Here is a 63556-nt window from a genome sequence, read left to right on the forward strand (position 1 = left end):
AATTGACAAATTCAAAGTAATCAACTGAAAACTATTTATGAATAATACATACCATCACTTTCAATGCAGGAGGCACGTAACAGGTGTCACCATCAGTTGTCCATCTACGCAGTATTCAGCTAAAGGGTGGTAATCATTCAAATCTTCTGGGTCAAGTATTTCCAGATCTTTGTAGCTGCTGTCAAGCCGATATGATCTGTAGTGTTCCATAAACCAAGAGGAGAGCTTTGTAGCAACAAATGACACTTTCCCAGAGTCTACCAAAATGTTCAGTATCTTGTAGAATTCAGGTAGTCCACTCAGTTGTCCTGATGAAATGATCATGCCTTTAACATACTGGGTCCCATACAGATAAACACATTTAGCAAATGACACAGCTTTTACCTGTGGATATTTCAGTTTCAAGCACTTCTGAAGATTTTCATTCAAGAAACAGATGTCAACTGTGTCAATATTATCAACATGCAGACTTGGTTTAAAAAGACTGTGACCATCTAACAAGTATGCCATCATTTGTTGATGCTTTGAAGAAAGTGTTAGTAGTATATTCTTAAAACATTGGACATCATGCACAGTTTTCTTGAAAAAGTTGTGCTTAGATTCAAATCGAATAGTCCACAAATCAACTAAGGGACCAAAACAACGCACAAGATGACTATAATGTTCAATATAGTGGTGTTTTGGCTTCAAATTAAAATCAGGAAAAGTCTCTATCAGTAATCGTCGATGATCCAATATTTTGGTGTCCAAGTATGACAATATTTCTTCTGATAGAGTTGTCGAGACAACAATTTCAACAAGCTCCTTAAGGTCCATCAATACTTCCCATGATGGCTCATGTTCTGGTATACGGGTCCCAATGATAAAAGGCAGCAAACGCAAAAGTGTCCAGTTTTCATGTCCATTGCCACTCACTCTTCCTGTTCCAAAACTGGCTTTTGTAATTTGTTGTGGCTTGTTGAGATTATCAGAGAATTTATATGGAAATGATTTTATACGTTTGTTTAATCCTTCAAATGTAATAAAACCCTTTCTGATTAAATCTTGAAGACACAAACACAATTCCACAGGGACAACACCTTCAAAGAAATCATGTAATATATCTGGAGGAAATCCAGTGACTGGATGAAAATAGGACAACGCACTTAAGGCACAGGAACCTTTGACACCACACACACTTTGTCTTTGACCATCCTCAAGCTCTTCTAGAAAAATGTTATGCTGTTCCACAGTTCTTAATGGAAATTCTGTAGGATCAAGAGCTGCAATCTGATGTTTATCAATACTACAAAATCGACAAAATTTGTCGACATTAAAGGACTCCAAAAAGCCTGCAAGGCTGTGAGCCCCAAGGTTATCTGCACAGACACAAAATACAGTTCCCTTTAAAAAACTATTTAAAGATTCAACATACACCCCTGTGCTTTCAAGACATTTTAAATCCTCAATGAGTGGATAAAGAAAAGCATCATACCCAAACTGTTTAACGTCTACACTTTTACCAAGAAGAGCAAGCTGTATTGAGTGTAATGTAGAACGAAACCTTGCAGATAAGTTGAGTACAACCCAATAGACAGCAGTTATTTTATGAATTTTTCGAGATGTTCCTAAAGGGTTGCATATTTCAAAGTCGTCAATATACAAAGCTAAACTAATGCAAGTATCTTGCAATCCTAAAAGCTTGTTGTTTTTGAAATACTGCCCATCTCTAAATGATCTGTAACCTTCACTAATTTCTTTATCAAATGCTAACTTTTCAAAGAAACTTTTCTCTTTCAATAAGTTCTCCAAGACCTGGTTTACTGAGACATAAACAAATGTATTTCTAGTTCTCGCTTTGTAGATGTACTCTGTAGGCTCAATTACATGAAAATTATTCTTGAAATAAATATTTCTCTTGTAATCAGTAGATAATGCACCTTTTGGTTCTGTTGAGATAATTAATGGGTTGGTTTTGAAAAGTGCATCATTTATATTTTTAATTACATCATCATCTGCCTCAATGTTCTGTTCAGCAAGCACCTGTTTGATTCTTTGAAATGAATGAACCTGAGAAAATTTTAAAATGTCACTAATTTCCTCAATAATTCTCTGCAAAGCACTTTTAGAAACATGTAACAATGTTTGCATGCATAGAAAAAGTCTAGCTATTTTATGTTCAAGACATTGGTAATCTACAAACTCATTGTCCTCTTTATCACTTGATGCTACACCTGAACCACTTGGTAATGTCTCTGGCTCCTGAGAGGTATTTAAGGATTTATCAGGGGAGCTACTTTCACTAGGACATGCATTTGCATGAGAAATCAGTCTAATACAGTTTTTTATATCTTTTGAGTTTTTGTGCTTTCTGCTTGTGTGTGACGTAAAGGTTGTTAAATTGTTGGTAGCATAGTCACATTTTTGGAAAGGACAGGATACAGTCTGATTTTTTTTAAGTGCCTTAAAATATGTGAAATAAATGTATGCTGTGAGCAGTTTTCCTTAAATTCACAAAAATCACAAAAAAATGTTGAGATCTCCTGCCTTTTCTTAGCCCTGTTGTGTGATCTGCTAAGGTGAGACTTCAATGCCCCTCGTGTCCTGAACGAACAGACGCAGTCACTGTAAACACAGGGCAAATGAAATCCTCTTCTATGTCGTAGCTGGTGATGTCTTAAGAGTACTTCTTGGCTTGAACAGACAAAAGAGCAGAACTGGCACTGCATACAAAAGCTATAATGAGAAGAGAGGAGAGGACAGTGTCAACAATTCAAAAGAAACCTGAATTAATCTCAAATTACCAAAGTTACATTACCTGATAATGTGTTTGGGGCGGGGGGCAGGCACTCCTGTTCTGATTCCTCTCCTTACCAACTCCTCATCAGTCCCTCATAAATCAGGACAAGCAGTGGTCTGGAGTTGGCTTTTAATTCTCTAAATAAATAAAAATAGCAATTAGTTTTAAAATAAAATACCAGCTTCCTGACATTACTTAAGAATTTTTTTGGCTCACTAAAGTGAGCTGATTCTGCCTTGTAAAATGCCATGTGAAACACAGTAAAACAAATAATTTACAAAACATACATTACATCAAATGTTTAATTTATTTAATTTATTATTAACAAATTGTATTCTACATGGAATGCACCAACAGTATACTGGGATGTATTATGTAAGCCAAGGATAATTTTGTGTGATTGGTTTTACAACTTAGAATGACAAACATTGGATTGAGAGTATGAGTGGGATAAAACTCCTGAAGCATCTGTTTAAATTATCAGTGCATTTATTAATGGTGCTCCATAAATAAACCAAAACAATGTTGTTTTGTGCATAACAAAAAGCTCACAATTGTGCAGTCAAAATGTAAAATAAAAGATGCTGAGCATAATAACAAAGACAGATTTTGCAGCTGCTCTGTTTCCAAGTTCTACTGCGCAACTGACAGCCTGGAGTTTGAAATCCTCTTTGTAACCGTGTCTCTTACAGGCGCCATTTATGGTCCTTACACACATAATATGGTAATATTACGTTGAAGCAGAGTACGTATCACTCTGCGAGGCTCCTCGGTAGCCGTAATGCTCCAACAATCCATCAAGCAGTGCAGCTTCATAGCTTACCAAAGTCGTACCAAAACATTTTTTGACATATTTTTTTAAGCTGTGTACCACATAAAATTGGTTCGAGGTCAGTAAGCACAACCAGAATTCATACATAAGGCAGACTGTCGATTTTTGAGATGAAAGGATTTTAGGCCGTGCGTCAACGCGTTAGCCCGGTTAGCTCACTAACGCCACCCAGCCCCACGCACGGGGTGATCCGCGGTAACTAGTTAACGGAGATTTGCCCCGTTAATGCAGTTATGGCATTAACTTTACGCTGACAGTACTAAAATAGTAATCTTCAAATGTTTTCTTTTTACCGACCAGCTCCTCTTTGATAGCTGCCGTGTCCATCTTGTCGTTGCCTGCAGGTGAAGCGATGGGGGAGGGGGAGTTGTGTTCAGTGAAGGAGAGAGGCGGAGTAACACAGCGTAGAGACAAAAGTGGACGAAAGAGAGGCAAACTTGCGGCTCCACGAGTATAATGATAATGTAGACTATATCGATATAAACTATATTGTCACATCTCATATTTCATTTAGTGGAGCTCGCTGGCCATGAGGACTCCACCACCCCGTTCACACAGAAACTAAAGCACACATTTTATTGGCTAGATGTGATTCGAACAAATTAAACGACATGGCAGCAGGCGCCCCCGAACTTTATTTTATTTTATTTAAATAGCGGTGGGGGGTTGCTGCCGTTGGTCATGAGTGAGCCAGCCTATTTTGTTTCGTTCGGTGGTATGGCGGCCACAGACTGCACTTCATGAAATACGCATAGGGGGTGTCGCGGAGGCTTGTCAGATATGAGCGCGACTCTTTAGTAGCGAAGTTTGTCGGATTTTCATTGTTTTGTGACATGGCACGTAGTTTGTGACATGGAATCTTAAATGATATAGTAAACACATACCCATAAGCCACAAGGCTTCTTAGCCAAGAAAGTAATGCTATGCTAAGTTTCGGAAAAATACGAAGAACTTCAGTTGTGATATTTCTAACAGACAAATTGAGACTGTTCAAACATATACTGTCTGATATAATAAAAGAAACATTACTTGCCTTTAGAAACTTGAGATGAACAGCTCCTAGCCTCACGTTCTCATTAAGGCAGACGGGCAGGTGGCTTTCAGTCCTTGCAAAAGCGCAAAGTAGACCCCGTAGCATCCAAAAATATGAGATGCGCATGCGTACTCAGGCACAGAAAGGCGCCAACAGCTTCAACTCATGTAAAACTTGAATTCATTCATTTTGCCAGCAATAAATTTCATCTGAGACCAACTTTTGCTCCAAAACGTTAAATGATTAGTTGAAACCCTTAATGTATTTGAGTTTATGGGCCAACTGAACTTTTATTGTTGAATTGTGAAAGAAATGACTGTAAGCTCAACAACTGCAAGTTTGATTTTTTACAGTGTTCCTTTTTTTTTTTTTTTTTTAAATCTCAGAATTACCTTTGTATCCATCTTCCCGTTGTAGTTGTTTTAACTTTGCCTGAAGGTTGACTAATTTTTGAAGCTTTATCTTTTTCAGATGGGAGGTCATTGAAATTATTTGCCTGTCCCGTTTGGCTCTTTTGCCATCAGAATTGTTGTCTAAAGGCAAAGAAAGATGCCCAACGGATTTACTTTACCAAATTGACCATCCCAGCCTTGCCGTAATGGTCCATTTGATTCACCTTTTATTGTTTATTTTATTTTCACTTACTGAATAAGGGACAGACTTGACTGGGGGAAAGAAGGGGAGAAAGAAAGAGGGAAAGAGAAACAGCTGAGAAGAGGGACGGGGGAGAAGGGCAAAAAACAAAAACCAACAGAATGAGCAGGAAAAAAAAAAGAAATAAAAAATGCATATATCAATCACCTGGATCACCTGCTGAGAAAGAAAAAAGAAAACAAGCAGAAGAGAACAAGAGTAATAGAATAAACAGCATCACAATGATATATGGGAATATGACAGTAAATACTAAATATTAAACATTATTGTGCAGCACATAAGATCAACAGAACACAGTGTGCTTTGAGGTAGGAGCCAAAAAGGATGTAGTTTGTGGGTGTGATCACCCATGTGTACACCTGTGAGCATGGACGCGCTTGTTTTTTTAAAAGGTTTTTTAAAAGGTTCCTTCATGTAATGATCTGCTAGAGGGTGTGGGGGGCCTCCTCTGCACCCTGGTGACATACCCCTACTCAAAGGCCCTGCATGTGTGGGTGGTTGTGGTGGAGCGGGAAGAGGGAGGCAGCTGGAAATGGGGAGGGAAGGAAGGGAGGGGCAAGTGACCCCTCCCTGGGGCCAGCTCCCCCGCTGACCCCAGTAGGCACCCCCATACTCCGCGACCCGCCAGGGAAAGGGGGCCCAGGCCCATCCAGACCGGGGCCCAGAAAGGCAGCGCCTCCCGGCCCCACAGAGCCCGGGACAGTCCACCCAACCCCACCACAGAGAAAACTGCACCCACCCCACCATCCACTCATCTTCCAGACTACATAAGACAATAAACACCCAGGCTGAGATCTTCCTCCACCTCTCCTGTGTCTCCCCCTCCTGCAGAGAGAGCCTTTACTGCCTTTACTGCCTTTAAGGTATCCCATAATATGATTTGCGACACTTCCCCGGTATCATTTAATTCAAGAAAATCCTTTATTTCTTCTCTTAACTTTTGTTTTAGTATGGGATCGTTTAATATGGTTGAATTCAGTTTCCACAGCACCTTCCTTGCTTTCTTCTCTAAACTCAAAGACAGTGAAATAGGGCTATGATCTGAAAGATCTATCGTTTTAATTTGACATCCCTTTACTCTAGTACAATCATTACTGAACATAAAGAAATAGTCTATTCTAGAATAAGTCCTATGGGGACAGGAGTAGTGGGTATAGTCCCTGCTTTTAGGATGTAACTCTCTCCAAACATCAATTATCCCCAATTCCTCCATCAATTGATTAAATTTTTTTGTAAGAGCATTTGAGCTAATAGATGCTCCAGACACATCTAATTTAGGATTCAATCTAATATTAAAATCACCTCCACAGATTACCAGACCTTGTGAATTCACCATTAAATCAAATATTTGTTTATATATTGTCCAGTTACTTCCTGGAGGAATATACACATTTATAAACGTCATTTCCTGACCTTCAATTTTACCCGTAATTTTTATAAACCTTCCCTCCCCATCCTGTAGTTCTGATATATGTTCATAATTAATTGTATTTGAAATAAGTATAGCAACTCCTCTCCTATGTCCTCCCTTGTATGAAGACGAAAATACATTTTTAAAACCTTGTCTTCTCAATTTATCATGTTCTGATTGACTCAGGTGGGTCTCCTGGAGGAAAGCCACCTGTGCCTTTTTTCCCTTTTTAATGTAGACAAAATCTTACTTCTTTTGACCGGATTTAGAACTCCATTTACATTGAAGGATATTAATTCAATTGGTTCTCCCTGCATTCATACCTTACAATTTCCCCTTTTCTCCCCCACTTCATATAAGCTGCTGCCTCGTAAACACAGTAAAACAAATATTGCCACCAACAAACTAACAAAAATAAATAAAAATAAATAAATAAAGTTGTGACCACTTAACAGTTCTCCCTCTTCTGACGTCCACCCACACGGTCCTCTTTCTGACCTGTAGCAAGTCCGAGGGAAAGCCTCCAACCCAAAATGAGTTGCAGGGCCCTCTACTGTGGCAACAGTCATGATGGTCCTCTCCCCTTTTGTCCCTTTACTTCGATCAAATTACTTAACACATTTATGTTAAGTGTGGCTCTTTATCTTATCTTAACCGTCGATTATCAGTACTAAAGTCCATTTCTTATAGTTAGGATTAAGTTTAACCTGTATTATCCAGTGATGAACGTCTGAACGCTCGCAGTTTGTCTTTGAAGCTGCGTGGCTTCACCGCCTCCGAAGAACGCCTTGTTCTCACGGGCTGCCATGCTGCTCGCTGAATCCTCTCCCAAAGAGACACTGGTTTTTCAATCACTTTTACCGGCAGTCCCCGGCTCGCCATGTCCGCCGTTGCCTCTTCCACCGTGTCATACGTTATCTTTCCATCTTCATAATGTACTCTCAAACGGGCTGGATACAGGGTTTGGAAACGTATCTTGTTTTCCTTTAATGCACGCCTGGCTTCAGCATATTCCTTCCGCTTTTTCAGAACTGCTGGAGCGTAGTCATGGTCAATGCTAATTAGGTGATTATCCATAGTGAAACCTTTTTTCTGCCATGCCAGATGGATCACCTCTTCCTTCATTTTAAAACTCTGGAATCTAACAAGGATAGATCTGGGCTTCACGTCTGGTGGAGGCTGCGGACCCAGGCCCCAGTGCGCTCTTTCAATGTGCATCTGAGCCAGGGGTTGGGAATTGCATCTGTAACCGGAAGGTCGCCGGTTCGATCCCTGGGCTCTCTGTCCTGGTCGTTGTGTCCTTGGGCAAGACACTTTACCCTACTTGCCTACTGGTGTTGGCCAGAGGGGCCGATGGCGCGATATGGCAGCCTCGCTTCTGTCAGTCTGCCCCAGGGCAGCTGTGGCTACAACTGTAGCTGCCTCCACCAGTGTATGAATGTGAGAGTGAATGAATAGTGGTATTGTAAAGCGCTTTGGGTGCCTTGAAAAGTGCTATATAAATCCAATCCATTATTATCTCCGTTGAGGCAGGGATTCCCAAATTTTCTTTCAGGACTTTCTCGATAAACGCTACCATTGCTTTTGCGTTTCCTTCTGCGCCCTCAGGTATTCCATATATTCTCACATTCTCTCTCCTCGAGCGGCCCTCCTGGTCTGTTAACTTCTCTTGTAGCTGCTCTTGCATTTGCAGCAGGCTTGTTAACACTTCTTCCATATCTTGTAGTTTCCTCTCATTTCCCTCAATCCTGCTCTCAGCTTCATCCAATCTAGCATTTGTCTTTGTGAACTCTCCCTTAATTTCTTGTCGATATTCACGTAGTTCTTTAAGTATTAATTTGTTCGTCACTTCTTCCTCCGTGTTAGCTTCACCAGACATGTCTTCGCCAGAGCTAACAGTAGCGGCATCATGCGCAAGCAAATTTGCCTCTTTTGTCGTTTGCGTAGTAGTCTTCCTGCTTTTTTGTTTTGTGGCCATCGTTCCCCTATCCAGAAATTCACTAAGACTATTTTTGTTGTAGTAAATTGACTTTATGGGGTGATTCCTTGATTTTGATCGAGAGACTACGGTCTAAGCTACCATCGCTTAGTTGCCCCCCGGACCCGGAGGACTGTAGTTTCCGCTTATGTGCTGAACGGCAGTTCAGAGTACCCGGTCTTCTTGGAATCATTTGGTGGGGTGCTCGAGGGTGCTCCATCTGATGACTCTGTTGTCTTACTGAGCTTCAAAACTTACATGTGCATTGACACAGAATGATGATCTGTTCCTGAGTCACTGACAAGAAAATCCTCTCAAATGATTTGTTGCTCTCATGGTCCTACACTTTCCTAACAATTAAAACAAGAAAAAGCTTTATCTCCCAGCAGGGAATTGAACCCTGGTGTCTCACATGCTACTCTAGTAATGTGTGCCCCATCATGAACGTGCTGCAGTACTAAATTTAACCACAACAGTGAACACTTTGAGAGGCTGTTTCATTTATATACACCTTTGTGTTTCAGGTTTGACATCAGGCAGCGCTCCTCTGTGGTCAGGGAGGGTATTACATCTATACTAAAAAGAGCAACCATAGATAATTTAAGGATTAAGAAATATGGGTTTGTTCAAAATCACTACCCTTTCAGCTTGTCCATGGCCAAAAGTGTCCACCAACAGATTAGGTCTGTAATTTTTATTATTTTTATATTGTTGGGTTTTTTTTGCCATTTTTTCTGCATAAAGCTTTTAACTAACTTCAGTTCTTTTCATAAATATAATTTTATATCATTGCAGTGCTACTGGAATTTCTTGTATTATTAATAGTAGAGTCTGTGACATGTAATTGATTCACATCAACATTGATTATAATTCTTTGCTATTTTTGTGCAGGGAGAGCAAAATCATAAAAACTCCCTCTCAGCTTGTTCGTGGCCAAAAATTGCCACCCCTTGTTTATGTTTACAAAATGCTATAAAATTAATATATATTTAAGAAAATTCCACTTTCATTGATTTATTTTTTTTAATTGGCATCAGTGCTATTCATGAAAATCAAAATTTCATTCAAATTCAGAATTTTAACCTTTAAATACCAGTTAGATCAGCGGTTCCCAACCTTTTTTGCGCCACGGACCGGTTTATGCCCGACAATATTTTCACGGACCGGGCTTTAAGGTGTCGCAGATAAATACAACAAAATAAAACTAGTACCAGTAGCGAACAAAAGAAGATTTATTCATAACACATGTGAAAAGACCAAGGAAAACCGAGTTAACGATAAAAACGATAACAAAATAACGCTGAAAACTGATAAAAACCCTGAAAACCATACATTTCACACCTGAGCCTCAACGTTCGTGGCCAACGACTCACGGACCGGTACCGGTCCGAGGCCCGGGGGTTGGGGACCGTTGAGTTAGATCACAGAATCCTAAGAACTCATAAATGGAAAAAAAAATCATAAAATCCCAATTTTTTTCTTTTTCCAAATAATACATGCCATCTGATTTATTTCCTAACCATGATAGAGGTTACATGCATAGCAATAATTAACAGTATCAATGACTTTTATGCATCTTTATTTTTTTGTGCAGTGACAGAAAAACATAAAAACCCTGGTCCTTTAACCGCGTTACACAGGGAACTGCATAAAGGGTGAGCCCTGGTTTTATATCAGTAGGTACTGGATTATAGAGCAGTCTCTCTTCAGTAGTGGGACCCACATGGTTTTCCCTTCATGAGGGATCCATTCAGTCGCCGGCTCCTCGTTCTCAGAAAATGCTCCTACGTTCTTTTCCACCTGCTGCTCGCTTTTTATGAGTACAAGAGTAAAAGTGCTTTTAGCATGTGCTTTGTTGAGAATAGAGTTAAAGAGAATATAGTTTGGGATTGCTTGTAATATTACAATATGGCAGTTAATGGGTATAGAAAGTGTCCTGGATTGGGAACAAAGAACTGGGGTGCAGGGCAGGAGGCCAATCAACCCCCACCCCCAGGGCAGGAAGCAAGAGTTACTGAGAGTGAGGGGCAGACAAAGGGCAAACGGACACTACCTTAAAAAGGAGATGGGGGTCAGGGTGTCAGCACTAGGGATGGGTATCGTTTAGGTTTTATCCGATACCGGTGCCAAATCGGTACTTTTGAAACGGTGCCGGTGCTTAAACGGTGCTCAAACCGGTGCTTAAAGAATGGAGAACACAAACTTTGTCCAAAAACCTCTCATGTTCAGCTGGTTTTTTTTGTAAAAAGATAACAATGTTAGCCTTTTCTGCAGCTATGTGGCATATATGGCATCACTCTTGGCTGGAAGCAGTGCTTAAACAATGGAAAAAACACAAACTTAAACCCTCTCATGTTTAACGGTTTCCCACTTTTTCTTTGGTCATTTTAGCCTTTTTGGCCAGGGTGAAGGGAGTATCTGCCATCAAACAAGAGGACAGCCGCATGTAGCTATGATGATGTTTGCTAGTTCACCTTACATGCATTAATGTAATAACGTGGTTAGCCTACTCAACGTAAATTACACACGAACAACATGAAGCTACTCACGCAGAGAAGAACGGCTGCTGCTGCCATCATCATCCGTCATCATTTCTGCTACACTGGCAGGGCTAGGGGCCAGGACTCTCCTCTTCGGGTTTTTGGGGGATGTTGCTCCGGGTCCGATAACTGGCAACCAGTGTTGGGACTAACGCGTTATTAAGTAACGCGTTACAGCAACTACGTTATTATTGTGGTAACGAGCACGGTAACTAGTTATTATGCCAAAATCAGGAACGCGTTACTCGTTACTGGGATTTAGATAGGGTCGTTACTCGTTACTTCGTGTGGTGGCATCGCGGAGTTTCCACAGATTCAGTAACATTAGCAAGTGGTGGAAGCCAGCAGGTGGATGAAGGAAAGGGGACGCAGAAGGAAAAGAGACCCGAGGCGGCCGTCGGTCCAAGTGTGAACTGAACTTCAGGTAAGAAGTTATGACCTGCAGTCTCTCTGGGTCAGATATGAACCAAGTTTAGGTGGAGTTTATTTTCCTCATTCTGACTTTTTCCGTACTGCGTGCTAGCTAGCATGACGGAGTTTCTATACAGCTGGGTGGTGCTATGAAGTTAATGATGTTGAACCTTATTTTGTTCATAAGTTATTAGAGTTGCCAACCGTCCCGTCTGGTATTCAGAGAAAATATTACGCGTTTCTTATTGAGGTGAAAAGGAACAGTTTGTGCCGTAATTCAGCTACAATGAAAAAGGCACAAAGCTGGAGTTATTCTGTGTCTTTGCTGCACAGCTGCCTCTTCTTCTCTCATTCTCCCCCCTCCCTCTCCCGTTTCTACTTCAATCATGAAAACTGATCAATGATCAGCTGATCGGCTCTCTTGTTTGTTTATCGCTCACTTTGCGCCGAAAGAGGAAACCAGCGGATGTCGCGCTAAACAACAGCAGCACATTTAAGCTTGATCATCTGTTGTTAGAATTTATTTAATATTAATTTCTAGTATCAGCTGATGTTTGCTGGAGCCACAGCTGCAAAAAAAAGCTGCTGGTCATGATATGGTTTGGTTATCTGGTGAGAGGGAAACATGAAGATGAAACCAGGAGATGTCCTTACTGGATCATCAGAGCTGAACAGGTGATGGAGAAACAGGTTTACCTTTTAGGTGACATGAATGAGTTGTAGGGAAGTTATGAACTGTTTCTGAGAGACAAATAACCCCAGGATCCTTTTTTAGGTAGCTGACAGCTGGTAACTGTGCAGGTGCGGATCTAGCAAAGTGTGGCCAGGGGGGCATGTAGGGCATTAACAGGGAATGGGGGGCACAAGGAAATACTTTTCTTTCTTATTCTCATTTAAAATATCTAGCTTTTAAAAAATAATTATCTGAATCTTACAACAAACGATTGATAGATTGATGCATATATACCATCAAAACAGTGTACATCACTGTCACAACAGTGTTTGTTTTCATTCAAAGGCTTTATGATTTTTCCTATAATGGTGGGCCGGTCTCTAGTCAAAATGCCCGGGCCAATTTTCTGTCCCAGTCCAGCTCTGTATGCAGCTCATCTGCAGTCTGGTGTTACCTACATCTTCCTATTCAGAAGGCAGATTTTCCGAGTTCTGAGTACAATCGAAAGCACCACGACTGCAGTTTTTGTGTTGGATGTAAAAGGCGCACATGACTCTGTGACGTAGGCTAGAATCATGGCAGCAGTCAATGACAGTCCAGGCGTGGGATTTCTCTCGTGGAAATATGCACGTTATCATATCCTTTCTATTGGTAGGTGGCACAGTGCACTTGTGGCAAGTAAGCAAGCTAGAAGACTGGCAAAGTAATGGAAGAAACACATTAACAAGAGAATTCTGAGTAAAACCAAAGTTACTTTCCCTAGTAACTAGTTACTTTGAAAGTAACGAGTAACTTGAAGTAACTGAGTTACTTTTGAGAGAAGTAACTAGTAATGTAACTAAGTTACTATTTTAAAGTAACTTACCCAACACTGCTGGCAACCCACCCGACGTGCACGGTGTGAGGTCTCGCAGCAAGCTATCAAATACGGCGCATTTCTCGGCTTTTAAAAAAAACGCTATGCGTCGCCAGCTGTTTAATCGGATTCTTGGTGTTACCTCCTTTGACAGTATCACAGTATCAGCTTAAAGCACTTGTTGCAGGCTGCTGAGTTTGCATATTTTGCTGTGAAGTACAGCCAGACTTTTGACCGCTTCGCCTTGGACATTTTTAATCTGTAGCTCTGCTCTAACAGAACGTACGTACCTGGCCCCGCCTACTATCCTCGGAAACGTAAAATGATTGGCTAGAAGTGTATCACAGCTCAGGAAAAAAAAGCACCGAAATAAAGCACCGAAATGTGCGCTGCTTTTCGGTCTGGTTACTACCGTTTATGTCAGAACCGGTGCCATCATAGCACCGGACACCGGTACCCATCCCTAGTCAGCACCCTTGGCCACTGTACTACAGGGAGTGCAGAATTATCAGGCAAATGAGTATTTTGTCCACATCATCCTCTTCATGCATGGTTCTTACTCCAAGCTGTATAGGCTCGAAAGCCTACTACCAATTAAGCATATTAGGTGATGTGCATCTCTGTAATGAGAAGGGGTGTGGTCTAATGACATCAACACCCTATATCAGGTGTGCATAATTATTAGGCAACTTCCTTTCCTTTGGCAAAATGGGTCAAAAGAAGGACTTGACAGGCTCAGAAAAGTCAAAAATAGTGAGATATCTTGCAGAGGGATGCAGCAGTCTCAAAATTGCAAAGCTTCTGAAGCGTGATCATCAAACAATCAAGCGTTTCATTCAAAATAGTCAACAGGGTCGCAAGAAGCGTGTGGAAAAACCAAGGCGCAAAATAACTGCCCATGAACTGAGAAAAGTCAAGCGTGCAGCTGCCAAGATGCCACTTGCCACCAGTTTGGCCATATTTCAGAGCTGCAACATCACTGGAGTGCCCAAAAGCACAAGGTGTGCAATACTCAGAGACATGGCCAAGGTAAGAAAGGCTGAAAGACGACCACCACTGAACAAGACACACAAGCTGAAACGTCAAGACTGGGCCAAGAAATATCTCAAGACTGCTTTTTCTAAGGTTTTATGGACTGATGAAATGAGAGTGAGTCTTGATGGGCCAGATGGATGGGCCCGTGGCTGGATTGGTAAAGGGCAGAGAGCTCCAGTCCGACTCAGACGCCAGCAAGGTGGAGGTGGAGTACTGGTTTGGGCTGGTATCATCAAAGATGAGCTTGTGGGGCCTTTTCGGGTTGAGGATGGAGTCAAGCTCAACTCCCAGTCCTACTGCCAGTTTCTGGAAGACACCTTCAAGCAGTGGTACAGGAAGAAGTCTGCATCCTTCAAGAAAAACATGATTTTCATGCAGGACAATGCTCCATCACACGCGTCCAAGTACTCCACAGCGTGGCTGGCAAGAAAGGGCATAAAAGAAGAAAAACTAATGACATGGCCACCTTGTTCACCTGATCTGAACCCCATTGAGAACCTGTGGTCCATCATCAAATGTGAGATTTACAAGGAGGGAAAACAGTACACCTCTCTGAACAGTAAATAAATAATTGAAATGGGTATATATTTCTTTTTTGTTAAGTTGCCTAATAATTATGCACAGTAATAGTCACCTGCACACACAGATATCCCCCTAAAATAGCTAAAACTAAAAACAAACTAAAAACTACTTCCAAAAACATTCAGCTTTGATATTAATGAGTTTTTTGGGTTCATTGAGAACATGGTTGTTGTTCAATAATAAAATTATTCCTCAAAAATACAACTTGCCTAATAATTCTGCACTCCCTGGAGGTGTTTACTGTAGGGGGGAGGAGACCAGAGGTTATAACTGTAACTGTTGTGTGAGTTCTTTAGATCAGCCTTTAGCATAGGACTGCATAGGAATGCATTGTGCTGATCTCCAGATGTATCTGTAAGAATAATGGGTAATAAAAGGATTGTGTAAAACATGGAAACATCTCAGCGTGGTCTCTACCAGGACCAAAAGAATCGCAGAGACCGGCGTTGTCTCAACAGCTTCAAAGCTAAGTTTGACTGGGAACCTCAAAGCTCAATAGCCTGCATCAACAGAAATTCACTGCAGCCTATGTAATATTTGATGCGTCATTATTTATTCCAGTCTGTCTTGCAAATACATGTTTGTGCTGCAATGTCATGCACAAACAATTAGATCCTTAAGATCAAACTTATGTCAAAATTGTTTCATTCTTTTGGTCCATTGGAGCGTGGTAAGCCATCAAACATCGCTATTGGAAACTAAGAATATTACATGTAATTGCTTGTTTGGCCAAAAATGGGTAAATGGTGTCATTTGGTAAAAAACATTAAAAACTACAATTTTCATGTGTTGAGTTTAGAATGAAAGCAATTTTACCTAAATTGCATGATTTAGTACTGTAAATAACAAGGAATCAAAAAAGGTGGTTATAATGGGTTTCAATTGGCCAAAAATGGCCACGATAGAGCCAAGAGGAACAATTTGATGTATAGTGTATATTATTGATGTATTTAAGGAGCTGAAGTTAAAAATTGAAAAATCTGAAAAAAAATCGAGACCCTTGGAAAGTTTCATTTCATTTGCTTTAACACAGCGAAAATGGTTGGAAAAAGTGAAGTGGCCACAAATGGCCACCACAGAGCCCAGAGGGTTAAGAGTGTTTAAGAAACTTGAGGGAGTGAGATAAACAAATACACGTAACTACAAAAGAAAAAAATGGGAGAGAATAAGAGGGGTTTAGCTTCGTGAAACTTTTTTCAAATGCAGCTTTATTAAAAAATGTTTGAACATTTTGTGGCTTCACACAATACTTCTAGGTTTTCAGCCATTTTTCATTATTTTCAAATGCTTTCATTCCGTCTGCACAGGAAAAATAATCTGATGATAATTACTTTTGTGAGTCTAATTTTCCAGAATGGAAGCAAAACAGCATTTATGTTTATGCCACAGTTTAACACAGTTAAGCAAACTTTTCAGAACTGCTTTGAAAGTATTCACATGAGCCCTATCCCTCCACAGAGATCTACCCTCCAGCTGTTAGAGGTCCCAGCTGTCTGTGAAAAATTGGATCAACTGCAGCGTCGCCATGGCAGCCACCCTCACATGAGTGATGGCTGCTCAGTCCTGCAGTGAAATCAACTGTTAGAGGTTTAATGTGTGTGAGACATTAAGTCCAACATAAGCACTTCTTTGACCAAACTGCCTTCACCAGCTCAGAATAAAATCTAAACACTATATTTATTTACCACTGCATTTACATTTAGTTCATGTTACTTAAAAGTCCCGCAAGAAGGGCTGAAAATCCCTGTTAATCCCTATTAAGAAAATTGCTACAAGAGATTATTAGGCAACCATTTATTTTCAAACATGTTTCATTACTATGATGCTAATGTTAATAATGTAATAAGCATAAGAAATTAATAATGCTCTCGCACACATTTAATAATATGTTAATAGTATTCTATATTAATATTAAATATATTTGAGAGTTAATATATATTAAGAATCCAAGAAATACTTGTTTTTTAATAATACCGATTTTGTGATATTGTAATTAATATAAAGTACTTTTCTTCCAAATACAAATATTGGTCCAAAAAAAGAAATCTGTGATTATTTTATTTGCAAATAACCGGATGTACAAACCTTTGCGTCACAGCTGTATGTTATAAATAAATCCAGATCGATTTGTATTTCTTCCACTTCCTATGGGCTCAAAGGAAGTGATACATACAAATCTTTTTTACACACACACAAATTCTTTTTACACATACAAATCTCTTTTACGCACACACAAATTCTTTTTACACATACAAATCTTTTTTATGCTCACACAAATTCTTTTTACACACACAAATTCTTTTTACACATACAAATCCTGATTTACAAGTACAAAACTGATATACAAGTACAAAATATTTATGATCACAATTTGAGGCCATACTTATCCTATCGGTATTACGGTAGGATCAGGCCACACCCCTACATATGTTGGGTTCTCTGATTAGATTACTGCTGTCACGTGACCCGACAATAGCGGAAGAAGAAGGCTCGACCGCAGAGCGAAGGTAAGGAAATAAACAAAATAAAGACGGGTCGTTTTAACGGGGAAAACTCCCGGTAGTGTTTTTACTTCCCGCACGTATACAGAGCCTGGGGCTCGCTGCTGACGGACCCGGTGTTCGGGCTCGGTTTGGACGGTAGGTTTACTCAAGTGACGCGGTTTTTTTGGTCGTTCCGGTTCGTGTCGACAGAAAGAAAAAATAAGACACGAACAGATCAAACAGATACCGGATCGATAACCAGCCCAGAGGAGCTCGTGCGGCACGGGGTCAGCAGGTAACCTGAAGTGTGATGGCCCGCAGGTGGAAGCGTTCAGCTGTGTTCGTGTTTAACCGGAAACCGTAAACAGTAAACAGAAACAAAGGTTAAAGACGTCATCGTTTGTCCGGTAACGACCCAAAGTCGGCTGAATAACCTTCATGTTGCGCGCACTTCTACCTTTTTCTTGTTTCAGGCCTCAAACGGGAATTTCCAGGCAGCTGCCGTGACGTCACGACGCAACCGGTGACGCAGCGAAAAAACATTTTTTAAACTTTTATTTTTTTAATATATATTAAGTGGCGGGAGTTTTCCAACCAGGTGCTTTTTATTTATTGATTGATTTATTACTGATATGTACAGCAGTTTAACACTATCACTTTATCAGTTATTGATTAGTTGTTTCTGCTGAATATTGATGTATTGTTTTTGCTCTTTATCGATTAGCTGTTTGTGGACTCTACACCACAGCCAGCTAATGGATGCATCTTAGAAACAACTGATCAATATAACAGCTGAACAGTGTAGATCAGAAATACCTGACCCATACAAACCACAAATAACAATCAATGGATGCCACAAATTCAGATCAGTATACACCAAAATGCCCAATCTGTATCGATGATTTGTTCACTACTGTTTAGTACTGATGACCTGATTGTTGATTTATCAATATAAATCAGACACAGCCAGAGTCTCTAGTGTGTATAAACTGGCTGGTTATGCTGTATATTGATGAATACTGATTGACAGGCCCTTAATTTTTTAAAGTAAGACTAACATGCTTCTAAGAGAAAATAAACTCTAAGAAATGCCTCAGATTTTCAAAGTAAAGGCCCTCAGTTAGGGTTTAAGTTACTAGATTTTCAAAATAGAAATCTGCTTCTTACTGTATCAGTAACAACTGCTGTCTCCTTTTTAGCTAATCTATTTACCTCCAAGTGTTTTAGCAGTAAACTCGACTGATTGGGTTGTGTTGTGTATTAATCGTTGTTTCCCTTGATGTTGATTAGTTTGTGCTGTGTCTGCAGGATCACCCGCAGCCTTCAGGATGCAGAGCACCGCCAACTACCTGTGGCTGATCTCAGACCTGCTCGGTCAGGGAGCGACGGCAAATGTTTACCGTGGACGGCACAAGGTATTTTGCCATGCCAGCCGCGAATTGTTTTTCTCTCTGGAAATACAGAAACACTCCGTGAAGATATCAAGATATTTTTATTCTGGTTTTGATCCCTTCTGTTTATGAAGAAGTGAACTGTTTCAAAGTCTTTCAGCAATATTTGAGTTCAGAACTGATGGTAGACAGCAGATAGATATTGAGTGTTTCCCCTGATTGCAAAGGGGAAACATTCAGGTACGCTTACAGTTTATGGTTTAACATGTCAGAGTGAGAGGCTCATATGTTATTTTCACCTTCTCAAACCTAAAGATGTCACCTGGACACATTCCAGAAAGCAGGTTTAACAAATTCTAAACCTGAACTCTGAGTTTCGGTTCTACAAAAGCCAATCAGAGTTTGTTTTTGTCCTGAGTCACAAAATCCACAATTATCCATTATTATCCACAGTTAACGAATAACAAGTTAACATTAGTTTCTTGTTTGTAAAGCCGTGAAAGCTTTCATATGAGCTTCGATTCCGACTGAAAAAGAGCCAGGCAGCTACTTCTGCATGAGGGGCGGAGTCATTGACTTCATAGTCTGTTACCCTGGTAACATCATCTTGGGGTGAACAAACTCAGTCTTTAGTAAAACCTGCGTTATTGATCTTCACGCTGATGTTGATCTCATTTATTTGTTCCAGGTTGAATTCATTCATAAAAATGTTGTTACTGTGCAGAAAAGTTTCTCCTTTTCAGATCTGAATAATTAAATCTGATGTCGGGTTGAGTTTCGTGTCTGAGCTCAGCTTGTGCTTTAAACCCTTCACGCTGCCTTCAGCCTGCAGACTACGCTGAGGGCAAATTTCTCCCAGAATATTTATGGTCCTTCTGAGTTTCACCTCTTTTAAAAACAGGATTTATTTAAAAAGTGATGATTCTTGAGTGTAATGTACACGTCTGTGTGTAGAAAACCGGCGACCTATACGCTGTCAAGGTGTTCAACAACCTGAGTTTTCTGCGGCCGCTCGATGTCCAGATGAGAGAGTTCGAGGTGCTGAAGAAACTCAACCACAAGAACATCGTGAAGCTGTTCGCTGTGGAGGAGGAGGTCAGTAACTTCATGTTTTATTCTTACTGAGAATATTTAGTCCTAGCAAGTGAAAGATCCCTGATTTGATCCCAGGAGGAAACGGGAATCTTCCAGAAATAACATGTTAGGTTAGCTAGGGCTGTTGCACATCTGGGCCCAGATGTGGCCCAGATGTGCAACTGCTGGCCCACATTCGGGCCTGGCTGTTGTTGTTGATTCAGGTCGAGTCTACATGCTTTAACGCAGCTTCAGGTTCATCTTATATGAGCCAGATGTCAGGTATGTCGCAACTTTTTGGCCACATCTGGCTCACACAATACCTGTGAGTCCCATAACTGAGCTGAAAGGCCCAAAAGTGTCTGAATGATGTGAGGCCGTGATAAAGAGCTCAGCTCCACTCTGCCAGACAGAAACCTCTGAAGGTTTGACCCACGACTCATACTCACTGTGAAAAAGAACCCGTCAGACAAATGAAGCCGAGCACAAGGATGAGGTATTGCCACTGTATCCTTGTGCTCGGCTTCATTTATTTGTTCAGCTGTCTAAGTTTACAGAGTTTATTCAGCTGTAAATGTGAACAATATTCAGCAGAATTTGGGAGTGTTACCTGCTCTTCATAGTTAAGTTATATTTAATTTAAAAAAGCAGAAAATATTATTTTCATTTTTCATGTTGTTGATCTTCAAAACCTTGAAAGCTGCCACTAAAGATTCCCATCATCATAAAATTGGTTTATAGCCCAAAACAAGAAGGAATATTTCCTCTAATGTAAGAGGAGGAAAACAAGATGGAACCTAAAAAACAGAAACAAGAGTGAAGTCCTAAATATTTAAATTGAAGACAAAAGTATAACATTTTTAATGCCATAAATCTGACAACAACATTCAGATTTCGCATTTTTTAGTTTTTAATGTAAAGATTCAAATTTCGTGGTTATTAAAAGAGTTTTGCAGATGTTTGTTTCAGTAACTAAAACAAGTAATTTTTAGCCCTGAATTAGCCTGTCGGGCGCTTCTACCTCCTGACTCTCAGCTCCAGCTTTAGTTTCAGCTTTTAGGCTCAGTTTATGTGGTTCTTCAAAGTGATTTCAAACTAAACTAACATGTAAAAATTGACCAAAGCTGAAATTATATTTTGTAGCTGAGAAATAATGTTGACATCTTTAAGGAGAGTAAAAACATCCTTCTAACGTCCTCCTCCTCCTCTCAGTCCAACACCCGTCACAAGGTCCTGGTGATGGAGTACTGTCCCTGCGGGAGTCTCTACACTGTCTTGGAGGAGTCGTCCAATGCGTATGGACTCCCCGAGGACGAGTTCCTCATTGTTCTCCATGATGTTGGTGAGGGACACATTTAACTGTGACACTCTGCGTTGGTTCCAGCTGATCAGGTTCTTTTAAATGTGAAATCTTGCTCTGTGAAGTTTGAGCAGTTAAAAGGAAATCAAACACGAGTGATCAGTCTTCTCTTTAAATGTGGAAAGAAATGCATATAAATGGTTCAATATGGCGACTGAAACTGATTGGTTGTTGTGTCCCCTTCAGTGGCAGGTATGAACCACCTGAGAGAGTACGGCATCGTTCACCGGGACATCAAACCGGGAAACATCATGAGGGTGATCGGAGAGGACGGACGCTCCGTCTACAAGCTGACCGACTTTGGAGCAGCGAGAGAGCTGGAGGACGACGAGCAGTTTGTGTCTCTGTATGGCACTGAGGAGTACCTGGTCAGCAAAACAAACGCACGCAGTGAACAGGAACTGTAGATAAAGGATGGCAGCATACACAAACATGCCAGTTAGTGATGTCACAGCTGGTGCAGCTGCTGCTGAGTAACTCTTCTTCATATGTCTCTTATGCAGCACCCTGACATGTACGAGCGCGCTGTGCTGAGAAAAGACCACCAGAAGAAGTATGGAGCCACGGTGGACCTGTGGAGCATCGGCGTCACGTTCTACCACGCCGCTACCGGCAGCCTTCCCTTCAGACCGTTCGAAGGGCCGCGCAGGAACAAAGAAGTCATGTGAGATCTAGCTGTGACCTTTGACCATTCTGACACGAATTGAACTGAGCTGAAACTTACCCAGCTGTTTGTCTGCCTCAGGTATAAAATCATCACAGAAAAGCCGTCCGGGACGATCTCTGGCCATCAGAAGTGTGAGAACGGGAAGATCGAGTGGAGCACAGAGATGCCGGTGTCCTGCAGCCTGTCAAAGTATGAGACCCTCACATACCCTGATCATCACGCTCATGAACAAACATGTTGAGGGATATATGTGTGGAAATGTCTCGGCCTGTTGTTTCCTTCATGGTCACACACACAGATCATGTCTCTGGTTTTGTTTCAGGGGTCTTCAGAGCCTCCTGACCCCAGTTCTCGCCAACATCCTGGAGGCCGATCAGGAGAAATGTTGGGGCTTCGATCAGTTCTTCGCTGAGACCAACGACATCCTGCACCGAACCGTCGTTTATGTCTTCAGCCTGCAGCAGGCCACACTGCACCACGTCTACATCCATGAGTACAACACGTAAGCCTTGAGTGCCCGTGCACCTGCTTTCTCAAACAGTCTGCACGGTGTCTGAAAGCTGCTGTTCTTCATGTGCCCACAGGGCAGCGCTGTTCCAGGAACTGTTGTGCCGCAGGACCAGCATCCCTCTGCATAATCAGGAGCTGCTTTACGAGGGCCGCCGCCTCGTCCTCGACGCCAACCGCCAGGCCAAGACTTTCCCCAAGACCTCCAGAGAAAATCCCATCATGCTCGTCAGCCGTGAGTCCGTCGCCACCGTGGGACTCATCTTTGAAGATCGTATGCACTTCCTTTTTTTTCTTCTGTCATGTTTAATAAAACCAGAATTGATGTGATGGGTTTTGTGATGGGATATGTTGGTTAGAAACTGGACTTGATTTTGTTTTCACAGCCAGTCCTCCTAAAGTTCAGCCCCGCTATGACCTCGACCTGGACGCCAGCTACGCAAAGGTACTGAACTCACATCATCTTAGCTGTGAATCTGATTGGCCCTGGAAAAAAATAGTAAAACATTGCTAGTTTATACGGCCTGTTCAATTACAGGAGCTTAGGTGTGTCAGCATAAGAAATCAGGACCACTTCAGGATGAACTCTAACCCATTAATCTTTCTCTAATTCACTCATCTGGTGACTTTTAAGAAAAAAGTTTATTTTGAACTCTTACAAACAGATTTACAGAGTTACAAAGACTGAACTACACAGAATAATTCTGAACTATTTTTAAATAGATAGATAAATAGAGACTAGAAATGATTGCAAAGGGACTCTAAAAATAACTTATAGATCACCCCAAGACAGCTGGGTTAGGCTCCAGCCTCCCCCCCGTGACCCTGAAAAGGATAAGCGGAAGAGGATGGATGGGTACAAACTACCACAAAAAAACTTGAAGCTTTTTGCAGAGGGACCACCGTGAGCCAGTCTTTTTTTCCTTCAGTCCCTCGATGCTCGCTGACCTTCCTCTTCCTGTTGTTCAGACTTTTGCAGGAGATGTCGGCCATTTGTGGAAAACTTCAGAGTCTCTGCTGCTTTATCAGGAGCTGGTGCGGAAAGGAGTTCGAGGTTTAATGTAAGTTCACGTCACAAAAATCTTCTCAGATGTGGAGCTCAGTTGGTTTTCTCATGTGATGTCATTTTTCTTTGTGTATTTATTTGTGCAGTGAGCTGATGAAGGAGGACTACAATGAGATTATGCGCAAGAAGTTGGAGGTTTTCCATCTGTGTAACTTCTGCACACAGATGTTGGAGAAGACCGAACAGCTGTGAGTGAGGCCGTTAACCCGCACACTGCTCCTACAGATGCATCACAAACGAACAAAGCCAGCGCCTGACCCTTAGATTAGCGAGATCGATGGCCTCAGTTCTAACTTATATAGATCCTAATGTCAAAACCGCTGCAGTGAACAACCGGCCCAAAGAGCCGCTTGCAGAGACTAGAAACAACGAGACTTGGAACTATCACCAAGTAGCACAAAGACTCATGTAGTTACTACCAAAACACTTGACATTAATTTAAAAAAAAAAAAAAATATATATATATATATATATATATATATATATATATATATATATATATATATATTAGGGGTGGGTTTTTATAATCGATTCATCGATTAAAATCGATTCTGGCTTGGATAACGTAAAATTGGCCGACATATCCTCAGCATAACCATGTATAATATCCACAAAACTTAAAAAGTGGTTATACACACACAATACGGTAATATTATGTTGAAGCACAGTACGTATCACTCCGCGAGGCTCCGGCCTACAATAGCTGTAAAGCTCCGACAATCCATCAAGCAGTGTGAGTTTGTAGCTTAGCAAAGTTGGACTAAAACATTTGACAGATTTTCGAGCGCCGTGTACATAAAATCGTTTCGAGGTCAGTAAACAAACAACCAGAATTCATACATAAGGCACACGGGATTATAAGGGGCGCTGTCCAAGTGTGCCGTATTTTCCAAAAAACACTGTAATAACGACGGCCCGCTAGCATGCTCTACCAAAAATAGTGCTTTGTTGTGTATCTGAGGGACGAAAGCTAAACCAGTTCCACACCACTGAAGTTGCAGCATTTTTACAAACCAATTCTGTTTCATCCGTTTGATTCAACGATCCGCTTTCGCCCTTCTCATTCTCCGTCGCCATCATACTTTTTCTGCCATGTGCGTACAAAAACAAAGGCACTGCGCATGTGTGTTTTACCCATATTCTAAAGCGATATTTCATTTTCTTATCGTTGCCAAACATTATACCGGTGTTACCATGAACGGTATGATATGGCCCAGCCCTAGTCTCAAGTTGTTTTTCCACCAACCTCGCATTTCTGTTTAACACTGACTTTGTGAATTTGTTCAATGTAAGCAACTCTCTTAGATGGTCACAGTTCTTTAGATCTGTTTTTCATAATTCAGCCTTCATTAACTGTTAAAAGTGAAATGTAATGCAGTGTTTGAATAATAATAATTTCCAGAGTGTAATCCTGAAAGTTTTGTTAATAACGTGATGCTCTCGCCGTGCTTCAGGTTCGAGGTGCTGATGCAGGCCAACATGCTGTCGTCAGAATACGACGAGATCTCAGACATGCACAAGAAAGTTCTCAGAGTGAGTGCTGGCGCTCTTTTCCTGTCTCTGTGCATCACATTTGTTATTCAGACATCTTTCTAACATGCTGCAGTTCTTTGTCTCTCAGACTCTCCAGATTTTTATCAGCTTGGTTCTTAAAACCTCTGAACGAGCTGAAACTCATAAATCCTCTTTTTTAATTTTATTGTAACCTGACAGTAATAATCTGAGAGAACAGCCACACTGAACTCTTGGTGGTGACTCTGATTTTGAGTTTGAGAATTGAAGAAACTTTAAATATTTTGCCCTTCATAAAAATATATCCCGTCAAAATTATGCAAGTTAGAAATATGAACATGCTGCCAAAAACCCCAGAAAAAATAAATGAAAGCATACACAAGGTTCGAGCCGCATGTAGACAGAGCTGGGTATTGCTTCAGGAAAGGAACTAATAAACTGTGCGGGCCATTCAGTGTCGTACTTTCCCTTGAGTGTATCATTACACTGCAGCTCCATCTGAATCTGCACAGGTGCAGTTCAGCAAAGTCCGCTGACTTGGTTCAGCATTACTTGGCAACAGGGAAAGTGAGGCAGGTTGCACTGGTGCATTTGTGACAGTGTCACTTGAAATGCCTTCACAGCATCATACATGCCATGTCCATGAACTGACAGATTTCCTTGCTGAGCTCAAAAACTCTATTGAGAATTTTTATCCCATCTCAGCCAACGGACCTCTGTATGATGAGGAATGTCGGCAAACTCTGAATCTATTTCCCACATAAAAGACTGAAATTGACGGTGATTTAATCTTTTAGCTCAGATAAAATTTATGGTTTGCGTTACGGTGATCATTACATGCTCCATTTTTAGTACTTTACCACACAGCCTTTCCTGGTGTGTGATGCAGTGATATGCTGTTAACTCATCGGTACAGTTCTCCTCCTGCATCTTTACTCTCATCCTGCCGACTAGTCCACTTTTTTCACCGCACAACACCTGCGCTCCATCTGTTGTAAGTCCAACAAGTTTGTCCCAGGGCAGTTTCATGTCGGCTACACTTTGACATACGTTTTAAAAAATGTCTTTCCCTGTCGTTGTCCCGTGCATCGATTTAATGTTCAATATTTCCTCTCCACGGATGAAGATGGCCAGCTGCGCAATGTCCACAGCAAGAGAGTATGCAATAAAGTTTTTGCTTCTTTCACACAACTATGTTCTTAAATCTGTGGCCATCTCACAAACCCGATCAGCAATCGTATTTCTGCTCAGGCTCACATTTGCCAAACTCTGCGTTTTGTCTGGACACAAGATGTCGCACAGGTTCATCATGCAGCTCTTCAGAGTGGTACCGGGCTGATTTGACTGTCTCCTCTGCTACAATACACAGCTTCACTTTGTGATTTTGCTGTGGTGAAAAAAGTCTGCTGAAATGTCAGATTCTTCTTTAGCTCTTCTACTTTCTGTAGTTTCTGCTCTGCATTTAGGTTTTTCAGCTTATCCTGACGTTTTGTCTCGTAGTGCCGTCTTAAATTAATTTCCTTAATTGGGGCGACCGTGGCTCAGGGGGTTGGGAAGTGTATCTGTAACCGGAAGGTCGCCGGTTCGATCCCCAGGCTCTCTGGTCATTGTGTCCTTGGGCAAGACACTTTACCCTACCGCCTACTGGTGTTGGCCAGAGGGGCCGATGCCGCTATGGCAGCCTCGCTTCTGTCAGTCTGCCCCAGGGCAGCTGTGGCTACAACCGTAGCTTGCCTCCACCAGTGTATGAATGTGAGAGTGAATGAATAGTGGAATTGTGAAGCGCTTTGGGTGCCTTGAAAAGCGCTATATAAATCCAATCCATTATTATTATTATTAATTACAGCCACATTAGCTCCACTAATAAGACACACGGGTTTACCAGCAATGTCTGTAAACATATATTCAGTCACCCACTGGCGCTGAAAGGCTCTGTTTTCAGAATCAACTTTTCTCTCCACCATTGTGCGCGGCTAACTTCGCAATAACAGAAGTTTGACTTGATTGACGCGGGAATGTTCCCAGTTAGCCTAGCCTTCAGTGAGGAGGCTGCAGCGCTGCATTATGGGATCTGTAGTTTGTATATTATTAGCGCCTCATATTGCTGGGCCATGCATAACAATAATAGTACATCTATATAAAATGATCTCACGGGCCGGATATAAATGTACGCCGGGCTGGATGTGGCCCGCGGGCCTTGACTTTGACACATGTGGTTTAAAAGGTCAAACTTAACAGCTGAGTAGGACTATAAGAAAAGTGCTTAGTAGTTTTGTGACTCTCAGAAACACTTGAGTTAAGAATTTTTGGTCACGTGCTCACTTTAAAAACCTCCAGTATCACCATACATATGATATCATTAGAGTCTGAGGTTGTCTGTTAATTATGGTGCAGTCGTCTAACTGTGCCTCATTTCTTTCAACTGTTTTTAAAATGTTGGTGATTTTTCTTTGTTTCGTCCTGACGTAATGTTTCTGTGCAGATCTCCGGCTCTCTGGAGCCCATCGAACGTACAACACAAGACGTCAAGAGTAAATTTCTGCCTGGAGGCCTTCTGACCGACACTTGGACGCAGCAAGTTGGGACGCACCCTGAGGACAGGAAGTAAGTTTGAAAGAACAGGAAATAATAATGCAAAAGTGATGTGTGGTGATGCAGTGCGTGACGCTGGGCTTTTTCTCTGCAGTGTGGAGAAGATCAAAGTGCTGCTGGACGCCATCACCGCCATCTACCAGCAGTTCAAGAAGGACAAAGCAGAGAGACGTGAGTTCACAAACACGGCTGCAGATTCAGCTGTTTATCTGTGGAGGAAGAGTCATCGTTAAATCAGGTTTCATTTAGAACCAGCTTCACCTACAGTCTGCATCAGGATCAAAACTTCTGTTGGTCTAAGGAGATTTATTGATGAGGCTCAGAAACAGAAAGCCTGCACACAGTTAGCTTCACGACTGGTCCAACAGCACATGTATTTGTAGGAGTTTCCTTTTCAGAGCACCTAATAATTCTGGAAGATTATTTAAAGAAAACATAAAAACATGATTTACTAAGTTTTACAGCACACACTTTACTGCAGATTGTACCATATCAGCAGCTTTTATTTCATGCCTGATGTTGCTATGTGGCTGTTCATTTCTTCACAATTTGCACAATACCTGTGGTGTACTGCAAGGCTCAATTTTGGGTTCCATTTTATTTTCTATTTATTTGCTTTTGTCTTCCATTGCTATGCAGATGACACTCACATTTACCTTCACAACCTCGCTGCTGTATTAAACTTTTAAAATGTCAGATGTTACGAAATATTCTGCACCTGCATAACAGAAAATCAGAAATCATTTCTATTTCTTTCTTGAACAAAACACACAAACTGAAACAAAAGTGATCCTCCATCAGTCGAAGTTTAAGATGTGGGATATGTGCAGCTCTCCTTTGTTGTCATTGTTGAGCTGTTCTTTTCCATTTACTGACAGCACACTTAGTCTTCTGTTTAATAAAAGCTTTTGTTTGCTGTTGAGGTTTACCAACAGTTATGATGACACGACACTGTCACGCTGTGCTTAAAGCAAATGAACTGAAGGTTTTAGTTAATTTAAGCCAATTTTAAAATCTTTTAAACCGAGAGCATGTCGCTGTCACAGGAGTAAAAGTGAAACTTTAAATGGTTTGGTTTCATTTCTTCTGTTCAGGTCTGCCGTACAACGAGGAGCAGATCCACAAGTTTGACAAGTAAGTTCCGGTACTGTCAGCTATGTGGATGTCCTCCGTCAGGCTCCGCCTTCTTTCTGATGCCATGTTTTTGTTTCTCTCCTACAGACAGAAGTTGGTCCTTCACGCGAGTAAGGCCAGGACTCTGTTCACAGACGAGTGCGCAATGAAGTACCGTCTTTTCATCTCCAAGAGCGAGGAGTGGATGAGGTAATGACAGGCAAGCGGGCAGCTGGGTCGTGACCCGAGCTCCTCTCGGCTTGAGTGTTGACGTTTTGCTTTTTCAGGAAAGTTCATCATGTGAGGAAGCAGCTGCTAAACCTGTCCAGTCAGCTGATCAGCATCGAGAAGGAGGTGACCATGCTGATGGAGAGAGCCATCAAGGTAAACATTAAAGCGATTTCAGGTGCTGGGCGGCTGACGCACACGAAATCTGTCATCATAACTAAGCACATTCGTTTACGGCCAAGTTTCCCAGAATGAAGTCTGGAAGTGACAGAAATACGTGTCTGTTTGTTTGTCTTCCAGCTGCAGGAACAGCTGCCACAGAAAGTTCTTCCTCTGGTGTCCAGTGGCATGAAGCCTCAGGCCTACCTGAGCCAGAACACGCTGGTGGAGATGACTCTGGGGTTTGTTTGTTTCCTCTCTATTGTCGCATCGTGTTGAGTTCCATCTGAAGCAGCCGTGAGTGCTGACTCAGTGCTTCTGTGTTTCAGGATGAAGAAGCTGAAGGAGGAGATGGAGGGAGTGGTCAAAGAGTTGGCAGAAAACAACCATTTCTTAGAGAGGTCAGACTTTTCTGTTTTTAATTTAAGACTACGGTAAATCAGCTGCAGGTTCTGTTTCTATTGTTTGATTTAAAATGTAAAAAGTACGCAGACCGCTCGGAAACAGACGCAGGTTCGATGTTTATGGTTCTGAATTTATTGACTGAATGTTTTCTCTAAACCAGGGATATCAAATTTATTTTACACCGTAGCCCACATACAGCCCAGTCTGAGCCGAACCAGTGATATCTTAATATAAGATAAAGAAGTGCAGTGCAGACTGTCCTACAGTTATAAATCTGTCAGTTCTCAAAACAAAAAGACATTAAATTCCATTTAATGTCTTTTGTATTTGTTTATTTATTTTTATTGTGAACCCAATATAAAATCTGTAACTTTCTGTAATTTGTTTACCTGTTACTTAATTATTTCAATGTAGTATGAATGACCATTGAGGAGTTCCTCACCATCAGCAAAAGCTGTAAAACTAAAATAAAGTTAAAGTCCAAATTTCATGCCCTCCTTTGTATTTCCGAAGTCATGCAGTAGGCTAGTTGGAGTCTTTGGTCGGCCGATTCTGGCCCCAGGGCCTTATGCTTGACATAACTTTGATTTCTGTTTAATCAGCTCATGTAAAATTTAGACCTAAAAGATGCTTATGAGCGTGCCTCTGAATAATATGGACCAGTGCCAACTCCCTAACAAAACAATAAGGACAAAAAATGAGCTGATCAGTGACCCCTAAAATACAGTAAAGTTTATTCTAAAAGAATTTGATTTTTAAAATCAAGTTGTCACACTTAGTACTACCAGTAATACCAGTATTCTAATGGTCGTCAAACCACAAATTTATTGATACATACTGAAGTGTCAACACTCATGATTAGGGTCTTTTATGAGGGAAAAGTGAACATTATACAGATTATACATTATCCTCCTAAAGTTCCATTAAAATTAGATAATTATAATGTTAGTACATTTAATGAAGCAAATAAAAATGTTACCTTCAACTAAAACAGTTTCAAATGTGGCCAACTTATTTTTTTTCTGCATTTTAAAGTTCAGCAGGTTTCTACTTCATATTTTCAGAGCTGAAAAACACAAAAGTTCAGTTTAAAAACAGCAACCAAACCCACAGGAAGTACAGAGGTGGGGGTCATTTTGACCTGGATTTATGAACACTGACACTGAACACGTGAACACTTTCTTAGAAACAGAATAAAAATATTTTTGTTTGCCTGAGCCAGCTTCTGAAAACCTGCCTTCAGCTTCTTGTTTGACTTTCTTTTATTTTAACTTTAGTGTGATTATTTTGGCACAAATGTGACTCTGTCTGGCCTGTATCACCTCTGCAGGTTTGGCACTCTGACACTGGATGGGGGCCTGAGAGGATGAGTGGAGTCGAGTGTCGCTGCAGTTTGTACATATTCTGTGTGTTTACTGTGTAAATAACGTCGGACTGTTGAAGACAAAGCTTTTTGTATGAGTCTCTGGAAACTCTGGCTCAATTGCTTCAGTCGCTTTAAAAGAAAAAGATCGGAGAGGTTTTCAGCTAAGGATCGGCAAAAGAATGCAGAGCAGCTTCATCCAATCACATCGCAAAGAGACCCTGAAACACCTTTGAGTATTTAGGCGGACACAGCCGGGAACAACAGGTTTAGGGAGGGTTTATGTCACGTTTGGAGTCAAATACTTTCGGCTGCAGGTGTTATTGGAAATGATGAATGGATTAAAGATCACCACAGGTGTGTTTACGTTGTTCTGTAGTTTTTCACCTGAAGTGGAATATTTAAGAGAACAGTTTTAATGGATTAAATGTTAATGGTTTAATGGGTAAAAAAATAAATAAAACAAACGTTAACTTCAATGTCTAAAGAGTATTTACTGGACCTTTCAGCAACAGGCTCTGATTAATCTGATTTTACTCTGTAAAAACTTTAAAGCATGAGCAGAGTTTGAGATGCTTTGATATAGAAGTTTTAGGTTCTAATTAATATCAGGTAGAAAACATTTAAATCTCTGACTGATGATTCAGATGAAGCTGTTTCCTGCTCTTTGGGGCAAATTAGGCTAACATTATATAGAGTATATTATGGAGTATTTAATATTTTTCCAGCTGGATTAAGGAACATTTAAGGGTTTGAATCTGTGGAAAAATACAAAATGGCATTAAGTTTGCAATTAAAACAATTTTTAAAGTGTTAACTTCTGAAATGTTCAACTTGATCTGAGTTTTTTAGAGGATTGTGTATTAAATTAGTTTTTTTTTCCTTTGTTAAGTGTCATCAAATGTATTTATTTCCCTCTAAGTTGCATTAAAGTACTGTATTTATGGGGAAAGCTGGTGTCCTTTTAAAGGCACTGAATTTTATCGGACTGTGGATTGAACAGAATATTTCTGATTAATGATTATTTTTTTTCTCATATGTTAGTCTCTCTTTGTCATACCTCTATCCTTCAGCTGGTCGTCCTTTTCGCTATCTTTGTTTTATTTCTTGTCCATGATTAAAACGCCAAGTGACTGTTTAAATGACCTGTAAATACGCCATTCAATCAATCAATAAATAAACTGATCAGGCATGAAGCTGTGTCAGCGTGACCTGTTGAACAGTTTCAGATTAAAAGAGTTGTTTCACACAAACTGCTCCAAAAAAGTGTTCGAGGGCAACCTGATCACAGCTCACCAGACCTCCTTCATGTGGTGGATTCTGTTTATCATTAATGACTTTACAACCTTCAAAGTAAAGATACTAAAAACATGCTGCTCTGATCTCCACCCAACAGCAGGTTTTCAGTTATTAAATACAAGACTGAAGGCAGAGACCCACAAACACGCAGCAGCACGAGGTGGATGCAGTACAGGCCTGAAGAGGAGGAAACACGTGATGCCTATGGTTTCTAGACTTCAGGCAGATCCTGATTGCAGATATTAAAATGTGAGACTGTATAAATGTCTGCAATTCCTAGACAGTTAAAGCAACACTTGTTTTGAAGCCTAAACTAAAAGTGAAAGTTTACACCTCAAACACATCTCCATAGTTTAATTCAAAACCCACTGAGGTGGTGTACCGAAGCAAAGCTGCAAAAGAGCTGTCTTTATCCAGAAACACATAGTCCTCCCTGTAAGAATGAAGCTTAAAATAATAAAGAAATAATGTCAGTCCCTGTTAAACTTTCCAAGCTTTAAAACATTGTTTTAATTACAAAAGGATTATTAGTTATTATTTATTTTAAGCTTGTGCTAATGTTTTTGTTGAGTATTGCAGCATCGACAGCGATCAACTCGAAGGAAAATGACGACGGAGGCAAAAATGTCCTTAATATTTTGTGAACTTTATTCCTCATCAACACGCGGCAAAACTTTTCTCATGGGTGCCATTTTCGTTGTGGTATACTTTTTTTTTTTCTTAGGGGCGTGATGACGCAGCATCCGTGCTCTTACAATGAAACAGTGCCTCCTTGTGGTGGCAACTAAAATACTGTCTCTGTTAAACCACAGTAACCATAATGCAGTTAAACACTGTACAACATAAATACACACAATGAATATCTTAACTCAGTTGTTCTCCTGGCTGAAGTTTGGTCCTTTACAGCATCCTGCCATGCGATTACATTTGTTCCTGACCACCGAGAACACTCACGTTAACTTTTATCGAGTGGAAAAAAGTTAGCTTGTTTATATTATGCTAACATAGCTGTGTCGCTAGCGGTCATGTAGCACATCATTATATACCAGCTAGCCAAACTTCAGTAACCCTACAAACATCACTGCTGTTTAGTTTTCTGTCTTCATTTATGTTGGAAGTGATAACAGAGCTGTACGTTTTAATTTGTTTCCAAAACCCCGCAGTCAGGACATGCTATATTGTATTTAGATAGAAGCTAGCGAGCTAACTTTCTGCTAACTTCTAACTCCATTAAATATCACAAATTCCGTTTTCATGGATGCCTGGATGTTAAACTCAATTGTTACACCTGGTAGAGCAGAACGCTGATCATTTTATTAAAGATGAAAGACTTTAGACAGTTTTTCAAGTCTCAGTAATGCCATAGTGATGTTTGATATATGGACCTGTCAGACTTTACGACCGGATAAAGGGGCATCTCTGCAGTACACTGTATAACGTTCTTTTCACAAACCAAGATGGCCAGAACGAAGCAAACTGCCCGTAAATCCACCAGAGGAAAGGCTCCCAGGAAGCAGCTCGCCACCAAAGCTGCACGTAAGAGCGCGCCGGCCACTGGCGATGTGAAGAAGCCTCACCGCTACAGGCCCGGTACCGTGGCTCTGAGGGAGATCCGCCGTTACCAGAAATCAACCGAGGTGCTCATCCGCAAGCTGCCCTTCCAGCACCTGGTCCGTGAGATCGCGCAGGACTTCAATACAGACTTGCGCTTCCAGATGGCACCTTTAGCATTTGCCTATACTGCCTATGCCACAGTCAGGCTCTGCTGTGTCCTTCGCATCCAGCTTTTCTAGCTATGACCAAAGAGGAATTTCCATCAAAGTTATCTTCAATCTGATTCCTAATTTGTTGGCTCTGTAGCCACCTTTCCCTTTCTATCTGCCTTTATATAATCCAACTATTGTAGTAAGTGCTGTGCATAAGATGGATGAGTTGTACAGGAAGTAGGTAGGAATGATTTCTTGTGGTGTTCAGAGGTGAATTTTGGTAATCTCAGTCTCTCACTAAACTCCTATGACTGGTCAGCACATGATGGAGTTGGTCGGAGGTATTGTGCAGCATTTTACTTATCTTAGACAAAAATCTGTGTTTACATTTTACATTTTTCAGTTGGCGGAAGAAAGCAGAATCCTCTTGAACGGCTGGAGGATTCCAAGCCCAAGAAAGTTGACCCCAGCGTGGGCGAGCTGATTGTGAAAACCGTGGCCGCTTCCAAGGAGCGCAGCGGTGTGTCCGCAGCTGCTCTCAAGAAGGCTCTGGGTGCCGGAGGCTACGATGTGTACAAGAACAAGGCCCGTGTCAAGACTGCCATCGAGAGCCTGGTGGCGAAGGGCACTCTGGTGCAGACCAAGGGCACCAGGGCCTCCAGATCCTTCAAGATGAACAAGAAGGCTACTGAGAGCAAAGCCAAGAAACCCGCAAAGAAAGCCGCTCCCAAAGCCAAGAAGCCTGCCGCGGCCAAAGCCAAGAAACCGGCAGCAGCTGCCAAAAAGCCCAAGAAGGCAGTAGCAGCCAAGAAGCCCACAGACGCTAAGAAGTTGCCCAAGAAGGCCAAGAAGCCCGCAGCAGCGGCCACAGCAGCCACGAAGTAGTGAGCTGCCACCACTCTCACACAACAACGGCTCTTCTCAGAGCCACCACAGCAACACACAAGAGCCCCTTCCTCACACTCACCACCAGCGGCGGACTGGCCATCTGTGGATTCTGGAGAATCACAGAATGGCCGGTACTCCAGGAAGGCCGGCGGGCCAGCCCACCACTCTCCACGCATGCTTTCAACACCTACTGTATTTTCACGACCATAAGATGCACCGTACTAAAAGGCGCAGTCTCAGTTATGTGTGCCATTACTGTATTTAACACACACATGAGGCGCACCTGATTATAGGGCTCATACAAGTATGCGTGTTTAAAAATAAAACGGGAGCAAAACTGAGTTTGGTACTCACATTTTTATTACCGGTAATTGTCATCAATCAAACCCATCGAAGTCCTCATCCTCTGTGTCTGAATTGAACAGCTGTGCTAAATCTCCATTAAACATGCCAGGTTCACTTTCTTCACTGTCAGAGTCACTTTCCGTGCGGCTCCTCGGAAATGATGCCGGCTTTTGCGAAAGCTCGAACAACAGTGCCAGCAGACATGTTAGCCCAAGCATCTACAATCCATTCGCAAATTGTGGCGTAAATCGCCCGGCGCTGCCTTCCACTCTTAGTGAAACTGTGGTCCCCATCGGTCATCCATCGCTCCCACGCCGCTCGCAGCCTTACTTTGAACGGGCGGTTCACACCGATGTCCAGCGGCTGGAGTTCCTTTGTCAGGCCTCCCGGAATGACAGCAAGCTCACAGTTCATTTGTTTCACTTGTTTTTTCACATTATGCGTGCCCATCTCACAGCCAGAGTCACAGATCAACAGCGATGGTGATGCGTGGAAAAAACCACCTGGTCTCCTTACATACACCTCCCTCAGCCACTCTTTCATCATTTCCTCATCCATCCAGCCTTTTTCATTTGCCTTAATGATGATTCCTGCTGGAAACTTCTCTTTAGGCAAAGTCTTTCTCTTAAAAATCACCATAGGCGGCAGTTTCTGTCCATTAGCATGGCAGCCAAGCACAACAGTAAAAGAAGACTTTTCGTGCCCCGTTGTGCTTATCGCTACCGTGCTGGTCCCCTTCTTCTCCACAGTGTGACTCACCGGGATGTCGAAAGTGAACGGCACCTCGTCCATGTTAGTGATGTGGCTGGGCTGGATGTGTTTGTCGGCGATGTGTTTGCTGCAGTAGGAGCGGAAGATGGCCAGCTTTTCATTACCGGTATAATCCGCTGGAAGTTGCTGCGCTACCGTAGTCCTGGTCCGGATGGAAAAATGGCAGCGTTTCATGAAACGAAAGCACCAAGACGGACCTCCTCGGAAATGTTCAATTTTCATTTCTTCTGCTAGCGAAACCGCTTTTAGTCGAATGGTGACCGTCGAAACGCTTCTCCCGCTCGTTCTTTGCTCGATGATCCACCGCTCGAGTCTTTCCTCCAACTCGGGCCACCTCGCCTTATGTCCGCGGAAACTCAGCTGCGTTTTCTTGACCTGCCGGAGCTTGTTTTCCAGCTTCCTCCACTTGCGAACCATCGATTCATTAATCTTAAATTCTCTCGCGGCTGCTCGATTTCCATGTTCCTCCGCGTAGCTGATGGCCTTCAGTTTAAACTGTGCTTCATAAGCGTGTCTCTTTGCCATTTTCAGGGGTGTTAAAACAACGATGTTCCACATAATGCATATGTGCGATTGTCCGGTATATACGATCAACGCCCACACTTCACCCTTTAGCGTTCTCGTGGTGTTCTCTACTACGTCCTCCTTACAACACACAGGGCGCACTGCACTATAGGGCGCCCCGCACTTTTTAAAGAAAATCTAAGGCTTTTATGTGCGCCTTATAGTTGCGAAAATACGGTATTTTTTTCCCCACTGCACCTCTAAGTTGGATGCCAGCTGCATTGGCTGTGGCCGCCAGGCAAGGAGTAGAAGAAGTGGAGTAGGAGGCAAAGACGATGGAAAGAAACGATGCAAAACGCAGCTGCAAGTAAAAAAAAGGAAAGAAACTTGCAGTCTGAGTTAAAGTGTCTCAGTGGCCACGGCTTAAAATGTCTGCACTTGAAGAGTACAAGGTCAGGATGGTAGGGGTTGGCTGTGATGATGACGAAGAAGAGAACACAGATGTACTAAACAAACAGTGCAAATCTTGTAAGGAATGCCCAGTCTGTTGTTATCAGATTCTGAAACGATACAACCTCTTCACAGATGCTTATCATATTCTTGGCTGGGGATACAGGTACCTTCTTACTCTGCCTGTGACACAGGTAGCATGTAAGAGAAGTTTCTCTGTTCTCAAACACATAAAAAGTAGAATAAGAAGCACACAGTCACAAGAACACCTGGAAGCATTCATGCTTATGACTACAGAGAAAGACATCCTCATCTCCCTTGACAATGACTTGATCATAGACAGAGTTGCAGAAAAAACCGACCTCTTGAAGAAAATACGTATCCCCCAACATTGAGTAAGGTGAGTATTCAAGTTAACCTGCATACTAAAACCTCTTTACTTTATTTACCATAACTCATACAGTACTATGTGTCGTGTGTTTCCAATAACCATTTTGTATTGGTTCAGCCAGAGGGACTGCAGTATGTTGAGACCTCCATTACTATGTGAGTATTCAAGTTAATCTAGAATAATATACTTTTAATACAACATCTAGTCAACATCAGCACTGTTGCTATAATTTTGATGTTAACTCAATATTTACAACCATACCTTCATAGTACAAGACATCACACCACTTCTTGTTTTACTATGAGACACTATCATACAAGAAATACACCTTTAAAAGTTATCACCTACATTTTAAAATATTCTATTAAAAAACAACAAATATGACAGAAAATATTACATTTATAGATGCATGTTATTATCTATATATGAGATATGTTTCACTTATATTTTTATTTTTTGTAAGCCTACACTGGCTGTTTTAGTGGAAGTACAATGTATAGTTTATTGATACCTAGCCAATATAATCCACTTGAAATGCTTTACTCAACAACCTTACCTGACTAAATCTAGGCCAGCTGAATTGATATTCGGTGATTTTAAGGACACACATTTTACTCCAAGCTGAACCCAGACAGCTATTTATTTTACCATGTATTTATTTCATTACTAATTTCATAACCAATTTGATTCATGTACATTTGAACAAATTGAGTTCTGTAGGGTTAAGGATGCGAGGAAACCCATTATTTCAAAAATATAGTGTTGAGGTTTACTTCTTCTTGACCTCACCGATCCTTTTGATATCCCAGCTGAAGAAGAGTCCGCGGCTGCCCTGTGTCCCCCTCAGTAGTTTTCCACTAATTCTATTGTTGTGGGGGTTGTCCTCTCCCCAGGCTAGTAACTGTAACTCTCATTTTACAAAAGGCAGACCCCCACTGTCAATAAATTCTTTCCTCCATACAGAGACACGCCAAAGTTTATAGATAAACCTACTGATTTGGCACGTTAGAGGTCAGGGTTCAGCAACTCAATGTCCTTCTTGAGAGCTTTAAGGTCGCATGAAATGCTTCGAGCACACAAATCCACTATTGTCCTTAAAACAGGGGTTGACAAAGTCATTCTAACAAAATCAACACTTACGAATCATTTTCTGTTCCTCTGATCTCCAGCTGCCCCCTATTATCTAAGCAAACCTAAGTACATTGTATTGTAATCATTGTTTTATTGTACTCACAATAGACACAGACTTTGCAAAATGTCCCAAATTCAGCAGAAGTGCTGAACATGTTGCAAACAGCTCCACATTTTCCTCCCTCTGTACCTGGATAGTTCCTGCAGCACCAAAGAACTCCACCTGTCCCGCTCCTCATCATGTTCTGCGTTATGATTTACTATTGCATTTGTGTTTCCATGAGCTTAAAATCTGCTTTTATTATCAAGCGAGTGAACCATGATGCATGTTTACAGTCATAGTTAGGATATCACTAATGATTAGCTTCAAATTGACCTCAAATTATTAAGCTATAGGAGCACACTGAGGTTGAACAAGGCACAGGCCTTAATCACGCAGTGAGAGACACTGCAAATTTCTTTTAGTTTTATTTTGGGATGTAATGTTAAAATTTGAGCTTTAACTTTTTATTCTTGCCTGATGACAATAAAGCAAACTGACAGTTTCAATTAAAAATGTAGTTTTTAAGGTGCACTTGAGTCCCTTACTGTGAAAGATGGCATGAGTTAATATACATTTCAAAATAAATAAAGGTGCATGTCTGCTAAATTTCCAAGTACACAAGTTGTTAATAACGCATCAAGAAGGAAGTTTGCTCAGAGAGAAGTGTGTGGCTCTTAAAAGAGCCTTTGTTTTTTTTGTTGAAACGGAGCGCTTTGCGTTTACTTGGCCTTGGCGGGCTTCTCGGTCTTCTTGGGCAGCAGCACAGCCTGGATGTTGGGCAGCACACCACCTTGAGCGATGGTGACTCCCCCCAGGAGTTTGTTGAGCTCCTCGTCGTTGCGCACAGCCAGCTGCAGGTGACGTGGGATGATGCGAGTCTTCTTGTTGTCGCGGGCCGCGTTGCCAGCCAGCTCCAGGATCTCAGCGGTCAGGTACTCGAGCACAGCTGCCAGGTAAACAGGCGCACCGGCTCCCACACGCTCCGCATAGTTGCCTTTGCGCAGCAGTCTGTGGACACGACCCACGGGGAACTGAAGCCCGGCACGAGATGAACGAGTCTTGGCCTTAGCTCTGGCTTTGCCTCCAGTCTTTCCGCGTCCACTCATTTTGACAGGTTCTTCTTTTCGTAGTATCAACACTCAAAAGAAATGTGGCCTGATCGGCTCAAAGCCTCGCTTATATTCCCGCAGAGCGCGCGCAGCTTCGTCACGCACCAATCGCAGAGAGGCTTGCGGCAGCGCGCAATTTCAATGCACTTTTCTCCAATGAGCAGCACACACCGAGGCGGGGCGGTGCTCCTCTGAACGGTGCTGAGCACCACGTGGAGCCCCTCACCAATCACGAGCCGGAGCGGCACCGCGTCACAGCCAGGCACACACTTTAAGAGCAGCGAGTCTTCTGTTTGCTACAAAATCTGCTCGTATCACAGAAGAAGAAAAGTGAGAAACAATGGCAAGAACCAAGCAGACCGCTCGCAAGTCTACTGGCGGCAAAGCCCCCAGGAAGCAGCTCGCCACCAAGGCTGCCCGTAAGAGCGCCCCGGCCACCGGAGGCGTCAAGAAGCCTCACCGTTACAGGCCCGGTACCGTGGCTCTGCGCGAGATCCGCCGTTACCAGAAATCCACCGAGCTGCTCATCCGCAAGCTGCCCTTCCAGCGCCTGGTCCGCGAGATCGCTCAGGACTTCAAGACCGACCTGCGCTTCCAGAGCTCTGCCGTTATGGCTCTGCAGGAGGCCAGTGAGGCTTACCTGGTCGGTCTCTTCGAGGACACAAACCTGTGCGCCATCCACGCCAAGCGGGTCACCATCATGCCCAAAGACATCCAGCTGGCTCGCCGCATCCGCGGAGAGAGAGCTTAAGCTACTCGCTCACCTACAAACAACGGCTCTTTTCAGAGCCACCTCCCTCCCACCAAGAGCTCGCTTCTTTCTTACTATTACATCAACATTATAGTCACACTTTAATCTTCATGCTCTTTCTATACCAGAAACTACAGTCGGCATGAACGTGGAAATCACTGACTTCAGTTACAAAAATGAAGCTTTTTTTATTTTTGTATGATACCTGATTTATATGAAATATGGCTGAAGTAAACTAAAGTCTAAAATTCTTAGTCATTTGTTTAATAGTAATTTGACATTATATAATTCACATATAAAACTATGAATTGTAATTTTAAATGGTTTAAAAGCATGTAGAACAGCATATGTAGGCAAGTATATTTCTCCTCTTTTTATCAAGAAGCAAAGACAAAAGCAGGGCAGGGTTCGGTGGTTGAATCATCCGTCCCCACCAATGCCAAACCTACACCCACGCCAGGATCGTCCCCGCTACCTGCAGCTGGCCATCCGCAACGACGAAGAGCTGAACAAGCTGCTGGGCTGAGTGACAATTGCTCAGGGTGGTGTGCTGCCCAACATCCAGGCCAAGAAGACTGAGAAAGCTAAATAAAATCCCGCGACTGTCCTCAACCAACTACACTTGCTTAAAGTAATTAAACTAAATCTTTAATCCATAGGTGTCAAACTCATATTCACACTAGAACTGAAGTGGGACAGCCCTGTTACGGTAGTCTCAGTGTGTGCAACACATTTAGCTGTTTTACTACATGAATAAAAATCTGACTGACTTAAATTGTAAAGTTATTAGACTTTTCTTTTTATAAACTTGCTGTAAAAACAGAAATCTGTGTAGTAAGAGCATAAACATTGTCTGTTCCTTAAAGTAGTTGCACTAAAACGTAAAAACAAGACAGCTGAGTAGATTAAAGAGGTTCAGACTTATAATAATAATTATAAATCACTACAAACTCTCATTTAGGTCTGAGATTCATTTAGACCATGCCTATTCAACTACGAAGTTAGTTGGGCCAGATTTTCAAACCGAGGAATTTATCTGGGCCAGATATTTTTTTTGAAGCCAGTAAGCAGCAGATCATGATCAATTTCAAACCCACACAACTGTACTGAAAAACAAGTATTTATTTTATTCCTTTTCCCCTATAAATCTGGTGGTGACCTCTGACAAATGCACACCAAAAAAAGGAGCTATAACTAAACTATTTTTTGCACGATAATTCCCTTTAAAATTAAAGTAAATATTTCGCTGACCATTTTCCTGCCATGGATGGAGCCCCATCGGTCACAAGTATACAGACACGCTTCATATCCAGACCATTTTCCTCAAAAAGAGCTTAAATCTTCTCAAACATCATTTCGCCAGCTGTGTGTCCCTCTAACGGTAGTAAACCGAGCAATTTCCCATCCAAAAAAACGGACATATACGCATAACTGTGCATTATCAGTTCTGTCTGATCTCCTGCTATAGACATTACATCAGTTTTCTTCAGGTCATCGAACAGCATTTCAAACTCGTCTGACGCCAGAACTTCAACTCTACGAATATTTGAACTGTCCTACAGGGGTACGTTTTTAATAGCAGATGTCACACTCACTTTTCACTGCATCCACCACGGCCAGCATGCAGTATTTCACTGTTTCAGAATCTGTGAAAGGCCTTTTCTTCTTCGCCAAGAAGCAAACACGAAGGGAAGATGCTGCAGCTCTCTCTTGGGCTGTACAGGACCCTCACCATGGTAGTACAACTCCGGTTGTAAGATTATTAAACTCGGTAAAACGAATAAGTATTTGTCAGTCCAGGCAGGGTTAAACCGACAGTTTTCATTGTCAATTTTGCGCTTTTGGAGTGAGAAAGACATGCTGTTGTCGCATCATATATTACGATGATTTTTTAATATGTTTACATCACGGTGCATTGTGGGTTAAATATTGCTAGGCTACTAAGAGTGTTGCATTCACAGTCTACACTACGCTGTAGGAATTTTTAATTTTTTTAAAAATTAATTAATTTTTTGCGTTTTCTCTGTGTTTCTGCCAGGACCACAGGCAGGTTGCTTCTGGGCCGCATTTGGCCCGCGGGCCTCCATTTGAATAGGCTTGATTTAGACCGACAGCGAGCCACAGCTGTGTGCTACATGCAAACACACTTTGTGTGTGGTGTATTTTCTGTAATTCTGATCTGCTCCTTCAAAGGAGCTTTTTAAAAATGTTTTTAATTTATTTTTTAACCTGGAAGCACGTCAATTGAACGTAGACAACCTGACAAAACTTCTTGATTGCGATGTGGGTCATTTCGTCACAGATCATTTACAGTTCCCTTTGATACTTTGTTTGCAGTTTAAACAGACATGCTGCATTTCAAGTCCATAAAATCTGGGTACTAAAACATATCTTTGATAGTGTTCCTTGTATGAAGGTTATGTCAGGATTGTAGGCTGAGTAAGCCTGTGGAGAAAGAAAGATCACACATCAGAATTGTTACATTGATATGATTGGTGAAAATGATATTTCAGGCAGACATCAGGAAGAAGTTTCAAAAGCTTCTTAGAGCTCCATCCACTCATGTCCACCATGTACTAGACCAAAGGTGGGTTGGTTATCTTTAAAAAAAGAAAAAAAAAAGAAAAGAAAAAACCCTATTAAATAAGCACTTCTGCTTTAAGCGAATTTCTGGCAAGAAGACATTTACAAATAAACCAAAAAAAAAAAAAAAAATTAGTGAAATCTATCGTTTGGTCTATGAGTGTTCACACTCCTGCTATAGGTGAGTTTAAATAAACAGTGGTATTGAATAGGTCTGTAACCTCTGAAGTTCAGTTTGTGGTTATGTCAGTTATTGTAATTTTGTGAAGAAAAGCACACATTAGAAACACCTTAATCTTATAGCCTATAGAAAGATTAAGTCACTGTAATATGTTGGGAATGTGAGTCGGTAATAGTTTGTGAAGTTACAACATACTATTGCTTCAGAAGTCAGTGGGGGATACTGGCAGGTAGTTACTAATATTTTCAGGACTTCCTTCCAAATTATGACAAAAACAACAAGATTGTAGAACAAAGCTCTTAAAGTGAAGTGTGTGGCTCTTAAAAGAGCCGTTGTGTTGTAGAGTCGAGCTGTGGATTTAACCTCCGAAACCATACAGAGTGCGACCCTGCCTCTTCAGAGCGTACACCACGTCCATGGCGGTCACAGTCTTCCTCTTCGCGTGCTCAGTGTAGGTAACAGCGTCACGGATCACGTTCTCGAGGAACACCTTGAGCACACCACGGGTCTCCTCATAGATTAGACCGGAAATACGCTTCACACCGCCACGGCGGGCCAGACGGCGGATAGCGGGCTTGGTGATACCTTGGATGTTATCACGAAGAACTTTCCGGTGACGCTTAGCGCCTCCTTTTCCGAGTCCTTTGCCTCCTTTGCCGCGTCCACTCATTTTCTCGAAGCCGTGTAGAAACACTACTGGAGAACGAGCAGCCAGCCCCGTAATTTAAAGGCGACTTGCGGACGTGATTGAGAACAGCCAAGTATTGGCCCAACTTCAGCTTCTCACAGGCTAGTCGCATTTCCGGGTTGGGAAAGCAAACATCTGCTCTCGGTGCACTACGTCATTGAGTTACTGGTTGTGAATTGATTTAGACTGAAATTGGAGATAGCTACTCTGTTGTAACACTGGGAGCTGTGCTTAAACAGTTTATAGATGCTAGTGATGGGGTTTCTGGCTCTTTTTAGAGAACCGGCTCTTTCGGCTCGGCTCACTAAAAAGAGCCGGCTCTGAACCGCCTCTTCAGGTTGTTTTGTTGCTCTAATTTATTATTAACAACAATATACAATTATGCACAAAAGGAATTACTAATATAAAATACGTGGTTTTATTTATATGTGTTGATATATAAATATATGCTGTGGACCGAAGAGACAAAACAGTACACACTCCAAAACACATTTCTAGCGTTAACTGAACTTCCAAAACAGAGCTACCGAGATCAATTAAATAACACAATTGAAAGCTCATCACATTCGAGTGCTTTGTGCTCGGCAACATGATAGACCCTGTGCTAAAACACAGCTCGCGATGAGGAGCCGGCTCGCGTCGTTCACGTCAAAGATCTGGCTCTAAGAGCGATTTCGTTCGCGACCGATGCAGCCAGCCAACTTGGTGAATCTGAGGTGATCATTTTGGAACAACAAAAAAAAAAAAAAAAAGTGAAATTATTAAAATGGGAACGCTTTAGTTCCTGGTCTCGTCAGGTCATCCTGCACATTAAGCTATGCCTCTTTTGCACAGTGAAATGGCACACACTCTATACGACAACATTAATAATCAGTGTGTTATAGATTGTAATTCACATTGTAAATGTTAGCGCGGGGGTTGTGATTAGAGGATAACTCTTAAGTTGGTGTGGCTCTTAAAAGAGCCGTTTTATGAAATACTGGAGGTTTACTTCGCCTTCTCAGTTTTCTTAGGAAGAAGCACGGCCTGGATGTTGGGTAGCACACCACCCTGAGCGATAGTCACTCCACCCAACAGCTTATTCAGCTCTTCATCGTTACGGACAGCCAGCTGCAGATGACGGGGAATGATCCTGGTCTTCTTGTTGTCGCGGGCAGCGTTTCCTGCTAGTTCTAGAATCTCAGCGGTCAGATACTCGAGCACAGCCGCTAGATACACTGGTGCTCCAGCACCAACGCGCTCTGCGTAGTTCCCCTTCCTCAACAGCCTGTGAACACGACCGACAGGGAACTGAAGCCCGGCTCGTGAGGAGCGAGACTTTGCCTTAGCTCTCGCTTTGCCGCTTTTGCCACCACGTCCAGACATGTTTAAATCTTTTTCCGTTTGCCCAGGAGAAACAGGCTACTGTGTAGCAGCAGAGTCTCACTTTATATCGACGCCATCGGCCTCTTCCTGATCGCTCATTGGCCAGCTTGCGCTTCAGCGGGATGGTCCAATCAGAAACAAAAACGTAGTCCACTCTGTGACAAACAAGATCTCAGGGAAATGTGAAACACAAAGGACTTCGAAAAATACACTAGGTTGTAAGATTATATTTACATTGTATACTCATACAATGTAAAAAGGATACGAAGACCAAGGTTATTACAATAAACTAGAGCCAAATAAAAACTGTTTGATACAGCACTGACAATAAACATTCGCACAAAAATTAGAAATAAATAAAAATAAGGATGATTTTTTTTTTGTTTTTTTTCTGCCTGTGTATTTACATTAGGAGGTTTCAGTCCACATGTACATCAGCATTTTTTTTCTTTTTTTTTTTTGCTTTTACTTTGAAAAATAATCACATGAAAACACAAAAATGTCTTAAGGTTGATCGATATAAGATAATTGTAACTGAAGGACATTATGTTCAAAAGGTTCTCCTGATCAGTGGTATTGTTAGTTCTGTTTCCTTCAGTGAATGATGACCACTGAGGGTGAAGAAGCTGGATGAGCATCTCCAAGGGTGGAGCACCTCTCCAACAAGCTTAAGGGTGGAGCACACACTCTGGGTCATGGACAAATTGCTTCTCTAAGTGGAGGAGTTTAAGTGTCTTGGCATCTTCGGGTCTAGGGGGAGTTATTCTGGTTTTTTTTGTGGTGAAGCAAGAGCTCAGTATGACTGGCTGATCTCTGTACCTGGGTCCAGCTTTGTGGACAACTTTGTACTTCTTTTTTGAAGTCCACTTGCAATCGTAGGATGGCCTCTGTGGCCCAGACCCATAAGTAAAAGAAAATGTATGGATGAATATTTTTATTTAATATGAACAAACCCCTGTAGGAATAACAATTATGATAAAAGTAAGAAAATGTTGTTACTTTTTTAATATTAACAAAGTCAATAGATACTTTGTGTTATTAAAATAAAAAATGAAAAGTTAGGGTAGCAAACATTCATAAATAATGTCTGTGTTCTTTGCAAGCTCCTTTGATTCATAAATAATCCACTGCAGAGCAGCCACATGTGCACTGTGAAGTTGATATTTCTGATTCAACTTCACATGGAGTGGAACAGAAGAGGAAGAGGAACATAAGAGTAATCCGGTTAAAGTGAACATAACAGAAGTTGAACTTTATCTTCTCTTAAAGAGAAGGCCCTGGTGTCTGACAGTAGAGTTGAGTGGAGTAGAACAGAGTAGAGTGATGGAGCCTTCCCAACATCCTCCTGATTGGCAGTGAGATGTCGGCCATCTTGGATTGTAGCGGGGAAGAAGGATTGATGCGGTGAGCTCCTTTTTTATTGCTTTAAAATCTTTTTTCGGGAGTTTCGGGTCTGAGGGTCCTTTAAATGAACCCGAGTTTGTGTGCTCGCTGCAAAGACCCAGCTGGTGAAGGGCGCAGTCGGGAACAGTACGGCTCTGAACGGCGCGGCCCGGTTTCGGTGCTTTTTGTTGTTGTTTTGGGGAACTAACAGCGGAGGCGCAGCAGGCCCAAACACGGACAAAAGCACACCTGCCCGCAGTTCTCCTCTCAGCCCCATTTTCTGTCCGTACAGCAGCGTCTATCCCGGTGTTACCGAGTCGTTAAACCGTAATTTAACGACCTCCGGGTTTCCAATTAGATGCTTTTCTACGTTCACATAAATGCAACAGCTAGCTTAGCTTCTATGCTAACAGCCCCATGTATTCCTATGACAGAAGCTGCTAGCCTGTGTGCGTTGCTCAGCTAGATAGCTGTAGCGTCTGACACATTTTTAACGCTAAAGAGATAACGCTTGCTGATAACTGCTGTTTCCTGGAGACCTGCAGTCAAATAGCAGCACACGGCGGGACAAGCCGGCTCATTTAGTTCTGTCAGGAAATTCTAATATTGGAGTTAACGCTAATCAGACACACTAGCAGCGCTAGCCTTAGCGCTCTAAGCTAACATTAGCCGTTTTTGCGACACTGCTGCGCCTTCAGCGCCGCTTAGAAACGAGACAGACAAGACAGGCAGACGACTGGGCTTCGGCTGCAGGGATAAAAGGAAAGTTTGTGAGGTTTTTAACTCGTTATAAAACCTCAGAACCGAGCAGGATCTCAGCTAGCCGTTGTTAGCTGGGATTGCACCTGCTTTAGGAGGCGTCGCTTATCTCTGTTAGCATCGCTTTGTGTTTTAGTGGAAGGTTTGACACATTATGGAGATTAGCTGGTGCTTTATGTTATGAGATGTGATGTTTTGATATTACTTTTGGCTAATGTGCAGTTTGTCCTCACAAACACACCAGTCTGGTTGTTGATCAGTGATTTAGTAGTGGAGGCTTTTACTGTAAAAAACAGAAACGTCCAGCAGACTTCTTTCACTCTGAAAGTTAAAAGAACTAAGCGTTCAGAGGCTTAAAGATGTGTAGTCGGTTGATTTTCTGTAGTTGTTAAACAGTGGAAGCTTTCCTCTGTCTTTGTAATTAAAACGTATTCTGGGAAGTATGAGGAGCTGTGGTGGGATACACACCTTTGTCAGTGTTTTAGTTTTGAGCCTTTTTGGTTTGGATGCTTTCAACCTAGGTTCATCTGTTAAAATGGGTCCAGCTTTGCAGATTTGTTTGTGGTGACAGTCTTAATTCAGATCAGAGTCTACAGCTGCAACTGCTTCACTCAAGACTCAACAACTCAATTTTTATTAGTGGTTTAGTCAGTTTCTTCTTTCCCTGCTCTCACTGTGAATAAAATCAGGAACCATCAACGCTTAAACTTGTACTAGTCCTTTTCTGCAGTGCTTTAGCTGCCCTGAAAGTTTCTGATCAAGTAAGATCACACCTCTGATATTTTGTTTATTCAAAACATTTTACATGCCACAGACATTAAAACCTTTGTGTTTTGACCAGGTGTTTCCCCAGATTAGGTGTGTTTTTGTCACATCTCCGTCTTTGTAACCTGATCTCTCTGTGCATGAATTTGAGAGGGGTGTGACCGGATGATATTACACTGTGCACTAGCACCTGTAATGTCACTTTCGGTGCATGCTGCTTAACCAGAACTTAGCATTTAGCCTAAAAGTGAGTTCACATCCTCATACAGAGTGAGACGAGAGAAGGAAATGGTATTAATCCAGTTTCTGATAACAGGTTACCCTGCCATAGATGCAGTAAAAGCCTCCCAAGCATCTGTGTCTTTTGAGCTTTCAGTTAAAGCAAATATTTAAAACCTGAAGAGAAATGCTGCTGATGTAGTAGCAGCTAAATGGCTCCAAACTGCTGATCAGGGATCAACTGATCTGTTTGGATCACACATCGGCCTCAGAAGCCTGGATCGGGTATCTCTCTCAGTTCAGCCTTATTCTCTGTTTACTTTGCTGCGAGGCAGCAGGTGAGCACAGCTATTACACACCTGCTGCACCAACATACTTTCTAAAAAAGGTCTTACTTTAACACTTAAACTGTTATCATGGCTGAAAATGTTCAGAGAAGCTGCTAAAACATGTTTTTAAGTTTGTATTTTTTTGCTCTGACAGTAACACAACATGTTGCTCACAGCATTAATATTGCCTCTCTGCGCCACACTGAGTGAGGAGGTCCACCACAGTGCGACTCAGAGGAGAAACAGTAAACATCAGCTCACAGACACATTTATATCAAGGAAACCTCACAGAGAGGAGTGTAGCTTATTGATTTTTCACTGCTGTCAGCACAACACACAGGGAAGATACTGAAACCTGATCCAGATGTTGGAGTTGGGATCAGGCTGAAAAACATTAAAATGTTCAGTTATTTGTTTGTTTTTGGCAGAAAATGATAAGAAGTATCTTTAAAAACAAGCTTAAAACAATTACATAAAAATCTAAACGTAAGCAGTGCAGCTCAGCCTGTAAACCTGAGATTAAGCAGTGAGACTAAATATTATATGAATTTTCTTTTTCTTTTTAAAAATTGAATTTCAATTTTTTTTGTGTTTTGTGAGTCATGCAAAAGTCGTTCCTGAATGAGACTCTGAGCACGCTCAGAAGCAGGTTTCTGGTTTCAGAGCATGAAATGTTCCATGACAGTGAATGACTTCTGTCCAGGTATGACTGGTCTGACTGTTTCCCGTCGTCTTGTCTCCTAGGTGACACGCGGCATGTTTGGTGCTAACCGGAAGAAGTTTATGGAGGGAGGGATAGAGAGTGACTACCCGGACGACTCCAGTCTCTACTACAGCCAGCAGTCCATGTTCCCTCCTCACCGTGCGGACAAAGACGTGAGTCCTGCACGTTCAGCAATCATTACGGTTTATTAGGTCTGCTCGATTATGGCAAAAATGATAATCATGATTATTTTCACTGAAATTGAGATCTCGATTATTTGACGATATTTATTTAACAATAACAATGTATTGAATAATGACTTTAAAGATTGTCAAAAATATATAAAATAGTGTGCAAATACTGATAACAGTGCAAATGTTTGCAATATAAAAAATAAATGAAAAATGTAAACATCTATGTTTAGTGAACTTTGCAGTGTTGCTCTGTGGTGCAGCTACGACACTGTAGCAAAGTTTACACACTATGTCTACTTGATCCACGTCTGACTCCGCGAACCCATAATGTTTCCAACCACTGAAGCTTTTTTTACCTCTCTTTTCAACCAACGGCAGTCACTCTCCTCTCCAAATAACTTCTGCTTAGCTTTCTGAGCTTCCCTCGGGTCCTCTTAATCAGTGGTCCCCAACCCTCGGGCCTTGGACCGGTACCGGTCCGTGAGTCATTTGGTACCGGGCCACGAGAGTTGAGGCTCAGGTGTGAAATGTATAGTTTTCAGGGTTTTTATCGGTTTTCAGCGTTATTTTGTTATCGTTTACTCGGTTTTCCTTGGTCTTTTCACGTGTGTTATGAATAAATTTTCATTTTTTTCGGTACCGGTACTAGTTTTATTTTGTTGTATTTATCCGCGACACCTTAAAGGCCGGTCTATGAAAATATTGTCGGGCATAAACCGGTCCGTGGCGCAAAAAAGGTTGGGGACCGCTGCTCTTGTGACACGTGTTCGAAATGCAGAGAGGTCCGCTCGATTTGCCACACAGAGCAGCGCGAGAGTAAAGCACGAGGGAGGGGCTAATAATCGGCTCAGTCATTTTTAATGATCGTTGAAAGCCCAGATCGTAATCGAGATTAAAATTTGATTAATTGAGCAGCCCTACGGTTTATAATTATTGTCAAAAACTGCATTTGAGGGTTTGGACATGCTCAGCCAGTCAAGAAACTTCAGAGGCGTTTTATGGGTCTTGCACATGTACATAAGGCATAGTGCCCCATGGCATTACATTTCATTCACATGTGTGAAATTCAGTATCCTCATGTTAAAAAAAAATGCCCTAAATCCAAGTGGAAGTACACAGTATTGAATATAAGATGATATCTTGGGGCCGTTTTTGTCACTTTTTCCAGGTGTTGTACTTCATGCACTAGAAAAAGAAGTATGTCTCAATTTTTCCAAATGATAAAGAAATATGCTGCAATAAATAAAAGAAATCTGTCAGCATAATTCTTATTAGGAAGAAAATGTGTAAAATTACAGAAAAAAAATCTTCTTGTAGCTCATTGGCTAGACTGTCCAGAAAATGTCAGTTTTAAAATGTCATTTAAAAAAATCTGAAATTTCTATACTTAGTATTGAAAAAACAGAAACTTTCCAGTCATTTAGTTGTTTATTTATTAATTAATTACTTTAATTTAGTATGAACGGCTGTTGGGGAGGCTTCTATCAGCAGGAAAAGCGCATTAAAGTACATTTAAAAGTGCAAACATTTAAGCCCTCCTTCACATTTTCCAAACCCATTGAGTGGCCAGGCCAGGTTATGCCAGGCCAATCCTGCTCCCCAGGCCTTATATTTGATACCGCTGTCCAAGGGGGTGAGAGCTCTGTGTGAAGCAACTCGAGCAAAAACAAAGAAAAATGAGTCTCTTGTTGTAAAAACAGCACACAGCTCGTCTCCCTGTCATCTCTGCCCTCTTCTATTCATCCTCACTTTGTCCTCACTGCCCGGGGATGCAGCACAGAGCCCTTCACAGCTTACCTGAGTGGTTGACAGTAACAGAGCATGCTGCTGCATCTGCAGCTGCTGTGTGTGTTTCTGTGTTTTGATCTGTGTGATTGTGTGTTTGTCCTCCTCAGATGCTGGCGTCTTCCTCTGCCTCCTCTACGGGTCAGCTGTCACAGCTCGGAGCCAGCCTGTACGGCCCGCAGAGTAAGACGGACAGGCACTGACCTGTTTCTGCTGAATAATGTCGACTCATTACTGTGATGTTATCTCAGAGAAAACGTGGGAGAGTCAACCTCGTTTTTCACGCTTGTCTGCTTGCTCTCTCTGTAGGTGCATTGGGGTTTCCCATGCGAGGCATGAACAGCAGTGCAGCTCCTCCATTGAGTCGCAGCGGGCTGAACCAGTCTGCCGGTCAGCTCTCCAGTACGCCCAATGCCGGCTCGATGCACACGCCCCCCTCACCCAGCAGGTACCCCTCACACTGTGTGCTCTCATTATAAGAACTCTCTGTCAGTGTCTCTGCTTCTTCTTCAAACCACAAACTTCTTCCTGCAGGGGAATACTGCCCATGAGCAGCCGGAGTGTGCTCAATCACAACCAGCAGGTGGGGGGTCCAACGGGGCAGTCAGGTGGGATGGGAGGCGGAGAGCGTGGAGGTGGAGGAGGGAGGAGCGGCAGTATGGGGAGTCCCAGCCGGTCGTCACCCAGCATCATCGGGATGCCCAAACAGCAGCAAGCACGGCAGCCGTTTACCATCAACAGGTAACTCGCATCACTGCGGTCCAGATGTGACCTTTGACCTGTGTTGTTAGAAAGGAAGGTTTTCAGCAGCACATCTGGACCGTGTGATGGAGACGAGGGTTCAGGAATGTTTATGATTATTTATGATTTGAAATGATAGAGAGGAAGAGCTCATAATGGCAAAAACCTGTATGAAATTTACGCAAAACCTGTGTGTGTGTGTGTGTCAGTATGTCAGGGTTCGGGGTGAACAGGAATCCAGGCTTCATGAACAACTCGCTATCCAACAACATCTTCAATGGCACAGGTAACAGAGTGACATCAGAATTTTAAAAAATCTGTCAGCTGTTACCCAACCTGCTGTAATGTGACCTCTCTGAACTCGTTTCAGACGGCAGTGAGAATGTGACGGGGTTGGACCTGTCAGATTTCCCGGCATTAGCTGACAGGAGTCGGAGGGATGGAGGTTCGAATCCCACCCCACTGCACAACCCGCTGACCGGTCGAGCTCCCTACGGTAATACAGAAGGGACATTTATCTGTTTGTGTCCGTTTGTCTAATATAGAGTTGTCCTTTAATTCTACGCAGTGGTCTAGACTTTACAAAAGTCAAGCAGCCAATAAAATGTAAAGAAAATAAAACCATTTATGGAGCTGTTAGAATATTTGCTTTAACTTCAATTGAAGCATGCTGGGGGACAGTGATGAGAAATACGGAACGCTTATTTTAGTGGATTTTCTTCCTTGTTTTATAGTAAACTGAATATTTTCAACCGTTGGTCAAACACAATAGATATTCAATAAAAACCTTTAAAAGTCTTACATTTGCTGCTGATCAGTGTGTCTTTCTGTTGTGTGTTTTGTTAATGTCCTGCAATTGGTCACTTTCTCCAGTTGGCATGGTAACCAAGCCGTCCAGTGAGCAGTCGCAGGACTTCTCCATCCACAACGAAGATTTCCCAGCTCTCCCAGGGCCAAACTACCAAACAAAAGACCCCACCAGCACCAACGAAGACAGCAAAACGGTGACATTTCTGTCTCTCTCCGTCATCCGCTTTCTGCTTCTTTAACTTCCCAACTCATCCTCATTTGTCCCGTCTGTCTCCATCCAATCAGAATCTGAACTCATCGGGAAAGCCAGCCTCTAACTCAGATGGTCCAAAGTTCCCCGGCGATAAGAGCTCTGCACCGAGCAACAACAACCAGCAGAAGAAAGGGATTCAGGTGCTTCCTGACGGTGAGACAGTTCAATCAGATAATCGCTCAAAACCCAGACATCAGCTGATCTTTGTTTCTGAATGTTAACCCTGAAAATGTTTAGAGTCATCTCTTTGAGAATTTAAAGAGAAAGGAAATGAATGGGACATAAGAGCTTTATTAGTTTATCACAGACTCGAGATAAAATAAGAAAAGCTTAATTTGTCCTTACTGTAGGAAAATACTTTTGTTTCAGCGGCTGAAACTATAATGGAACATGTAAAATCATAAATGTTGTCATCAGATGATGAGTCTGCCAAACAAATGCAGTTTTATGTTGCTATGAAAGGGTTTAATAGGTTTCTGAATACCCAGCTGTGACGTGTTTAACCAAATTAAAAAAGGCCGGAACTGAAAATCGTTAATGTGAATTTAATCTGTGTATTAAAAGAACCTCCGAACACTTTCATCCTCCTTATTTCCCCTCCGTCCTCATCATCCCCAGTCTGTCACAGCAGATAGCTTCCCCACCCTCAGCCTGATGCTGCAGGTGGATTTTGTCTTAAAAGGGAGCTCTTCCTTTCCACTGTTTTTTTTGTTTTGCTTTTGTTCGTCTCATTTAATTAACTCAAAACCATTAGACGGAGATTTTCTTATCTTTGAGTGAGTTTGGGTAAAAAAACAAGCAGGAGAGATTTTAAGCTAATCCGTAATCCTCTGTTGTCTTTGTGTCCCAGGGCGAGTGACCAATATCCCTGGTGGCATGGTAACAGACCAGTTTGGAATGATTGGCCTGCTGACGTTCATCCGGGCGGCGGAGACCGACCCCGGCATGGTCCACCTGGCGCTGGGCTCAGACCTCACCACACTTGGCCTCAACCTCAACTCGCCTGAGTACGAGTCGCACATGCAAACGCGATTTATAGTTGGAGACGAGCGGCGTCTTTAAAGTTTGTTTTTTTTTGAATGGCCGCAGCAGCAGCTGAATGACCTGTCACTGTTCTCACACTCAGACCCTCTCTCTCTCCCTCTCTCTGTCAGGAATCTCTATCCTAAGTTTGCATCTCCGTGGGCATCGGCTCCATGTCGACCGCAGGATATAGGTGAGTTTAACACCAACCTGGAAGTAGTGACTGAGGCTATGTCCACACTAAATGCGTTTTTGTTTTCTCCCCGTTTTGGCCTCCTGTCCACATTGAGACCGCGTTTTTTGCTCGAGGAAAACACAGCGTTTTAAAAATGCTCTCGAAAACGCAGAGATTTGAAAACGGTGTGATGCAGTCAAGTGGCCAATTAAACTAAACGGAGGGCATTATACAGCAGTTGTTTTGTTTGCTCTCAATTTTAAAGATTTTAAAGATTAATTAAAGATTAAAATTAATCAATTAAAGATTAATATCAGTTTGTACATGCTTCAGATAACTTTTCTTCAAATTCTTTAATTCTCAATTGCTTTTGCAACTTTGTACTTTTGTGTTACTCGCAGCAACAACTCCACCTCATTGTTAGTCCATTTAAAAAACTCTGTGATTTTCCTCGACATTTTGCCGCGACATTTCAAAGAGCCGGAAAGTAAATAAGCGGCAGACAGAAATGAGGCAGGTCGAATCTTCTTGCGTTTCACGCATGCGCAGTACTGGAACCTAAGAGTTTTCTGCCGTTTCAATATGGACGCTGTCTATATACACTGAACAAAAATATAAACGCATTTGCCCACACAAGTCTGTTACGGCGACGAGCTGGAGTCAGGTCAAGACCCCGATGAGGACGACGGGCATGCAGTTGAGCGTCCCTGAGACGGTTTCTGACAGTTTGTGCAGAAATTGTTTGGTTGTGCAAACCAATTTTTCCAGCAGCTGTCTGGGTGGCTGGTCTCAGACGATCTTGGAGGTGAACCTGCTGGATGTGGAGGTCCTGGGCTGGTGTGGTTACACGAGGTCTGCGGTTGTGAGGCCGGTTGGATGTGCTGCCATATTCTCTGAAACGCCTGTGGAGACGGCTTATGGTTGAGAAATGAACATTCAATGCACGGGCGACAGATCTGGTTGACATTCCTGCTGTCAGCATGCCAGTTGCACGCTCCCTCATTGCTTGTGGCATCTGTGGCATTTTGCTGTGAGACAAAACTGCACATTCCAGGGTGGCCTTTTGTTGTGGGCAGTCTGAGGTACACCTGTGCACTACTCATGATGTCAGATCAGCATCCTGATGTGGCACACCTGTGAGGTGGGATGGATTATCGCAATATGGCAGATGTGCCCACTACCACACATTTGGACTGATTTGTGACCACTGTTTGGGAGGGATGGTTATATTGTGTATCTGGAATGAATTTTAGGTCTCTACGTCCATCCCATGGGGAATGGGAGCAAAAACAAAAGTGTTGCGTTTATATTTTTGTTCAGTCTATGAACTCTGGGAAAACGACTGATACTGAAAGCGATAGTGTGGACGCAGAGCGTTTTTTAGACACAACCGCCATTTTCAAATCTATCCGGGCTAGTGTGGGTGTAGCCTGAGACCTTGAAGTCAGCATGAAAGTGTTCATTTTCTCACAGACCTGTAGAAGAGCCATTTGCTCACCATTAGAAACGATACTTTGTGAAAAATGTGAAGGCTGATGCTAAGTTTACTCTGACTTCAGAGAGGTGCTGGAACCTCTACAGGCTCAGAAACTCTGAGCGTCTGACTCTTTTTGGGACTTCAGAGGCATTTCTGTCAGTGTCAGTGCAGCAGTAAAGTGACAGATCAGCCTGCAGAGTGAATTAAAATAGACAAGCAAAATTGACCTGATATGTGAACGACATCAGTGTATTGATGTGGTCGTACGTAAGAAACCAGCTTCATTCGAAACCTGCTCACTCCAAACAGCCAGCAGGGCGAGGAGGAGTCCTCTCGATTTCTGGACGCATTTTCACGGCTTTCCCTGAAGTTTGACTGTTAGCCCTCACTGAGTTAGATCTTTTTCTTTGACAGTGAAGAACCGCTTGGCTCCAGCCGCCCCCAGACAGCATCGATGAGCTCTTCCATTCTGATTGCTTCTTGGTTTTCACGCTGTGCAGTGAAGCAAATTTTCACCAAAGTTTGAAATTTTAACTCTTGAACACAGATTCTTCTTCAGGGTTTTTGCTGTATGTTAAAAGTTTTGGTGGCCAACAGAGGACAATCATCATGGCTGATTCAAACAGTTTTTAAACGATTTTCATTCTTAATTCTGTTTTATTTTAAAAAGTCTTTGCTTTTAATGCGTGTTTGCCAAACTCGTTTATATATATTTATAAGGACTCGTTGAGTCCTTCATCAGCAGGAAATTTAAATCTGGAGTTTTTCTGCCTCCATGTGGTCTGAACAAGTTAATGCATCATGATTTTTTTTCCAATCAGTTTTTATAATGTGAGACTGAATTTACTGAAGTTTAAATTTATTTAATTTTAGTTGCTTAAATAACATCAAAATGCTCTACGCCTGTTCATTGCATTAATTACATGCAGACCAGTTGTGCAGTTTTTCTAATGAAGCTTTTCATTTTGTCCTGTTTGTTGATTTTATCTTTTCTTTTCCTGCAGACTTCCACGTCCCCTCAGAGTATTTAACCAATATCCACATAAGGGACAAGGTACCTCCTTCACAAGACACCCCAAAGGTCCTTTACATGATTGTTATGAGACTGATCTCCTGAAAAATGTGTCCGTATTAATCTGTCTCTCTCTCTCACGTGCAGTTAGCAGCTATCAAGTTGTCTCGGTATGGTGAAGATCTGCTGTTTTATCTCTACTATATGAACGGAGGAGACCTCCTACAACTGCTGGCTGCTGTAGAACTGTAAGAGCGACCGGTCATTACTGCACCCTAATCACACTAAGTCAGTCACCACGTGGGTGGAAACTAAATCACTTTGATGTTTGGATGAGAAAATTGCTTGAAACTGAGATAAAAGTAAGATTTCATAGTTTCCTGTTGTGCTGGCGTTCAGTGCAATCAGTTTTTTAACGAAATCCGCTCACCAGCTTCTTGTCATCACCAACAAACTCTCCACTTTTCCATACTGATCTAAAATACATCCTTCCATTTTAAGATAAGTCTGCAAATGTTTTTTTTAATGATTGAATCTATTTTTCAGAAGCTTCTCATCTTTTTAAAATGTTTTAATCTTCATTACAAATAAAGATTAAAGCATCCAAAAGAACCCCAGGCTGTCTGAAATGTCTCTCTGCGTTTATGATGGTGTACAAGCTGTTTAAAGCGATCATTTCCGCGTGTGTGTGCGTGTCCAGGTTTAACAGGGACTGGAGGTATCATAAAGAGGAGCGGGTTTGGATCACTCGAGCTCCGGGGATGGAGCCCACACTGAAGACCAACGCCTATGAGAGAGGGACCTACTACTTCTTCGACTGCCTCAACTGGAGGAAGGTGGCCAAGGTGAACGAACACACACACACGCACACTTTAAATCAGCACCAGGATGTGTTGCCTACATTTGATCAGGTTGACAGTTCTCAGATCTTGATTTCATGAAACTGGTCCGAGTGTTTGAACACTCAGTACTAAAGACTGCATTCGTACAGCTGTGTGGTGGTAAGGGCAGCTCCTTCTGCTGCTATCCGTGTCTCAGCCTCTAAAAGAGCTCCTCAGGTGAAAAACTAAGTGAAGAAGAAGGTTCTACTACTTTTTTCCCCTCCAAGGGAGGAACAACATACAGAGATCTGATGAACTGATCATTACTGAAGTATTTTTGAGACTTCATCTCTGCGAGGAATGTTTGTTGTTTGTCCTGGATCTGTAGATCTGCTTGAAATGAGGTTCAGAACTTCTGTTTGATTTTATTGAACAAGTCTACATTTGAGAACAATTATATTCTGGAAAAAAAAGCTAACTGTTTTAATAGTAAAATGTGATTGGATCAAATAAAAATATGCATTTGTATCCCATTAAATCCAAAGCTAAAATTTCATTTTGAAAGTAAACACAGAATATGATGAACGCTGTGTAAAGTCGATGACAATTTACCACTTTCCTCCTCGTTTTCAGGAATTTCATCTGGAATATGACAAACTAGAAGAGCGACCTCACGTTCCCTCCACCTTCAACTACAATCCTGCCCAGCAGGCCTTCTGATTGGCTGTCTCTCCTACTGCCTGCCTGCCATTGGCCCTCCTGACCCCATTAGGTTTTTCCACCGGCACACACTGAACGGGGAGGACATCCTGGCTCCTGTCCTCCTCTCTGAACAGACTTCATCCTTTTATTTTTTTCATATTTTTGTTCCTTCTTTACCTCATTATCGTTATTTTTTTTTTTTTTTGAATTTCACACTTTTCCATCAGTTTGATTTGGCTGGTCTGTGAAGTGGACCACAGACTCGATACACAGACACAAGCACTGCAAAGTGTCCATCTGATTGAGTGACTCATGTTTCTGCTCAGTCTTAAGAATCGACTATTTTTGTCTCCAGAAGCTTTTAAGAGAAACCAGATTTTAACACAGGAAGTGATCACCTTTCAGGATGGATAATTATTTCCCACTGTGTCGCACCTCTCTGAAACCTGGCGATATCTTTAACCCACTCTCTTTTATCAGGTTTATCCCCCAGCATTACAAACCAGAGCACATCATCAGACAGTCAGGAGGACATGCAATGTACATTGTAGCACTATTTCATAATAAAAGAGGAAAAAATATCCTTTTTTCCCCCCTTTGGTTCCTTTGTGTTATAAAGCGGGTTTAATTTAAAGAGACAGGTGAGAGTGCAGCAGGTGATTTCATACTGCAGGGAGGTCTTTCACAGGTGGACACGTTCCCTTTATACCTCGAGGAAAAGGCAGGAAATCTCTCTCTTTTTTTTTAATTACGTTTTTTATACATATTTCACCATCTGCAGTTATTTTATCCTCCTGAGGTGGCAGCCTGTTTAAAAATGAAAAAGACATTAGGTTTTTGGGGTTTTTTTGTCATTTGAAAGACAGAAATCTGAGGTGGCATTTAAGAAAACCGATTTGTCTTTCTGGATGATAATGGCGTTAAATTGGAAATCTGGTGAATGCCATTTCAGATTTATCTACTACAAATCTTGTTTTCAGCTTTTTCAAGATGGAGAAAAAAGAAAATAGTTTCTTTTTCTTTTTTTAGATTTTCCTCCTTTGTGTCGGATCATATGTTAGTCCATGCAGAAGTCAGCTTTAGTTTGGTGAAATAACTGACACTTGCCATATAAGAACAGTTACATCAAAAATAATTTTGAGTTTTGCTGCCTCATAATCGGCCCTTGGGGGTTCTCACCATAGTAAACATGGCTGTTCGGTAAAGCAAAGGGACTCAGTTTGTCTTGCTTTATTTGAATAGAAATCAGCGCACTTTTCTCAAGTTCTCGTTGATTAGATAATCAGAAAATGTCTGCTATGTTTAAGTAAATAAAACCCCAAATCAGATTCTCCTGGCTCTGGCTAAAACCTGATCAGGAGGCACCAATCACTACCCTGACCTTACAGCTACAAAGACGTTGGGATGATTGGTGATGCTAATGTTGTCTGTTGTTCTCTGTTAGCCTGTTCAGGGTTTAATCTCCCAGCTTATCCCACTGTCAGTTTATCCTGAGGATAAGTGGCCATAATATTTAATAGGATGGATTTATTGTTGGATAGCTGCACCTATTTCTACTCCTGCGATCTGTTTGATATTTTAATTGTTATTCTTGCAAGGCTTCTGCCTGGAGATCAAAAACTCAAACTCTGCTGCCTGTATCCACTTTTAAAGATTACAGTTACTTGCTGCACTGAAAGCCCCCCACAGTGAGTCACACAGTTTCCCACTGAGCGGAGGTCTGTACTGAAATGCAGAACCTGGGGTTTAGTGAGGTAGCTTCAGGTTTAACCCCAGGTGCTCCATCAGAAAGCTCCACCTGCTGCTTTTCACCTATTTTATGTTAATTTTTGTTAACACTGCTCTCTGCTTCTCAAACTTCCTATTTCTTCACCTTTAACATTATTTTCTTTTTTTTTCTTTTTTTAAAATTACATTTTGTCCCAACTGTTTTCTGCCCGGTAACAGTCAAACCAATTGGATCCTCATGACACCACCACCACCTTGCTTGTAAGCTACAGCCAGGAGATAATTAGCATCATTAGCAAAAACACTGGAAGTGGACACTGGCAGCCCGGCTCTCATGGGTCTGTTTAGTTTAATCTGCTACATACACGTTGTTGTGTTGGGACCAGTTAAAACTATACTCCAAGGAAATTCTGATTTTTACACTTTTTAAAGCCGCTTAAACAAACATACCATCCTAATCGTGAGGTGCTTTTCTTGTGGGCAGACCTAAGCTACCTGTTAAAGCCCATTCAATCTTTATGCTAAGCTAATTAGCTCATAGCTGTAGCTTGAGAAAGTTTCAAAAATCAAAAAATCATCCCAAAAAGTTTTTATTTTAAGGCTTTGAATTTTTCATATCTTTAACTGCCAGGAGACACCAGTGTCCAGTTATGTATATGTATTTTAAATATGTATACATAAAAGTGAGGCAGTATTTTTATGGAAAACAAAAAGGGGTAAAAACGGAAAAGAAACTCCTCCCTCTTCAGCTGGCCGTCACTTAACGATGCAATACTCCACTTCCTGTCATGGAGATGGTTTCCAGGGGACCACGCCCGACTCCGCCCACCTACTAGCAACAACAATCACTGGGGGAGGGGAGGGGCCAGCTAGTTCGCACTGCAGCAGCAAAGCCAAGGACACGCCCACAGACCTGTGTGACCTGTCTGAGGAGTTTTGATTGGAGGATGAGGACTGAGGCACTTGGCCGTTGGCTGTTTTATTAAATATGGCAGCTAGTGTTTTAATAGAAAAAGAATAAAATAAATATTCTGGTAATGAAACTGAAACATGACTCCTGGGTGTTTATTTTTGTTTGTGTCAATCTTCGAGGAGCCAAACCTCCAGTCAGGTCCATAATTCTGTAAATTATTCCTATATAGAAGTATTTATAGTTTGTGTGAAGATGGCTTTAATTCGTAAACAGTTAACGCAGCATTTTTATGAAACCCTCTGATTAAAGCTGAACATCAGAGCTTTAATTTGTCAGTTCAAATACTTCTGGTCATGGCTGTAGTTTAAAGTGAGGTTTGTTTAAATGTGGAAACCATTCAAGTCAGTCTCACTGGGTCTGTCTCATCTGTTTGAACCCTCGTCTTTATATTAATTTGTCCTCAAAAGCTTACTGCTCAATATTTGTGTTTAACAGTCAGTTTATTGCAGCTTCATTATCTGCTTAAGATCAACAATGAGACTAATTTCAACTCCACGTTTAATTTGATTCAACTCCACTATGGAGTCAATAATTAAAATAAACTGTGATTTTATTCAAATTTCAGCCTCACTGGACTCAAATGGATCCAAACAGCAAGCAACGTTTTCCTCCACTGAGAACCCGGTTGTAAATATCGTATAAAGATCAGGCTCAGTTTGAACCATTTTCTCAGACTCACAATCAGTAAACAGGTTAGGAAAGTTTCCTCGTCCTTTACTGAAGGACCTTTGGACCATGATGTTCTGCTCGGCTTTAACAGCTGCAAGTAAATGTGAAATGGCGTGCTATGAATGCTCATTCACCTGTCCTAGAGGTGTAACTTGCAAAATTAATATAAAAATTGTTTTGTCTGCTGTTTCAGGGTTTGTCCAGCAGAGGGAGCCACATGTCAAAGGACGATAAACGGTAGGAGGCTGCTCTTCACCGTGTGAGGTTCACTAAATCAATTAATCTATAAATTATCAATAAATATAACTAAAGTCAGTCATCGAGTACTTCCACAGAGTTAAAGGGTTCATGTTAAATAATTTAAAGCTTTTTTCACCTAATCGGTGAAGTGACTTTTCATTGACTGTGGGAGATTTAAAAAAACAGTTTAATGGAGACATAAACCTGCAGGAAGAAGACAGGTTTATATCCCAGAGGTAAATACACAGACTGTAAATGAGTAAAGGAACAGGAAAAGTGGATTGTAGTGCAGCGGTAGATTAAAACTGCAGTGTAACAAACCAATGAGTATAAAGAGAAAATTTGAGGTGAACACTGAAAACAAATTACCTCAGATATTTAATTCAAATCACTGAGTGTTAGAGAAATGATCATGATGATGAAGAGATCTTCAATCTCTGTGATCAAGAGTTTTGCTTGGAAAATTGGAATTTTAGTCTCAGTTTAAACATTTAAACTTTTCTTTTAAACATTTCTCTCTGTGCTCTAATACAAAGGTGAACCTTTGCTGCTGCTTCTCCTTGTGTTAAATATGTTTTCATATTTTTATGTAACTGCCCTCTAAACACAGTTATGTAACCGAGCAACAAACTAATCTAACGTGAAACAAAGAGTGTGAGAGCGAGTGGGTGAATGTGAGAAGTTAAAACTTCACTTTATTTGTTAATTAGCTCGTTTCTTTTTATTAAAGCCAGGAAAAAAATTCCATCACACAGTTTCCTTAAAGAGTCTCACAACATTAACCGAGAACGACGTCGTGACTCTACCTTTGCTGCCTCAAACAAATCCAAACTACACTAACCTGTTTGGAAGGAGTAGAGACATTAATGAGCGTCACGTTCCCAAGGCGAGAGCTTGGATTATTTGTCCTGTTACTGTGAAATAATCTGCCGTGCATGGAGGGAAACTCACTCCATTTTGCTGGTTTCATTAAGTCTGCAAACAACCAGCCATTTATTCTCATTTTTAATATTAAGTCTTGAGTTTTAGGCCATGCTGGGAATTACAGATGTAGATTATCCATCCATCCATTCGCTTCCGCTTCTCCTTTTCAGGGTCGCGGGAGGCACTGGAGCCTATCCCAGCTGTCATAGGGCGAGAGGCAGGGTACACCCCGGACAGGTCGCCAGTCTGTCGCAGGGCCAACACACAGGAACAGACAACCATTCACACTCACATTCACTTGCACATTCACACCTAGTGAATTTATCCAATTAACCTATCCCCACAAGCTGCATGTCTTTGGACGGTGGGAGGAAGCCGGAGTACCCGGAGGGAACCCACGCAGACACGGGGAGAACATGCAAACTCCACACAGAAAGACCCCGGCCTGATGGTGGAATTGATCTCAGGACCTTCTTGCTGTGCGGCAGCAGTGCTAACCACCGTGCCACCGTGCTGCCCAGATATGCAAAATTCAAATCTACATCTGTTCACCAGAACAGATGTAGATTATTGACACCTTAAATCTGAAATGTTTGTCCCAAATAGACTTTTTACATCATTTGTCTACAGAAAGCACTCAGACAGATCACAATAAACTTTATTAGACTTTCTCTAGCGCAGTGAGGCAAAATAACCCATCCCATTACAGTTCTACTCAAAATCAGGTAAAACTTTATTTATACAGCACATTTCATTCCACCACAGAGACTCTGACATAACACGATGCAGATAATATAAAACTTAACAGACGTAAGTGAATCAGTGGAGTCATTAAAAACCGAAGTAAAAACACATCAATCCAGCAAAGAAATTCAAGTTTAAGAAGCTGCTTATTAAAACCAGTGAAAAATTAAGTTAAACAGAAACAATTCTATTTAATTCGTTGCTGCATACTTTCATAA

The 63556-nt window shown here is 41.8% G+C and overlaps 8 protein-coding genes across 11 annotated transcripts in view; 4 read left to right on the top strand and 4 right to left on the bottom strand.

Annotated features, from left to right (window-relative positions):
- Positions 1–4719, bottom strand: part of LOC146555356 (uncharacterized) — a 9094-nt gene extending 4375 nt beyond the window's left edge. The window contains exons 1-4 of one of the 2 annotated variants that reach the window (XM_085250834.1): positions 4645–4719; positions 2798–2916; positions 2527–2715; positions 53–196 (exon numbers count right to left, since the gene is read on the bottom strand). In XM_085250834.1, the coding sequence (XP_085106960.1) occupies positions 53–55 (3 nt within the window). In that variant the 5' untranslated portion in view covers positions 56–196; positions 2527–2715; positions 2798–2916; positions 4645–4719. Of the gene's footprint in view, positions 1–52; positions 197–2526; positions 2716–2797; positions 2917–3908; positions 4621–4644 lie in introns of those variants that run through there. The other variant, XM_085250833.1, reaches the window with a different exon arrangement.
- A 12505-nt stretch (positions 4720–17224) lies between these two features.
- On the top strand, positions 17225–31900 carry tbk1 (TANK-binding kinase 1). Of its 2 annotated transcripts, none has more exons than XM_085250823.1 (21): positions 17225–17291; positions 18576–18682; positions 19613–19753; positions 20945–21074; positions 21279–21460; positions 21596–21756; positions 21838–21948; positions 22082–22261; positions 22344–22540; positions 22653–22711; positions 23236–23327; positions 23419–23520; positions 24787–24865; positions 27327–27448; positions 27531–27607; positions 28531–28570; positions 28658–28759; positions 28837–28933; positions 29078–29178; positions 29266–29337; positions 30672–31900. In XM_085250823.1, exons 2-21 carry the CDS (start codon positions 18596–18598, stop codon positions 30709–30711), a joined length of 2172 nt encoding a protein of 723 aa, XP_085106949.1. In that variant the 5' UTR covers positions 17225–17291; positions 18576–18595; the 3' UTR covers positions 30712–31900. The 2 variants fall into 2 exon arrangements, with proteins under 2 accessions (XP_085106949.1, XP_085106950.1); XM_085250824.1 differs by having other exon boundaries at positions 17285–17423.
- Positions 31901–33460: 1560 nt separating this feature from the next.
- LOC146555358 (uncharacterized) lies at positions 33461–34594 on the top strand. Its single transcript, XM_085252842.1, has 3 exons — positions 33461–33757; positions 34029–34050; positions 34113–34594. The coding sequence occupies exons 1-3, from the start codon at positions 33461–33463 to the stop codon at positions 34592–34594; spliced, it is 801 nt and encodes a 266-aa protein (XP_085108968.1).
- Positions 34595–38917: 4323 nt separating this feature from the next.
- On the bottom strand, positions 38918–39387 carry LOC146555359 (histone H2A-like). Its single transcript, XM_085250866.1, has one exon. It carries the CDS (start codon positions 39336–39338, stop codon positions 38952–38954), a length of 387 nt encoding a protein of 128 aa, XP_085106992.1. The 5' UTR covers positions 39339–39387; the 3' UTR covers positions 38918–38951.
- Positions 39388–39662: 275 nt separating this feature from the next.
- LOC146555360 (histone H3) lies at positions 39663–40101 on the top strand. Its single transcript, XM_085250863.1, has one exon. It carries the CDS (start codon positions 39682–39684, stop codon positions 40090–40092), a length of 411 nt encoding a protein of 136 aa, XP_085106989.1. The 5' UTR covers positions 39663–39681; the 3' UTR covers positions 40093–40101.
- Positions 40102–43071: 2970 nt separating this feature from the next.
- On the bottom strand, positions 43072–43549 carry LOC146555361 (histone H4). Its single transcript, XM_085250865.1, has one exon. It carries the CDS (start codon positions 43524–43526, stop codon positions 43215–43217), a length of 312 nt encoding a protein of 103 aa, XP_085106991.1. The 5' UTR covers positions 43527–43549; the 3' UTR covers positions 43072–43214.
- Positions 43550–43883: 334 nt separating this feature from the next.
- On the bottom strand, positions 43884–44988 carry LOC146555362 (histone H2A-like). Its single transcript, XM_085250864.1, has one exon. The coding sequence runs from the start codon at positions 44907–44909 to the stop codon at positions 44532–44534; it is 378 nt and encodes a 125-aa protein (XP_085106990.1). The 5' UTR covers positions 44910–44988; the 3' UTR covers positions 43884–44531.
- Positions 44989–46194: 1206 nt separating this feature from the next.
- Positions 46195–58648, top strand: LOC146555363 (CCR4-NOT transcription complex subunit 2-like). Of its 2 annotated transcripts, none has more exons than XM_085250831.1 (15): positions 46195–46313; positions 49109–49240; positions 51157–51229; positions 51356–51494; positions 51581–51787; positions 51997–52073; positions 52158–52283; positions 52661–52791; positions 52883–53003; positions 53701–53857; positions 54005–54066; positions 56530–56606; positions 56685–56785; positions 57238–57382; positions 57992–58648. In XM_085250831.1, exons 2-15 carry the CDS (start codon positions 49121–49123, stop codon positions 58076–58078), a joined length of 1623 nt encoding a protein of 540 aa, XP_085106957.1. In that variant the 5' UTR covers positions 46195–46313; positions 49109–49120; the 3' UTR covers positions 58079–58648. The 2 variants fall into 2 exon arrangements, with proteins under 2 accessions (XP_085106957.1, XP_085106958.1); XM_085250832.1 differs by having other exon boundaries at positions 56530–56579.
- The last annotated feature ends 4908 nt before the right edge of the window (positions 58649–63556 follow it).

Source organism: Mchenga conophoros, linkage group LG17, assembly GCF_057382185.1.
Source record: "Mchenga conophoros isolate Kocher_MC1m ecotype Shallow Benthic linkage group LG17, M_conophoros_male_GT1.1, whole genome shotgun sequence".
Taxonomy (NCBI): domain Eukaryota; kingdom Metazoa; phylum Chordata; class Actinopteri; order Cichliformes; family Cichlidae; genus Mchenga; species Mchenga conophoros.

Excerpts from the sequence above, each read along its gene's own strand:
- LOC146555358 (XM_085252842.1), top strand. The coding sequence starts at position 33,461 with ATGGCCAGAACGAAGCAAACTGCCCGTAAATCCACCAGAGGAAAGGCT. Across the intron at positions 33,758-34,028 it reads CCTATACTGCCTATGCCACA|CACATGATGGAGTTGGTCGG; the intron begins GTCAGGCTCTGC and ends ATGACTGGTCAG. Across the intron at positions 34,051-34,112 it reads CATGATGGAGTTGGTCGGAG|TTGGCGGAAGAAAGCAGAAT; the intron begins GTATTGTGCAGC and ends TACATTTTTCAG.
- LOC146555360 (XM_085250863.1), top strand. The coding sequence starts at position 39,682 with ATGGCAAGAACCAAGCAGACCGCTCGCAAGTCTACTGGCGGCAAAGCC.
- LOC146555359 (XM_085250866.1), bottom strand. The coding sequence starts at position 39,338 with ATGAGTGGACGCGGAAAGACTGGAGGCAAAGCCAGAGCTAAGGCCAAG.
- LOC146555362 (XM_085250864.1), bottom strand. The coding sequence starts at position 44,909 with ATGTCTGGACGTGGTGGCAAAAGCGGCAAAGCGAGAGCTAAGGCAAAG.
- LOC146555363 (XM_085250831.1), top strand. The coding sequence starts at position 49,121 with ATGTTTGGTGCTAACCGGAAGAAGTTTATGGAGGGAGGGATAGAGAGT. Across the intron at positions 52,074-52,157 it reads CAACATCTTCAATGGCACAG|ACGGCAGTGAGAATGTGACG; the intron begins GTAACAGAGTGA and ends AACTCGTTTCAG. Across the intron at positions 56,786-57,237 it reads CTGCTGGCTGCTGTAGAACT|GTTTAACAGGGACTGGAGGT; the intron begins GTAAGAGCGACC and ends GTGCGTGTCCAG.
- LOC146555361 (XM_085250865.1), bottom strand. The coding sequence starts at position 43,526 with ATGAGTGGACGCGGCAAAGGAGGCAAAGGACTCGGAAAAGGAGGCGCT.
- tbk1 (XM_085250823.1), top strand. The coding sequence starts at position 18,596 with ATGCAGAGCACCGCCAACTACCTGTGGCTGATCTCAGACCTGCTCGGT. Across the intron at positions 27,608-28,530 it reads GAAGGACAAAGCAGAGAGAC|GTCTGCCGTACAACGAGGAG; the intron begins GTGAGTTCACAA and ends TCTTCTGTTCAG. Across the intron at positions 29,179-29,265 it reads CTGGTGGAGATGACTCTGGG|GATGAAGAAGCTGAAGGAGG; the intron begins GTTTGTTTGTTT and ends TCTGTGTTTCAG.